This window comes from Nicotiana tabacum, chromosome 7 (genome assembly GCF_000715075.1).
Source record: "Nicotiana tabacum cultivar K326 chromosome 7, ASM71507v2, whole genome shotgun sequence".
Classification (NCBI taxonomy): domain Eukaryota; kingdom Viridiplantae; phylum Streptophyta; class Magnoliopsida; order Solanales; family Solanaceae; genus Nicotiana; species Nicotiana tabacum.
The window spans coordinates 151,600,063-151,672,151 of NC_134086.1; positions in this window are offsets into that span (position 1 = coordinate 151,600,063).

Here is a 72,089-nt window from a genome sequence, read left to right on the forward strand (position 1 = left end):
GGCTCGGGAGGGACCAAAACTGGTGGCATTGACAGGTATTCCTTGATTCTGTCAAAGGCTTTCTGACAATCATTAGTCCATTTGGTAGTGGCGTCCTTCTTCAACATCTTAAAGATTGGCTCACAAATGACAGTAGATTGAGCTATGAACCGGCTGATATAGTTAAGTCTTCCCAAGAAACTCATAACCTCTTTCTTGTTCTTCGGTGGTGGCAATTCTTGGATGGCTTTGACCTTTGGCGGATCCAGTTCTATTCCTCGACGACTCACAATAAACCTAAGTAGTTTTTCGGCAGGAACCCCAAATACCTATTTGGTGGGATTCAGCTTCAAGTTGTACCTTCTTAGTCTATTGAAGAACTTCCTCAGATCTTCCATGTGGTCATTGGCTCTCTTATATTTGATGATGACGTCGTCTACATATACCTCGATCTCTTTATGTATCATGTCATGAAAAATAGCAGTCATGGCCCTCATGTAGGTGGCTCCAGCATTCTTTAAACCGAACGACATCATCTTGTAACAATACATCCCCCATGGCGTAATGAAAGCCATTTTCTCCACGTCTTCCTCATCCACCCATATCTGATGATATCCAGCAAAACAATCAACGAATGACTACAATTTATGCTTGGCACAATTGTCAATTAGAATGTGTATGTTTGGCAAGGGGAAGTCGTCTTTCGGAATGTCCTGGTTGAGATCCCGGTAGTCGACACAGACTCTAACCTTCCTGTCCTTCTTCGGCACTGGCACAATATTGGCTAACCATGTTGGATACTCTACTACCCTGAGAACCTTGGCTTTGACTTGCTTGGTGACTTCTTCCTTGATTTTCAAACTCATGTCAGGTTTGAACTTCCTAAGCTTCTGTTTTACTGGTGGGCATATCAGATCGGTTGGTAGTTTGTGAGCCACAATAGATGTACTGAGACCAGTCATGTCATCATAAGACCAGGTGAATATGTCCTCATATTACCTCAGAAATTCCGTGTACTCTTTCTTTTCTGATGGTGACAGATGAACACTGATGCGCGTTTCTTTGACATTTTCTGCATTTCCCAGGTTGACAATCTCAGTTTCATCCAGATTAGACTTAGGTCAGTTCTCAAAATTCTCAACCTCTTTAACAACCTCTTCTGGTATATTATTTTCTTTCTGAGTCCATATCCGTTTGTTGCATTGCCTCATTGCACGTCACAATCGTCGGTTCATCAAGATAAGTAATAGTAATGCTGTGTAAATAAAGTAAACGATAAAAAGTAATAAGAGCAAGATTTATAAGAAACTGAAATGCTTTGATAAATTTCATAATTGTTTTGAACATTGGAGCTCTTATTTCAATATTAAAATGCGGAAAGTAAGTCGATTAGCAAAAAATAAAGATAATGCATGGTGCTTTGTTCAGCCTTGCTACCCCAAAGCTTTCCGAGCCCTGGTGGTTCTGATGGACCAATTATTGAGGCATGCTCCTTGGCTCACGGCTTGTATAGAAGGGCCTTCCTCCCCCTCCTCCTTGAAAATGACACAATATTCCATATTATCATCTTCCAAAAACAAATTCCTCATCGCCGCCAGTGCTTCCTCTTCTCCCGACCCATATATGACATTGGCTGGCTAGAAAGTCTGCTCCAAGCAAGGTATCGGATTCTCCAGTGGGTATTAGGGACTACGCCATGGTGGTGACCAGTGGTTGAATTCCTCCCAAGTGTATTCATATCCCAAACCAAAAGTGGTACCGTATTTCTTCAACTTGATAGGCTTAGCGATTCCTTGGAGACTCTTGCCAAGTCCTTTTCCAGGTTCGTATCCACATCAATTCAGTATACTTTCAATTTTGTTATCCCACTATTTGTCCTTGTCCACAGCGTTGACTCGCTCAATATGATGGTAGGTTTCTACGCCTATCTTCCTTCTTCCTCCGATTGTTGGGATGGTTTGACGACTGTATATGGGATTGCTACCGTCGCCGTGAATAATTACCTCTTGGTGATTCCACTCGAAATTCACTGCTTGATGTAGGGTTGATGCTACAGCCCTAGTGGTATGGATCCAAGGCCGTCCTAATAGCAAGTTGTAAGATGCTGGGACATCTATCACTTGAAAATCAACGTCGAACCAAGTCGGTCCCATTTGCAGACACAAGCTGATTTCCCTAATAGTGGATCTTTGGGATCCATCGAAAGCTTTAACATTGATGGCTCCATCCTTGATCTCATGCAGGCTCTTTCCCAATGTTCTGAGAGTCACCAATGGACAAATATTGAGGCTGGACCCTCCGTCAATCAGGATTCTGGTGATGAAATAATCTTCGCACTGCACAGTGATGTGCAATGCCTTGTTGTGACTTATCCCTTCAGGTGGCAGCTCATCTTCGTGGAAAGTGATTTTGTGACTCTCCAATACTTGCCCTACCATGTTTGCCATTTCTCCTCCAGTTATGTTGTTGGGTACATATGCCTCACTCAACACCTTCAATAAGGCGTTCCTATGTGTGTTAGAGCTTTGTAGAAGAGCCAAGATAGAGATCTGGGCTGACATTTTGTTCAACTGATCAATGAACGAATACTCTTTGGCTTGTATCTTCCTCCAGAGATCATTAGGCCCAGTTGCAGTGACGGTTGATCGTCCAGAGCCCTGCTTACTAGACTCGGCTAGATGCTCTGGGGTATAAACCCTGCCGGCTCTTGTCATACCCTGTGCTGCAATTGCTTCTCCAGATTTGTTTTTTCCTTTCCTTCTCGCCTCGGCGGTATAATCCCATGGTATGGACTTCGTATGGAACGGTGCTACGGCTGTCATATCCACCAGGATGGGTACCTTTGCCTTGGATGGTAACACAGCCACTTCGAATGGTACATGTGTCTTTGGAGACCCAAACTCGACCTCAATAGGTCCTGGCATCTTTGCAGAAGAAGGTGCTTCGAACTCAAGTGGTATGGACATGTCTACTTCAGCGTTTTCAAAAGGCTGGATCTGGACCACAATTGGATTAAGTGTGACCATTGGTTCCTTTGGCTCGTCACCTTTAGCGATCAATCCGATCGACCCTTTGGGGTCCCAATCGTCCTCTATCTCAATCATGTGAATGCCCCCACCCTTGTGGTCAGGCAGAGGGTTGTTGCGGACATTCGGGGTTGTCTCCTTTGCTACAATGATCTTGTTGTCAATCAAAGCTTGGATCTTATCCTTCAGAGAGCGGAACTCATCAATGGTATGCCCCTTCATGCCGTAATGGTATGCACAAGTTTTGTTTGGGTTGACCCATTGGGAGGGGTTTTTGGGGTTTACGGCAGGGATAGGGGTGATGTAACCAACAGCTTTGAGCCTTTCATACAACTGGTCGATAGGTTCGGCAATGACGGTATACTATTTGGGGGGTCTGCGGTCGAAATTTGGTCGGGGTCTAGGAATGTTTTGGCGGGTGGGAGGTGGTTGAGTATTGTAGGTTTGGTAGACATATGCTGGTTGGGAATATCTAGGTGAAGTGGGCTGATATGTGGGAGGTGGAGGTGATTGGTAAGTAGGTGGTGGAGTTTGGTAAAAGGGCGATGGTGCTTGGTAATTTGGGGTAGGTTGATATGTGAGTGGAGGTATTGGGTAGGTTTGGTATTCAATTGGGTATTTTGTTCTTTGTGCAACCATCATGGCGCTCATGTCCCTTTTCTTGGACGTGCTACCAGATTGTAGAGCCTTGTTGGTGGCCTGCAAAGCTTCAAAGTTAGTGACCATACCACTTTTGATACCTTCCTCGATCCTTTCCCCTAGTTTGATGATGTCGGAAAATTTCTGGCTTTCAATCAGCATTAACCTTTCATAGTACTATGGGTCTTGAGCTCAGACGAAAAACCTGTTCATTTGTTTTTCTTCTAAAGCCGGTCTCACCTTAGCAGCTTCTGATCTCCAACGAGTAGCATACTCGCGGAATATCTCCGTGGGTTTCTTCTTTAAGTTCTGGATGTAGAACACGTCTGGTGTATTTTCCGCGTTGAACCTGAATATGTCCATGAAATCGGACGCCATACTTGTAAGCACGTGATTTTTGCCCTATATGAGAATTACTCCCAAAAAATTCAAAAATAAAATAATTTTTCTTGGTGTGCAATTTTGTGATATTTTGTGATATTTTTGAATAATTATTTGTATTTGTCTGTGCATGTTTATTTGTTAAATTAATAAAAATACAAACAATGTCGCATTTTGCATGTAGGATTTAATCCTACAATTTTTAGTAACTAAGTTTGTTTTACAAAAAAATAAAAATTACAAAAATAGGCATCATTTGCATTTTTAGCATTTAATGTCCAAATATACAATTTTATGCTTAATTATTACTTAATTGTGCGTTAGTTGTTATTGGGAGTTAATTTGCGCTTTTATAACTTAATTTAGTTCTTAATAATAGTTTAAGTATTTTTATAATTTAGTTTTAGAAAAATAAAAGAAGAAAAGAAAGCAAAAATACAAAAAATCGGAATTGGGCCTTTTCTTCAAATTCAAGCTACAGGCCCAAAAAATGGCCCAATCTTCCCAAACGACCCAGTCCATTTCGAACTGGGTCGACCCAGTCCATAACCCAACATCTTATTATCTTACATTTTACAAAAACAAAACAAAAAAAAAGAAGAAGAAAACCCTAAGAGCTAAGCCATTCGCCCCCCTCCCTATCTTCTTCTTCTCAAAGTTTCTCCAAAGCTCATCCATGGCTTCCCCCCTCAAGCTCATCCATGTCTTTTCATTGTCACCCCGCACACACATACACACTTCGTCTCGTCTCCAAGCAGCCATAGCTGCTGCCCAAGCTCCTTCATCATCGTCAACGTCCAACAACCTCCGTCCCTATCCGCCATTGACGAGCTTGTCAAGCTCCCATGGCTGCCTCATCCTCATCTTCTTCATCGCACCATGAACAACCCAACATCAAGCTCGCTTCAGTTGCGTCTGCTATTGTTGCATCGCCACTGCTTCGTCAACCAGCTTCACGTCGCCATGGACGCCGCTGTTTCTTCTTCATCGAAGCCCAACTCCATCGCGCTACTGCTGCTCCGTTCCAGCTTCTTCTTCCACGTTCGACGCGTCCAAAACCAACTCCTCCGAGCTGCTGCTTCTTCGCCATGGCCAGCTACGTCTCCTTCAAAAGAATGCTTAAAACAGTCCATCGTCGAAACAACCTGCCTGCTTCCTCCGTCGTGCTGCTGCCGGCGCTTCTGCTTCATGCTGCTTCTTCTTCCTCACTCGACGAACTGCTGCTGCTGCTCGTCGCAGCAGTTGCTCCTGCTTCACGTTGCTTCATCTTCTTCGTCTCGCCAAAGTTCGAAGGTTTTTTATTGAGTCGAAGCCCGGACAGATTTGTTTACAATCGTTGTTCGTCGTTTCATTTCCGGTTAGTTGGTTTTTGAATCTCATTTATTGTCCGTAATTTTTGTTCGTTATTTTCGGATCCAGAATCAGTAAATGATTCAATTCTTGTTTTGTTTGTCTATCGTTTGAATTAATTTTTAGTTTGTTCATGTGTTTTGTTGATTTTAATTTTCAGATTCAAATGGGAAATTAATTAATTTGTTTTTCATCTTTATTTCATGTTTGTTTTATTGTTTAGGTAAAAATTTGTTAGTTTAATGTTTGTTAGATTCAAATTGTTTCTTTGTCGATCTTGTTATTTGTCTAAAAGAATTTAGTTGTAATAGGGAAATATGTTGGTTTAATCGTTTGAATCCATCATGTTTGTTGTTTAAAATAGATTTAATTCATGTTCATACTTTGTTTGATTGTTCTTGAATCCGAAATTTGTATAGCTTGATTTCTTGTTTACCATTTATGATTATTTCTTGAATTTGTCTCATAATCTTATTTAAAGTTTAATATAAGAATTGTTTGTTGTAATGTTGTTAGAGTTGATTTTAAGTTCAATATTATTGAATTTAGAAATCTAAATATACTTGTTTGATTGTTGTTGTTGAATCTGAAAATAGGTTTGTTTGTTGCTAAAAATATTGTTCAATCAAATTTTAGTTGTTCTTTGTTGTTCAATTTGTGTTCATATGATTTGTTGTTGAAATCATGTTCATGTGATTTGTTGTTGAAATATTGAAGAAATCATGTTCATGAGATTTGTTGTTTGAATTTATGTAGAAATTGGTCATATTGGCTATATTTTGGTTGAGTTTGATTAATTGATTTGTTATAGCTGATGGGGGTAATTTGGTAAATCGCAGTACGTTTGGGGTAAAATAGTAATTGCAATAAGGTCGGAGGGGTAGTTTAGGAATTGTACATTTTTGTAATTTTTTATGTGAAGCATGGGGGACAAAATGTAATGGGGTGGGGTATGATATAGTTGTTTAATATAAAGGGGGAACAAGACAAAATTTAGTGGGGAAGAATCTTGTATTTGTTTATGTTAGGCATGGGGGACAAAATGTAATGGGGTGGGGTTGATATATTTATTTAATGTAATGGGGGTGAGTGGGAAGATAATGGGTTTGGTAGGAGAAAGTGATTGATTTTAATTGATTTTGGGAATGTGTTATATATAGAGAGGTCTTGATACAAAAGATGAAAAAACAGAGAGAATACAGAGATACGAGAAAAAGATTAGAGAAAAGTAAGAGAGAGAATAAGACAGAAAGAAAAAAACGGACAGATATAGAATAAGAGAGAGAAAAAAAAGAGCTGAATATTTAAGAGAGAAAGAAAATTCCGAAAAATATTTAAACTTTCAAATAAAAAAAACTAAAAAAAAATCTTCTGCTTTCATTTCATTGTTTTGAAATCAGCATTAATTGTTGGTTGTTTCATAAGAGCTTGAAGCTTTTGGGATTACTACTCCACCGGTCTGTTCCTGGGTTGTTACTGTTGCTGGACTGTTGTTGTTGTGCTGTATTGTTATTACTGCTGCTGATTCTCATCTTCATTTTCTTTTGCTTCCAATATCAGGTACACAACTGACACGCTGGTTATTGTAAACTAAAACATGTAGCATGAATACGAAAATGAAGAGTTGAAGTTTCAGATTTATTTTAATTATATTCTAAATTTTATTTGTATATATAAATTGTTTAGCTTACTCTAATCAGAATCATGTAGCTGTTTAATATATATAGTGAAACATCGGATGATAGCTTAACGGACGAACTATCTATATATTGCCTAAAATAAATAAATGGTGTAGTAACTTCGTCTAGTTAATTCGCTATTGTTGGATGATTACCATGTCTCAAAAAGCACGTTAGTTTATCAAAATAGACCATTTTGGAACTTGGAGGAATGTTGTTTAATTAAATATTATTGGTTAATTTCAACATGTAAATAAATTAAGACATTTTTTATTTTATTTTGTAGAGACAAATTTAATAGAGAATAATGTAGGCATTTTAGGATTGTCTTTTAAAAATAAATGAGACGAGCCTCGCCGAATAAAAATACAAATTGTGGGGCTCTCGATAAATGTTTAATTAAAATTAATTAGACTTTGGGATGAGCCGTTTAGCAAAATTCCACGGCCTTACCCAGAAATAATAATATGTTAATTGCTTCAGGCGCGCATTTTAATAAGCTTACCTTCTTAAACTCGGGTGTGCATTTCATGCGACCCAAATCCAAATCCCAAAACATTGAACAAAAATGTGTTTCGGATTGCAGGTGCATTTCATGTGACGTAATCCAAAGACATGTTTTAAACAATGTTCACATCCTTTTAAGATAATAATAATAAAGCGGTAAAAAGTTAAAATTGACACATAAGTTCATATTTGTATTAAAATTAGATAAATAAGCCGAATATGACAGTTGAGCGACCGTGCTAGAACCACGGAATTCGGGAATGCCTAACACCTTCTCCCGGGTTAACAGAATTCCTTATCCGGATTTCTGGTACGCAGACTATAATATGAAGTCATTCTTTTCCTCGATTCGGGATTAAAATTGGTGACTTGGGACACCCTAAATCTCCCAAGTGGCGACTCTGAAATAAATAAATAAATCCCGTTTCGATTGTCCTTTAATTGGAAAAAACTCCTTGCACCCTCGCGGGGGCGGAAAAAGGAGGTGTGACAGCTCTGGCGACTCTGCTGGGGACGAAAACCCAGAACCACTGGTTCAGGGTTAGAAATTCGAGCTTAGATAAAATTGTTATATTTGGTTATTATCTGATTATCACATGATATATGCCTAATGTGCTAAATGATGCTTTTACCGCTTTAATATTATCTGAATTGTGTATATAAAACTGCTACGAAACTCTTCTTCTTTCTGAGTCTTCTGAATTTATGGTGTACACGTGCGCGTGGCCCACCTTTCTGTTAGAAGTCATACCAAATAAGACGAAGTTGGGACAAGTAACTAGGCCGGGTATACTTTCGTGCTCCCGGTACGTTGCCCCTACTTCGGCTCAAGCTGTCCACTTGGGTAAGCCAGGGCTAGAACAATATGCCTCAGGTTTTTCACTTAGAATAACTCAGGTTCATGCCGGATCCCTAGTAGGAACGTTTGTTTGCATCACGTGCATCTGACTTTGGAGGCTCAACACAGGGGTTGGGTCTGTCTAGGACAGGTGTACCCAAAAATGAAAATGACCATCCTGATGCATCTTACTTGCTGCTACTTGCGCATTTATTTGAATCGGACTTGTGTGTTGACTGACTTTTGAATATCAGGAATAATATTTTCAAACTAAAAAAAAAAAATGAAATAGTGGTTAGGGAATTGATTGTTTATTTTTGAAAAAAAAAACAATGCCCAAATACTGTCAAAACTCTGCCGAAATTTTGAGAAAATGAAAAAAAATGTTTTATTAGTTTATTTTACTAAAAAGCAAAGGAAAAATAGAAGAAAAAAAAGGTCGTTGTTCTGTCTTATTTTTCAAAAAAAAATTAAAAATAAAAAAAGGAAAATAGTTTGTCTTCCCCTGAAAAATGACAATGAAAAAAAAGGGTCGTATTTTTAAAATAGTTTTTTTTTGTTTCTGAAAATGCCAAAATGAAAATAAAAAGAGTTGTGCTTTGAAAGTGTTTTTATTATTTGCTGCTGAAAAGGAAAAAAAAATCCTGTTTTAAAATAGTTCGGTTAATTTGCCCGAACTACGCGGGTTTGATTCTCACCGGATGTGAGATACGTAGGCAACCCTCATCAGGTCCAACCCCCTTTTTTGCTAAAATAGCCAAAAATAAATAAATAAATAAATAAAAATATGTCAAAATTTTAATTTTGTCATGAATAAGTCTATATATATATATGAAGTCGGGTGACGCTGTTTTTATCAAGACATAACCGAATGTTCCCGAAAGGGACGCCGGAAGGCTGACTTTGCATAAACAGCGACCTTTTGGGTCATGTTTAGGATATTTGGTCCAGTTGACCCACACAGCCTTAAAAAATCTTCGTCCTCGAGGCGCTGAAGGGCCGTGTTTGCAACACCAGGTTTTTATTGTAATTTGAAAAAAAAACAAAGAGTCAGCGGTCAGGTGAATACCGTCTGGATTTTTAGTCAAAAATAAGCCAAGTCATCTTCGGCCGCGTCTTAAACCGTTCTTGCCGAAATAGCCTCAGAGTATCTTTCAGTTGTCAAAGGGCTATTTTCGTAAAAGAATGGACAAGTTTGTAAAGTGTTATAAAATAATCCTCTCCGGCCTCAAAATTTGGAAGGGGCCACATTTGCAAAAATAACCGTTTGGTTGCATTTGTCAAACGGAGAAAGGAAGATGGCCATTTGTTTTGGAGTTTGTAAATCTTTTAATTAGAATATGTGGGTTGTTTGATTTTCGAGTTTGTAGGTCATCTTCAAACCTTTAAAACCCAGTTTATTTTAATATGAAAATTGAAAAAATTGATTAATATTGTTTATCTTTTATTGGTCCGAACTACGCAAGGTCTGATTCATGCGGGGTCATGATACGTAGGCAATCTCCATAAGATTCGACCACGAAAAAAAATGATGAAAAAATGAATTAAAAAAAATCGAAAAAAGAAAGAAAAAAGAAAAAAAAAGATGTTGTTAATAATGAGGACCGACTGAGTCCATTCTAACCTGTTTTGTTTTGAATCGCAAAGAAAGTTAGGTGGTTGGTTTGTGGTAAGCCGGAAATACAAGACCCAGAAGCACACTTTGCGGGGATCAGGCTTGATAACAGAAGCACTCGAATCCTATTGGGACTTGTTGACTAAGGTTGATGATATTGAAGTTGGCAATGGTCTCGACAATATTGATGCGAAGCTCAGTGGCTGATATGCCAGTTTTGATAAAATGGGAGGACGCTCCGTTCCTTGGTTAGCCAGAGATAAGTTTTTGGTGGCTTATTTTGTTGTCATTTCTATTGTCCGGATTATTCTTAGGGTTGTAATCCGAATATTGTCTTGTGTCAAACCTTCTTATCTTTCCAGTTTGTCATAACAGTTTGTTTAAGTTTTGTCAAGGCTGTGTTAGGATTTTATTCTGGTTGTTTTGTTTGTTTTATTATTCAAACCATTTCGCCGGTAGTCTAATACAAAAGCCGGTCTTTTATTGTTTCCAGTCATCTTTTTGTTTAGTCCTTTTATCATTTTTGTTCAGCGCCGATTCTCGTGACATGACATGCGCACACAATTTGGGCCTAATCTTAAAAGTTAATCATATAACCCTCGGAAGGTGATCAAAGCATTTAAAGGAAATAAGAACGGTTTGAGATTATTTGAAGCCCAAGTCATGTGGAACTGGGGCAAGTAAAACATAAAGAAAACCGTTAAATGCAAGATTCGCCAAATTGGCATGAGGGTCGTTCATGAGAATGAGAGTGTCGCCCAACAGTGCTTTAGAAATGACAAATGAAAAAGCAAGTGTTTAACACAATTGTCAAGTCCAGCACCATCGGAAGAGACTATAAATCTAGGATCAATTGTGTTGTTTGCACTTGGCATGATTTGAAGACTGGAATGACGAAGACATTTTGTTCTGCTACCTAAACACTTTATCCTCCGTTACCCCTTTTGAGCCTTATTTATTTTATTTCATACCCCTCGTTCGGAATCAATAGCAACGACTAGGAAATACGAGCCTAGAATAAGAGAGAATAGAGAGAAGAACACAGATAAGAAAGAACGAATCTGAAATAAGAGAATAAAAAGAGACAGAACAGAAAAACACAAAGGCAGAGAAAAAAAAAGAGCTGAATATTTAAGAGAGAGAAAAATTCCGAAAAATATTCAAACTTTCAAATAAAAAAAAACTAAAAAATCTTCTGCTTTCTTTCATTGTTTGAAATCAGCATTAATTGTTGTTGTTTCATAAAAGTTGGAAGCATTTGTTTTAGGATTACTACTCCACCGGTCTGTTACTGGGTTGTTACTGTTGCTGGGCTGTTGTTGCTGTGTTGTACTGTTATTACTGCTGCTGATTCTCATCTTCATTTTCTTTTGCTTCCAATATCAGGTACACATCTGACACGCTGGTTATTGTAATCCGAATATGAAGCATGAATACGAAAAATGAAGAGTTGAAATTCTGAATTAGCTTTAATTATATTCTGAATTTTATTTGTATGTATAATTTATTTAGTTTGCAAAAAATCAGAATCGTGTAGCTATTTAATACATATAGTGGAACATCCGACGATAGCTTAACGATTGAACTATCTATATATTGCCAAAAAAAAATGGTGTAGTAACTCCGTCAAGTAAAAATCAAACGAATAGGCCATCTAGTAGGAACTTGGTAGAAATATTGTTTAGTTAAATAATATTGGTTAATTTCAGCATGTATATGGTCTAGGATTAAAATTAGATTGGTAAGTTGTTTTTTAATTTGACAAACTGATAGCATGCCTAGTATAATGTAACTAGGTAATAACATGTAAATAAGACGGCCCAGGTTTAGTTTTATGTCATACACGTTGGGCCTGGGCCTGCAGTGACAACAGACTGTCATGTTTGCATCATTTTCAGATTTTATGAATCATATTCAAAATTCATCTATAACAACTCAAGCATGTAAATAAATTAAGATATTTTTTCTTTTATTTTGTAGAGACAAATTTCAATGGAAAAATGTAGGTATTTTAGGACTGTCCTTTTAAAAATAAAATGAGACGAGCCTCGCTTAATAAAATGTATAGATTGCGGGGCCCACATAAAAATATTTAATTAAAATTAATTAGACTTTGGGATGAGCCGTTTAGCAAAATTCCACGGCCTTACCCACAAATAATAACACGTTAATTGCTTTAGGCGCGCATTTTAATAAGCTTACTTTCTTAAATTCGGGTGTGCATTTCATGCGACCCAAGCCCAGATCCCAAAGCATTGAATAAAAATACGTTCTGGATCGCGGGTGCATTTTATTTCATGCAATCCAAAGACATGTTTTTAAACAATGTTCACATTTTTTTTTAAAAAAATATAATGATAAAAGAGGTAAAAAGATAAAATTTGCACATAAGTTCATATTTGTATAAAATCAGATAATCAAGCCGAATATAACAGTTGAGCGACCGTGTAGAACCACGGAACTCGGGAATGCCTAACACCTTCTCCCGGGTTAACAGAATTCCTTATCCGTATTTCTGGTGCGCAGACTGTAATATGGAGTCATTCTTTTCCTTGATTCGGGATTAAAATTAGTGACTTGGGACACCTTAAATCTCCCAAGTGGCGACTCTGAAATAACTCTTTTTATTCTCTTATTTCAGATTCGTTTTTTTTTTCCTCTTGTTCTTCTGACTTTCTTTTTTTTTTGTTATCATTTTTCTCTTCTTATTTTTTTTCGTTTTTTGTTGATTTTTTTTACCTTCCAGGCTCGTATTTCCTAGTCGTTGTTATTGATTCCGAACGAGGGGTATGAAAGAAAATAAATAAGGCTCAAAAAGGGGTAACGAAGGATAAAGTATTTAGGTAGCAGAACAAAATGCCTTCGTCATTCCAGTCTTCAAAACATGCCAAGTGCAAACAACACAATTGAACATAGATTTATAGTCTCTTCCGATGGTGCTGGACTTGACAATTATGTTAACATTTTGTCATTTCTAAAGCACCGTTGGGCAACACTCTCACTCTTATTATCATGAACGACCCTTATGCCAATTTGGCGAATCTTGCTTTTAAACGGTTTTCTTTGTGCTTTACTTGCCCCAGTTCCATATGACTCGAGCTCCGAATAATCTCAAACCGTCCTTATTTCCTTTAAACGTTCTGATCGCCTTTCCGGGGTTTTATGATTAACTTTTAAGATTAGGCCCAAACCGTGTGCGCATGTCATGTCACGAGAATCGGTGTTGAACAAAAATGATAAAAGGACTAAATAGAAAAATGACTGGAGATAATAAAAGACCGGCTTTTGTATCAAAGAGGATACGTAGGCGCTTCACGGCTCGGTCATAGGGTGCACAGTGTGCATAGTGTGCATGGTGTGCATGGTGTAATAAAAAGTAAAAAAAAAATTGTAAATAAATAATCCCCAAGCAAGAAACTGGGGCAAGGGTTGCGCTTGTGGTAAGCAAAAATTGGTTCCGAAGGTTGTAATTTTTAACCCCAAATTTATTTTGTTTTTGAGCCTTTAATACCCTTTCTTTCTAGCCTGTCCAAAAACCCACATTACGGTTCAAAGAAAGACCTTCTGATCAGTCTGCAAAAGATGCCAAGTCAAGACAAATGAGAGTCTTACAGGCGAACATAACATTCTGTTCCACAGCAGAAAGGACTCTAATCTTCAGCAGAGAGAGTCATACCGGCAACACTCCAAATCCCCAGCTGGAAAGTGATACAAATGAGAGAGTCTTATCGGTAAAAATCTTCACGGACACCATAAGGCGATGAAAGCTGAGAGAAAAACCAAAATGAGAGAGGTTTGATAGTGAAAACCCTTCGGGCACTACAAGTCGAATAAGATTGGGAATCAGATGGGAGATAGTCAAGGGAAGATCTTGAAAGATGATTGACGATGGAGGATAGGCCACATATGCATGTCATGACCATTAGAGTCGGTGTCTGCGTTTGATAGGTTTTTATTTATAGTTTCTTTTGTTAAAGAGTCATTTTTTTCCTTTGTCTTTTATTCTGTTCCTTTTTATCTTTATCCTTTCATAGAAAATTCCCCAGTAGAGTCTGTTTGGTCAGAACCAGTTGGAAATGACTTCAAAATAGGCCATCAGCTTTCCAATCATGCAAGATGAGATCTGACTATTACATCCAAGTGGTATAGTCAGGAAGGAACAAGCGCGAGGCCAGTGTCAAAAAAGATATCCCCAACAAAAGGATTGACGAGTGTCAAGAGGGATATCCTTGCCGAAATCAAAGGTTATTAAACCTCAAGACCAGAGCCCATGGACAAAACAAGGAGAGCAATAAGCATGATTTGGGAAATTCATGCGAGACTAAAAGGTCGGGAAAATGCAAGTTTCTGAGTCATGCCACGAAAGAAGAGGGATATCCCCGGCAGAAAAGGATTATCCCCAGCAAATAATATCACCCCAACAAGTTTTGGAACGCAGAGCAGGGAAGGAGAAAGGGAAAAGCCATCCCAGTAGGCGTATCACAACCAACCACCACGTTTTAAACTAACAAATTTTGTTTGATTTGAAACAGGTAAAGGAAATGGAATTTATAACGGAAATGCATGCCACAAGAAAGATTGTCAAACTGGGGCAGAAAATTTTCTTTTCAGTTAGAAAATTTTCTGGAAATCAGGTACCCATTTGGGGAAGAATAAAAATAGCACCAGGGAAGTGGTCTTTCAACCAGGGTTGCCCCCAACATAATAAGTTTCCAATGGAGGAAGTTGTTCCCCAGCAGACAGAACCAAAGAGATGAAACTGGTGTTTAGAAAAAGCAAAAGCCATTGTCATCCCCAGCAACTTCCAGAAGAATGAAGCATCGATTTGAAGGGATAAAATTCCCAAGCAGCGTTATCCTCAACAACGTTATCCCAAGAAGATAACACTTTTATCCCCAGCAGTGTTGAGAGAAAATTAAAAAAAAAATTGAAGGAGGGGAAGAAAGGAGACTCCCCTAGTGGTATTATCCTCAGCAATCAGGCGTCCACCTAGAGAACAAGGAAGAGCAATGGAAGTATAAGCAATCAGGCGTCCACCTGGAGAACAAGGAAGAACAATTGAAGTATTAGCAATCAGGCGTCCACCTGGAGAACAAGGAAGAATAGGGGAAATATCAGCAATCAGGCGTCCACCTGGAGAACAAGAAGAGCAATGGAAGTATTAGTAGTCAAGCGTCCACCTGGAGAACAAGGAAGAACAATTGAAGTATTAGAAATCAGGCGTCCACCTGGAGAACAAGGAAGAATAGGGGAAATATCAGCAATCAGGCGTCCACCTGGAGAACAAGGAAGAACAATTGAAGTATTAGCAATCAGGCGTCCACCTGGAGAACAAGGAAGAATAGGGAAAATATCAGCAATCAGGCGTCCACCTGGAGAACAAGGAAGAGCAATGGAAGTATTAGTAATTAGGAGTCCACCTGGAGAACAAGGAAGAACAGTTGAAGTATCAGCAATCAGGAGCCCGCCTGAAGAAAGGAAAGGCATTTTATTTTTAAAAGTTATTGAAATCTCGCTAACCTAAAGAAAGGAATGGCATTTTTAAAGTTGTTGAAGTCAGGAGCCCCCCTGAAGAATAGAATGGCGATTTATTGGTTGAAGTCAGGAGCCCTCCTGAAGAACAAAATGGTGATTTATTGGTTGAAGTCAGGAGCCCCCCCTGAAGAATAGAATGGCGATTTATTGGTTGAAGTCAGGAGCCCCCCTGGAGAACAGAATGGCGATTTGTTGGTTGAAGTCAGGAGCCCCCCTAAAGAACAGAATGGCGATGTATTGGTTGAAGTCAGGAGCCCCCCTGAAAAATAGAATGGCGATTTATTGGTTGAAGTCAGGAGCCCGCCTGAAGAGAGGAAAGGCATTTTATTTTAGAAGTTGTTGTTGAAGTCAGGAGCCCGCCTGAAGAGAGGAATGGCATTTATTTTTAAAGTTGTTGATGAAGTTGGGAGCCCGCCCATAGAACAGAGGCATACATTTCAGTCTTTACATTTCAAGTGTTGAAGTTGGGAGCCCGCCCATAGAACAGAGGCATACATTTCAGTCTTTTCATTTCAAGCGTTGAAGTTGGGAGCCCGCCCATAGAACAAAGGCATACATTCAGTCTTTTCATTTCAAGTGTTGAAGTTGGGAGCCCGCCCATAGAACAGAGGCATACATTTCAGTCTTTACATTTCAGTTGTTGAAGTTGGGAGCCCGCCCATAGAACAGAGGCATACATTTCAGTCTTTTCATTTCAAGTGTTGAAGTTGGGAGCCCGCCCATAGAACAGAGGCATACATTCAGTCTTTTCATTTCAAGTGTTGAAGTTGGGAGCCCGCCCATAGAACAGAGGAATACATTCAGTCTTTTCATTTCAAGTATTGAAGTTGGGAGCCCGCCCATATAACAGAGGAATACATTCAGCATTAATTTTCAAGTATTGAAGTTGGGAGCCCGCCCATACAACAGAGGCATACATTTCTAGATCAAGTCAGAGGACAATAAAACAGAGGGTTACAATAGGAATCCCCAGCAGGAAACAATAAAAATCCCCAGCACCGGGAAGCAGAAGGTTGCAACAAGAGGTCCCAGCACAAACTCAAGTGCATGTGTCAAAAAGAAGAAAAGCACCGGAAGAAATGCAAGCAGACAAGAAAGCAAGGCAACAAGAACAAATTGCAGTCTAGCCTAGCTTCTTGTTTTCTTTTAAGCACGGTGTAACAAGGAGATCGGTAAGCAGTGGTAATAGCATGCAACAACAGTAACATTGCAGTCCCACGGTAGTCCCAGCTACCAAAACTTCCCGAACTACATTGACCTTATTCCTGTTTAGCCCAGGATATGTAGGAAACCTCTGAAGCAAAGGTTCGGTCAAACCTTTTTTAAAAAAAAATGCTTCATACGGAGTACTCGGATGGGCAAAAATCGCTCGCTTTATCTTTGCACGAAAACCCTTCGTGTCTTCGGGCAAAGTGGGGCAGCTGTAAGCACGTGATTTTTGCCCTATATGAGAATTACTCCCAAAAAAATTCAAAAATAAAATAATTTTCCTTGGTGTGCAATTTTGTGATATTTTGTGATATTTTTGAATAATTATTTGTATTTGTCTGTGCATGTTTATTTGTTAAATTAATAAAAATACAAAAATATGTCGCATTTTGCATGTAGGATTTAATTCTACAATTGTTAGTAATTAAGTTTGTTTTACAAAAAAATAAAAATTACAAAAATAGGCATCGTTTGCATTTTTAGCATTTAATGTCCAAATATACAATTTTATGCTTAATTATTACTTAATTGTGCGTTAATTGTTATTGGGAGTTAATTTGCACTTTTATAACTTAATTTAGTTCTTAATAATAGTTTAAGTATTTTTATAATTTAGTTTTAGAAAAATAAAAGAAGAAAAGAGAGCAAAAATACAAAAAATCGGAATTGGGCCTTTTCTTCAAATTCAAGCTACAGGCCCAAAAAATGGCCCAATCTTCCCAAACGACCCAGTACATTTCAAACTGGGTTGACCCAGTCCATAACCCAACATCCTATTATCTTACATTTTACAAAAACAAAACAAAAAAAAAGAAGAAGAAAACCCTAAGAGCTAAGCCATCCGCCCCCTCCCTATCTTCTTCTTCTCAAAGTTTCTCCAAAGCTCATCCATGGCTTCCCCCTCAAGCTCATCCATGGCTTTTCATTGTCACCCCGCACACACTTACACACCTCGTCTCGTCTCCAAGCAGCCATAGCTGCTGCCCAAGCTCCTTCATCATCGTCAACGTCCAACAACCTCCGCCCCTATCCGCCATTGACGAGCTTGTCAAGATCCCATGGCTGCCTCGTCCTCATCTTCTTCATCGCACCATGAACAACCCAACATCAAGCTCGCTTCAGCTGCGTCTGCTATTGTTGCATCGCTACTGCTTCGTCAACCAGCTTCACGTCGCCATGGACGCCGCTGTTTCTTCTTCATCGAAGCCCAACAGCATCGCGCTACTGCTGCTCCGTTCCAGCTTCTTCTTCCACGTTCGACGCATCCAAAACCAACTCCTCCGAGCTGCTGCTTCTTCGCCATGGCCAGCTGCGTCGACCGGCTGCGTCTCCTTCAAAAGAATGCTTAAAACAGTCCATCGTCGAAACAACCTGCCTGCTTCCTCCGTCGTGCTGCTGCCGGCGCTTCTGCTTCATGCTGCTTCTTCTTCCTCACTCGACGAATTGTTGCTGCTGCTCGTCGCAGCAGTTTCTCCTGCTTCACGTTGCTTCATCTTCTTCGTCTCGTCAAAGTTCGAATGTTTTTTATTGAGTCGAAGCCCTGACAGATTTGTTTACAATCGTTGTTCGTCGTTTCATTTCCGGTTAGTTGTTTTTTGAATCTCATTTATTGTCCGTAATATTTGTTCGTTATTTTCGGATCCAGAATCAATAAATGATTCAATTCTTGTTTTGTTTGTCTATCGTTTGAATTAATTTTTAGTTTGTTCATGTGTTTTGTTGATTTTAATTTTCAGATTCAAATGGGAAATTAATTAATTTGTTTTTCATGTTTATTTCATATTTGTTTTATTGTTTAGGTAAAAATTTGTTAGTTTAATGTTTGTTAGATTCAAATTGAAATTTAATTGATTATTTCTTCAATTTGTTTAATGATTGTTATGTATTTTCCAGAAATTATTAATGTTGTTTGAGTCATTTAATCCGTCATGTTTGTTGTTTAAAATAGATTTAATTCATGTTCATACTTTGTTTGATTGTTCTTGAATCCGAAATTTGTATAGCTTGATTTCTTGTTTACCATTTATGATTATTTCTTGAATTTGTCTCATAATCTTATTTAAAGTTTAATATAGGAATTGTTTGTTGTAATGTTGTTAGAGTTGATTTTAAGTTCAATATTATTGAATTTAGAAATCTAAATATACTTGTTTGATTGTTGTTGTTGAATCTGAAAATAGGTTTGTTTGTTGCTAAAAATATTGTTCAATCAAATTTTAGTTGTTCTTTGTTGTTCAATTTGTGTTCATATGATTTGTTGTTGAAATCATGTTCATGTGATTTGTTGTTGAAATGTTGAAGAAATCATGTTCATGAGATTTGTTGTTTGAATTTATGTAGAAATTGGTCATATTGGCTATATTTTGGTTGAGTTTGATTAATTGATTTGTTATAGCTGATGGGGGTAATTTGGTAAATCGCAGTACGTTTGGGGGTAAAATAGTAATTGCAATAAGGTTGGAGGGGTAGTTTAGGAATTGTACATTTTTGTATTTTTTTATGTGAAGCATGGGGGACAAAATGTAATGGGGTGGGTTGTGATATAGTTGTTTATTATAAAGGGGGAACAAGACAAAATTTAGTGGGGAGGAATCTTGTATTTGTTTATGTTAGGCATGGGGGACAAAATGTAATGGGGTGGGGTTGATATATTTATTTAATGTAATGGAGGTGAGTGGGAAGATAATGGGTTTGGTAGGAGAAAGTGATTGATTTTAATTGATTTTGGGAATGTGTTATATATAGAGAGGTCTTGATACAAAAGATGAAAAAACATAGAGAATACAAAGATACGAGAAAAATATTAGAGAAAAATAAGAGAGAGAATAAAGCAGAAAGAAAAAAACGGACAGATATAGAATAAGAGAGAGAGAAAAAAAAGAGCTGAATATTTAAGAGAGAAAGAAAATTTCGAAAAATATTTAAACTTTCAAATAAAAAAAACTAAAAAAAAATCTTCTGCTTTCATTTCATTGTTTTGAAATCAGCATTAATTGTTGGTTGTTTCATAAGAGCTTGAAGCTTTTGTTTTGGGATTACTACTCCACCGATCTGTTCCTGGGTTGTTACTGTTGCTGGACTGTTGTTGTTGTGCTGTATTGTTATTACTGCTGCTGATTCTCATCTTCATTTTCTTTTGCTTCCAATATCAGGTACACAACTGACACGCTGGTTATTGTAAACTGAAACATGTGGCATGAATACGAAAATGAAGAGTTGAAGTTTCAGATTTATTTTAATTATATTCTAAATTTTTTTTGTATATATAAATTGTTTAGCTTACTCTAATCAGAATCATGTAGTTTTTTAATATATATAGTGAAACATCGGATAATAGCTTAACGGACGAACTATCTATATATTGCCTAAAATAAATAAATGGTGTAGTAACTTCGTCTAGTTAATTCGCTATTGTTGGATGATTACCATGTCTCAAAAAGCACGTTAGTTTATCAAAATAGACCATTTTGGAACTTGGAGGAATGTTGTTTAATTAAATATTATTGGTTAATTTCAACATGTAAATAAATTAAGACATTTTTTATTTTATTTTGTAGAGACAAATTTAATAGAGAATAATGTAGGCATTTTAGGATTGTCTTTTAAAAATAAATGAGACGAGCCTCGCCGAATAAAAATACAAATTGTGGGGCCCTCGATAAATGTTTAATTAAAATTAATTAGACTTTGGGATGAGCCGTTTAGCAAAATTCCACGGCCTTACCCAGAAATAATAATATGTTAATTGCTTCAGGCGCGCATTTTAATAAGCTTACCTTCTTAAACTCGGGTGTGCATTTCATGCGACCCAAATCCAAATCCCAAAACATTGAATAAAAATGTGTTTCAGATTGCGGGTGCATTTCATGTGACGTAAGCCAAAGACATGTTTTAAACAATGTTCACATCCTTTTAAAATAATAATAATAAAGCGGTAAAAAGTTAAAATTGACACATAAGTTCATATTTGTATTAAAATCAGATAAATAAGCCGAATATGACAGTTGAGCGACCGTGCTAGAACCACGGAATTCGGGAATGCCTAACACCTTCTCCCCGGTTAACAGAATTCCTTATCCGGATTTCTGGTACGCAGACTATAATATGGAGTCATTCTTTTCCTCGATTCGGGATTAAAATTGGTGACTTGGGACACCCTAAATCTCCCAAGTGGCGACTCTGAAATAAATAAATAAATCCCGTTTCGATTGTCCTTTAATTGGAAAAAACTCCTTGCACCCTCGCGGGGGGCGGAAAAAGGAGGTGTGACAATACTTACCCAATTTGACCACTTCTTAGGGTCTTGGTTGATGTACTAAGACAAAGCATCTCCCTTCAGACTCCTCATGAAGAGTTTCATGCGAATCTTTTCGTCCCTCCCTACTCCGACCAACTTGTCGTAGTATGTCCTCAGATGAACTCTTGGATCCCCGATACCGTCAAACATTTCGAACGTAGGAGGTTTGTACCCCTAGGGCAGTTCGACATCGGGTTGAATGCAAAGGTCTTCGTAGTTTAGTCCTTCAATCCCCTTACTTCCCTCGACGCCCTGAATTCTGCTAGTCAGCTTCTTGAGTTCTTCCGCCAGATTCCTGATAATCGATTCCTTATCATTGGACTCGGGTGTGCTTGAAATGAGTTGAATATAGCGTGGCATAGTTTCCACATAGATGGGGGCATTGTGAGGATGATCATTTGTGGAATTTAGTGGTTCATGGATGAGCAGTGGGGTATTATCTAACGTGTGGCATGTGTTGCAGTGGTGATGGGGAGTGGGTTGGTTTTGTGATTTCGGGATGCTTTGTGGAGGCGTGGGGTTTTGAGTGTTGGCAAAGTTGACATTTTGGGTAGTGAGAGAAAATGACAAATTTGCCAAGTTCCGAACTTGGTCCAGTTCTTCCTGAAACTTCAATAACTTCTGTTTGAGCTAGGAGGCACTTTCCTTAGAAATCTGAATACCCTGAGGAACCTCTACCCTTTCAACTGAGTTCTCCTTTCTGATGTTGCTCAAATCTTCCATATTTCCCTTGTTCTTATTTCTGATAGGACTCAGAGGAGGAGGAGGTGGAGGGACCCTAGATCTTGTGGAGTATGATGACGATGCCAGAGTGCACGAACTAACCTTTGGGGAGGGGAATAAACAAAAGGTAAAAACAAAAAGGTAGCAAGTTAGTGCGGATTATAAGAAGAAAATGTTGCAGTATTTAAACACATAGTGGAAGAATATAAATTGTGTCCTACTTTGGGAGCCTTGTTGTGCCCGAGGTGGGCCTAGCGACAAGTTAATTTGGAGAACTTATAATGCTAAATGCCTCATTTTATTGATAAAAATAAGACGAATCCCAAATGACACTAAAATAGCAGAAACTGTTGGCCTTATTACATTTTTAAAGCAAAAGAAAAGACTCCTAACTACTTGGTCCCAGAAGGACCTTCCCCAGACTCGGCATCTTTAGCTCCATCGAACATCTTCACCAGCTCACGTAGTCTCAGCAGCAAATAGGCTCTAGCCAAGTGTCCTCCTTCGTTTCCCTCAGTGTTCTGGTAGTTTTCAATCCTTTGGATGAACTTCCTTTCCAATTTCACTAGACCCTGCTCCAAATACCCTAGTCGTTTGTTGGCGCTGACAGCCATATCTTTCCGTTCTTCAATCAACTTTTGATGGGCTTCTTGAATCTCCCGGTGCTCACTCTCGCCTTCCCGAATCCTCTTGCACAATTGGTTGTACTTGACTTGTGCTTCAGCCTTTTCATCGATGATCCTGTGACCTCGAACAAACCCAGGTTGGCCCAGACCATTGTGATTATCCTCCAGCCATCCTGAATAGTATAGGGTGCAACCAACATGGTATCTGTCAGGCTCGATAGTATCTCTTCACATGATGATCTTGCAATGTCGCATATGCTGAGCTTGACACTTATAAGGACTGTCATCAGCTTGGAAGTCAGCTCGGAAGTGACTCATCTTATCGACCCTTGGTATAACCTGCTTCCTACCAGCCTGTCTCATGACCCGGAGGGGGCCATAAGGGTAAGTTCCTCTTAAAACCGATCAGTATCAGAAATGGTGCGTCCCTGGATCGGGCGATGAACTTGTCAGTAGGGAACCATTAGAATATCCATTGTATTTGATCCTCAGTCAGATTTTCAAACAGCTCCACCCATCATTTGGCATCTTCTGGCTGAGCAAACATGTCGGGCATGTAGTTCATTCGTCTTGGTTGATGGAAGGCTATATGATCGTCCTAGTCTCTATGCTAAATCTCTTGCCGATGTTCACCCCTTTGGAGATGCTCCATGAGCCAGAGCTGGAGTAGCAAGTTGCAGCCCTCGAAGTGTGGGGCTCCTTTTTGACACTTTTCCAGGGCTCGGTACATTTCTGCAACGATCATGGGCATTATGCTAAAGGGTTGCCCATTAATTCCCTCCATTAAGGTTTTAGCGACCATAGCTAGCCTGGTGTGAATCCTTACTTTCTTCATAGGAAACACTATCATCCCTAAGAAGCAGAACATAAAGACAAAGACCCTTCTATGGATATGCCCCAATGAGGTGAGGGCGAATTCATCTGGGTAAGTGCGGTAGGACTTACTATGGCCGTACCTCTCGTACAGATAGTCGAAAGGAATGTAGGAATCCTTCAAACAGGTCAAGTCTGTGTTTTTCTTTAGTACCGTAATTTTGAGAAAACCCCTACTCTTGTGATTTTCCGGCATAAGTAAACCCGGAGTCTCCCACGGAATACCAGCTAATCCTCCTATTTCCTCGAGTAGAGGTGTCATCTCAATCTCCCCAAAGCGAAACACAGATCTGTCACAGTTCCAGAACAGAGTAGCAGCTTCTATGATTTTGTTGTTGGGTTGGACCTCTAGGAGAGAAGGCAAATTTCCTAGGTATTTCTGAACAAGAGCCTGATCACTGGAGTGAAGATCCTCCCACCAGCTTAGCAACCTTGGGTGGATGTTGGTGACCATACCAAATCTGGGGACTTCGTGCCTCATTTCTGCAAAACAAAGTGTTAGACCCTTACCTCACCGTACTCGGCTATTCAAACCAATAATTAGCATAAGCAACATTTAGTTCTCCATATAAATGCACAGAATATGGTAACGTCCTTTTGGGTTCCAAGGAAACCCAGTGGACTTTGGACAAGGCTATCTTAAAGAGTCATTATGTGGACAACATAACTGACTTAGCTAGGTTTTGACAGTGATGCATGCACAATTGAACAGAGTAGGGTTTTTATAAGGTATTAGACTGGTACCCTTGAGCGGACAACTCAAGAGGGAAAGGCATAGAACCGTCGACTACACCGTTGATCGACTGGTTTTACCGCAAATACGCCTTTGCCAAATTTAGGGGGTAATGATATCGGAAGGGTGCAACCACTCATTATAAGCATTGCTACGGTATTTTTTTTGGCACGAGTGGAATATAATGTTGAATATGCAGTAAGTTGTCATGTATTTGCACGTTCATAAAGTAATGATTACAATAATTGCTCATAACTACAACATTATTGAAGGAAGTAGTAAAAGAAAGCATTAAAGAAAAGAAACAAGGAGCCAAGCCAGTTTCGTAATAGAAGAGAAATAAAGACATTAAATAAAAGCAATAAAGAAGCAGTAAAGTCACAAATAACATGAAATGGTAAAAGCCTAAAAGAAGTTTCCCCAGCAGAGTCGCCACGTTGTCGCGCCCCCTTTTCTCGCGAAATCAGGCTTGTGACATTTGGGAGGACGACTCGTTCCCTTTTGGGGAATTGGGTTTTGGAATTTGAAGAGTCGCCACCTAATGATTAAGTGCATTAGGACACTAAAAAGGGTTTGAGTTTGAAGAACTAGAGTTTGGGTAAGGGCTAGAAATTATCTCGAGGGGAAGGTGTTAGGCACCCCTCAATATCCACTAGTGTGGTTCCTGGCCATGTTGCAATTGTGACTTCACATAATCAAATAAACAATTACGGGCTCAAGTAAGAAGGGGTTCACATATTATTGCAAGTAGATTGAAAGTTTGAAGAGAATAAAGAAAGCAGAAATTTTAAGAAAATAGTTCGGACAATAAAACAAGTTAAAAAGAAAGGGGGGTCCTAGGTTTACAAACAATATGGATCACATCAATGCAATACCCGGTAATCACTCCTCAAAAGAGGGGTTACACGTGGTATTAGCGCACCGGTCATCATATCCATATCTACCCTTCCTGCCCCGTTAAGATATTAATGCATAGAATGGTGTCGTTACTTATTGCATGCTAGTACCCGCCCCAATCCTATCAGCCTTGGAGGGATTGAGACTACTAATCCTTAAGGGGAGGGAGTTGGGGCTTTTCTAGAGTTTTTAAAAGGATAAAAATCTCGGCGATAAGCAATAACAAATAGCAGTTAAAGGGGGAACAAATAGCAGTTAAGGCTCAAGTAGGCCTCCTCATTCAAAGTAGTAAATTATTTAGCAGGACTTACAAGTACTGGTTATGGTCTGAAATCAAATTAAAGCGTAGGATAGGCTGATTCATCACATATTTCTAAGATGAGGAATCTGAATTAGCCTTCCCTGGATATAGTTATCAAATACTGACATAGTTAATTAATCACCTAATAGTTTGCCTAAGTGAGGCCTATAGGCATGACATCTAATAGATCTGTATTGATTTTAAGGAAAAAGTTTGCTGGTTTTATAAATGGATCTGCACACTTTAAGACTGGTTTTAGATTCAAAACGGGACTGGTTTAGTTGATTCATTCCTATAGGCATGATCTCTAAGTGTCATTGGTTTTAAAAAAAAAGTTACATAAATGCAAGAACCCTATAGCCATGATATCTAGAATGGATTGGTTATTATTAAGACTAAGATTGTTTGCCTAATGGCGGGTATATGCAGAAGTGCAGAAAAACTTATAGGTATGTTTTCTATATGCAGAACCTATAGGCATAATCTCTAAGATGTAGAACTTATAAGCATGTTTTCTAAAATGCAGAAATGCATGACTTATAGGCATGTTTTATAAATGCAGTAATGCAGAAGTTATAAAGACTTATAGGCAGGGTTTCTAAATGCATGATGAAACAATCTTATAGGTAGAATTTCTAAATGTATAATGAAACAATCTTATAGGCAGAATTTCTAAATGCAGATATATAAACGAAAGATGTTGTGATTGCAGAAATAGAACCTAAAGCATGATATCTACCACATATGCATAACATGAGAGACCCTTCCCCATTTTTTACTATACACCCCATAGTTATTACAAATTATTACAGACTCGAGTGAATCAGAAAGAAAAGTAAAATTACATCAGAAGTTCCAGCTACATCTAAACAGCGTAATTCAGACTCGAAGTCCAACAATATGAGATAAACCAACTTCCAGGATCAGATTTCCAAAAGATATTCTCATATTTGGAGTGTGTCAAAGTTCCCAAGAGTCTCAAAGGGACTCCAGGCAATGCTTACACCCCAAAACATTGCAGAATTAAGAACATAGCGTAGTGTGAAAATATCAGCCCTCGGATGCCCAAGTTCATAGGGAACTCAAGGTCCCAAAGCAAGGATCATAAGAGAGGGGCAGAACTTAAGAGTCTAAGAATAAGTGTAAGTGCACAGGGGGAAAGGAATCAGGGAGAGACATGGCAGGCTGGTGGTCATGCCCAGCATTTGGAATGCAGGCACGCCCCTGACCAACCTGCTAGCCAAACATTGAGAGTTAGGATCCATTGTGGACCAGGTTATGGCCTAGACAGTAATTAGGATACTATCAGGCCAAGACCTTAACTCAAGCATATAGAAGGGAATATGGGTAGGGATTCATAACAGAAACAGAAGCAAGGAAGAAAATATTTAGCACAAATTACTGAACATGAGCAGTAAAGTAAACAAAAAGTCTGAAACTGTAGAGTGAACACATAGGGGTGTCACACCTCCTTTTTGCGCGCCCGCTCCGAAGGGTTAAGATGCGCGACGGAGTTTTTCCAATTTAAGTGACAAAATTCGAAATGGGATTATTTATTTAATTCAGAGTCGCCACTTGGGAAAAGTTTGGCTTTTGGTGTCCCAAGTCACCGGTTTATCTTGAATCCCAAATCGAGGAAATTTTCGACTTTCCAAATGAAGTCTGCGAACCAGAAATTCTAAGTAAGGAATTCTGTTGACCCGAGGGAAGGTGTTAGGCACCCTCGAATCCCGTGGTTCTAGCACGGTCACTTAAATTGTTATAATGGCTAAATATCTGATTTAAATACATGTTATGACTTACGTGCTTTTATTAAGTTTAAACCGCTTTATTATTATTTTTATAGACTTGCAACGCCGCGAAAATGCATCCCGAATCACGTCACAATCAATGCACCCGTATTTGTTAACACATTTCGACTCCGTTGAGATTTGAAGTTGGGTCACATATATGCGCACCCGAATTTAAGAAAGTAACATTATTGAAATGCGCCTAAAGAGACTATCACGTTATTTTTGGGGAGGGTCATGAAATTCGCTAAATAACCCATCCTGGATTCTAAGTATTTAATATGTACATTTATGAGGGCCCCGCGGTTTGTGCATTTTTATTTAGCGAGGCTCATCTCATTTATTTTAAAAGGTGTCCTAAAAAAGACTACATTTCCATTAATTTTGTTTCTAAAAATAAGAGAGAGCGAAAGGAAGATCTTATTTAGTTACATGCTACAAGCACATCATTTTACATACTAGATTAAGACGAATGTTAACAGAAAAGAATATTACTTAAAATTTGGAATTATAAGTGAATACAAAATGGACAAAATAATATATTCAAAGAAGATTAATTATTCTATAACTAGATTAACTTCACATAATTATAGGGATAGACCAATAATTGTTTTCGACTAGTCAAAATAAACATCAACCTTGAGTCTTAGTGCTTATTCGAAAGTTTATTAGATCTAAATTTTAGCCATCTTGCTAGATTCACGCCTATTAGATTAAAGCTCTTAACCCCGCACCATTGATTCGTATTCCCTAATATGTAAAAACCTGCTGATTCTATAGAGTTAATAGCCACTTTATTTGCATGGTGAGCCGATGCTAACATTAATTATTAAACTAAACTATTAAACCTAACGTGATATGAAATTTGCTTGACATATGCGTTGAAATCAAACTGAATCGGGCCATGGCAAAACAATTCAAAGATCCAACGGGATACATACAAATGCCTGCTAATATTCTGTATTATGTTATCATCACCAACCAAACTAAATTGCTAAAAACACATGGACATATGTCTAACCAATATAACAACATACTACTTAACAGTCCATATTGGTTCAGGTACACCCCAATTTATACAAAAAAACAAATGCGATTAGAATGAGTCCAAGCAAATACGAACCAAATGAATCATTTTAATCCTATTGCTATATTTGAAACACAGGTACTGTGAAAGTAGGTGAACGATTCATTTCTTTGTTTACTTCAACTCAACTTCCAATTCAAACGTACATCAATCCATAGTTTCAGAAGCGTGTACCTGGATGTTGAATACAACAGAAGAAACAGAAGGTAGAGAAATCATCAGTAGCAACAAACAGGAAAGGCAGCAACAATAATAAATACAACAGCAATGATAGTAACCAAGTGCACCAGGAACAACTCAAATGAAACCCGAAAGATTTGTGAAAAACCAGGTAGCAACAAACAGCATGCAAAACTCAAAATGGACTCGAACTCAAACCAAGGTTGGAGCAGTAGATTGCAGAGGAAGTTTCAACGAATTGGAGTCAAAACCAAAAAGAAACAGTATTAACTACTGAGGCTTCAAACTTAACCAAAGCCTGATGGAATTATGTTGCCAATCAAAAACTGAATTTCTCTCTTTTCAGGACTGTTTTTTATATCTGGAAAACAACCTTTCTTAATTCAGAACTGTTTCTGTCTAGTTTTTAGCTTCTGTCTGTATCTCTCTGTCCTCCAATCTGTGTATCTATTTCTCTCTATATGTCTATATGTGTGTCCCCCCCAACTAGTGGAAAGACCCCTCTATTTATCCCCTATCAGACCCTTTAACAGCCTCTTAGACAAACTGAACCCCCTCCCATGTGGCCTCTTCTGTTTTTCCACTCACCAGTTTAAAAGAAAAGATAGCCCATAAGATTCCCCTGACAGACCCTCTTCTCTTATTAAAATGGTTTATCATTTTATTAGTTTGAACAGGTATGGGCAGTAGGGGTGTGTTTTGACAGCACATGATGTCCATTTTACTCTAATTCCTTAGCATCTGACAAAACACATGCTGCCCAAAACCTAAACTAGGTGAACATGCTATCAATTTAAACCAAAGTCTGAAATCTAACCTAGACTGCAGCTATAGATCAATTCTTAAATGCTTTCTGACTTAGCTAAACAGACTAATACACAATGACAATCAATTCTCAGCTATTTTAACCATGTCTCAGTAAATCAAATTAAATAGCATGAGTCAAATTATCACCATTCAAGGCTGAACTAATTGACGACGCGTATCAAATCGACTATACCAATTATAACATAGAACAAACAGTCGATCAAACAAACAACACAAATAGGGCATAGACTGTTCTCGACAATTTTACACGATACAGGGGAAACACAGGCATTATTGATTCGACGATTTAATCAAGCTGAAATATGTATATCATTATACGTATTCAAACGTAAACAGAAACACAATCAACCGAATAAAAGGTCTATCGGAGATGGAGAATAACTGGCAGTGGAATCCCAGAAATAAACAAAACTAATTAAACATGCCGAACAAACTAAAACAAACAATAAAATGAACTGACAAGAAAAAGGAGAACAGAAATACCTTAAAGGTTTGAAAAATCAGAAGGCCTTATCTTAGATTTTGAGTCGACCTTTCTTGGGGTTGAACAGACTTTAATCGAAGTGTTCTCAACTGAGAACACCTCGATTAAAATCTATTAGACCTCAACTTTCTTGTTTAAATGGACAAAACCCGGATTCTGGATTTCTAGGGTTCTTAGGGCAGATTTGGGATTTATGTTTTTCTGGTTAGATTCGGACCAAACCAAGCCTGGTTTGGTCACGAGGGAGGTCAGGGGAGTGTCTAGTGTGAATCCGGGGTGGTTTGGTGTAGGTCGAGGTCCGGCTCGAATCTTCAAATGAAGATTCGAGATGGTGGGGGAGGATTCGAGACCGACGGTTAGTGGATCTGTGTTCAGGGGGTCGAGGTGGTCCTAGGGTGTTAAGGTGGTGGTCACCGGCGTCCTTACCGCCGGGTTTATGGTGAGGGGAAAGGGGGGCGACGCTAGGGTTCCGTGTTTGGGTCTGGTGAGGACGACCTAAGGGCAGGGGGGTCTGTCTTGGGGGCGTGGGGTAATAGGGATGGGCTTATATACGGGGTAGGTGAGTGGATCCAAACCGTTGGATCTGATGAGATCAACGGTTTGGATTACTTTAATTATATGAAACGGGATCGTTTGGCCTTATGCTGGAACGGATCAAACCGGGTTTCATTGGGTCGGGTTATGTAATGGGTAAGGGAGATGGGACGAGGGCCGTTAGATCGACCTGGTTTGAACGGCTGAGATGGATTGTCCTTGAGACGACGTAGTTTTGGTGTCAAACTACGTCGTTTTGGTGGCCTGGGAGATGGGCTACTTGGACCGGCTGCCTTGGGATGCTATTGGGCCTCAAATTTTAAAAAGAAAATAGGCCCAATCCGATTTTTAAACCAATTTGCACTCTTTTCTTTTATTTTCTAATTTTAAAACACAAAAACTAATTAAAAAATAAAATTAAACACCCATTAATTAGCACTTAACACAATTATCACACACATATAAAAATATTTGAATAGGTAAAATCACACCATGGCGACAAATAGAATAAAAGATGCATATTTTTGTGATTTTTCTTTTAATAACCGAATTATGGTTTAATTACACACGACATATATATTTTGTATTTTTGTTTGATAAGACTAAATAAGAATGGACAGAACCACAAATAACTACCAAAAAATATCACGTAAATTCCAAAAATTGTACGACGAGACCATTTGTTATTATTTTGATTTCTTTTGGAGTGATTGTCGCGTAAACAAAAATCACGTGCTCACAGCTGCCCCTCTTTGTCCGAAAACACGAAGAGTTTTTGTGCAAAGATAAAGTGAGCGGATATGAGTGATTTTTGCCTATTGGAATACTCCGTGTGAAGCACATTTTGAAAGATTTGACCGAATCTTCGCTTCAAAGATTTCCTACATATCCTGGGCTAAACAAGAATCAAGTCAATGTAGTTCAGGAAATTTTTGGTAGCTGGGACTACCATGGGATTGCAATGCTTGCCATTACTGCTGTTGCTGTTGCCACTACTGCTTTACTGACCCTCTTATTACAACCAAAGGAAATTGAAATTGAACTAACTATTTACGCCTGTCAACCGCTAGTTACAAGATTCCTATCTATAATTCTTTTGCAACTTGATCTTGGGTCTTAGCTGATTCTGCTTATAGACTTCGATCCGAATCTTGATGCTTGCAAGTTGTAGGTGCCCGTTTATTTCTGTGATATTGAGTGATACGGGATTGGCGGAGTCGGGACCTTGATTAAATTTTGGAGTGATCCGCCCTTTGTTTGTTCCAATGTCTCGGAACATCTTCTTTTTGTCTTTTTTTCTTTTCTTCATTCTGGATTGAGACCCATCCCGTAGGTCGTCTCGATCCATGCGTCTCGAGGCCAAACCTGCCGAGACAAAACAAAACAAAAGAACGAAATTTTTCTGCCCCAGTTTCACTAGGAAAATTTCGTGAGTTAATTGCCATAATAATCTACAGCACTGATGCGGGGATAAGAAAAACTAGTCTGCAAAACACAACTCAGAGGCTGGAGCCCTAATGTCGCCAAAGGTAAAAATGCTCAGCTCAGGGTTGGGGCCCTAATGCTGGCTAATGGAAAATGCTCAGTTCAGGTTTGGAGCCCTAATGATGGCTAACAGAAAATGCTTAGTTCAGGGTTAGAGCCCTAATGCTGGCTAAATGGACAATGCTCAGTTCAGGGTTGGAGCCCTAATGCTGGCTAACAGGAAAATGCTCAGTTCAGGATTGGAGCCCTAATGCTGGCTAAATGGAAAATGCTTAGTTTAGGGTTGGAGCCCTAATGCTGGCTAAATGTAAAAATGCTCAGTTCAGGGTTGGAGCCCTAATGCTAGCTAACAGAAAAATGCTCAGTTCAGGGTTGGAGCCCTAATGCTGGCTAACAGAAAAATGCTCAGTTCAGGGTTGGAGCCCTAATACTGGCTAAATGGAAAATGCTCAGTTCAGGGTTGGAGCCCTAATGCTGGCTAAATGGAAAATGCTCAGTTCAGGGTTGGAGCCCTAATGCTGGCTAAATGGAAAATGCTCAGTTCAGGGTTGGAGCCCTAATGCTGGCTAAATGGAAAATGCTCAGTTCAGGGTTGGAGCCCTAATGCTGGCTAAATGGAAAATGCTCAGTTCAGGGTTGGAGCCCTAATGCTGGCTAACAGGAAAATGCTCAGTTCAGGGTTGGAGCCCTAATGCTGGCTAAATGGAAAATGCTCAGTTCAGGGTTGGAGCCCTAATGCTGGCTAAATGGAAAATGCTCAGTTCAGGGTTGGAGCCCTAATGCTGGCTAACAGAAAAATGCTCAGTTCAGGGTTGGAGCCCTAATGCTGGCTAACAGAAAAATGCTTAGTTCAGGGTTGAAGCCCTAATGCTGGCTAAATGGAAAATGCTCAGTTCAGGGTTGGAGCCCTAATGCTGGCTAAATGGAAAATGCTCAGTTCAGGGTTGGAGCCCTAATGCTGGCTAAATGGAAAATGCTCAGTTTAGGGTTGGAGCCCTAATGCTGGCTAACAGGAAAATGCTCAGTTCAGGGTTGGAGCCCTAATGCTGGCTAAATGGAAAATGCTCAGTTCAGGGTTGGAGCCCTAATGCTGGCTAAATAGAAAAATGCTCAGTTCAGGGTTGGAGCCCTAATGCTGGCTAACAGAAAAATGCCGGTGATTCTAAACTGACCCTCTTTTTTTGAGTTTTCTTCTTTTAGTAAAATGTAAAAGAGAATTTTGGGGAAACTTCCCTTTTGAGCGGACTCCTTTGCCGAGCCGTTTCTTGTACTCATGTATTTCTCTTCTTTTTGGGTGGCAACCTGCTTCTTGTACGGTTGCTCTGGATCACGCCTGTTTTAATTTCCAAACAAAGGACAATTGTCAATTCGGAAATGGCGGTTGGTTCGGTGACCTTGATTGTTCCAGTTGCTTTGTTGCGTCCTTATTTCTGTTGAGAAACTTTGCCATTGATTGGATTCACAGGCGAAACCCTTTGGACTGCTCAGACTTATGTTTCCAGATTTTTTGATGATTTGCCTTGTAAGGCTTTGGTTTTTTTTTATATATATATATATATCATCCCGTTCTGCTTGGGGATTCTTAGTGGGGATTTTTATTGGGGAGACTCTGTGGGGATTTGTACAAGGGGAGGCTCTGTGGGGATTTGTACAAGGGGAGGCTCTGTGGGGATTTGTCTAAAGGGAACTCTGTGGGGATTTTTTACAAAGCAGACTCGCTGGGGATTTGCTGGGGCGGACTCTTTGGGGAATTTTTTACAAAGGGAGGCTCTGTGGGGATTTGTCTAAACGGAACTCTGTGGGGATTTTTTACAAAGCAGACTCGTTGGGGATTTGTTGGGGCGGATTCTTTGGGGAATTTTTACAAAGGGAGGCTCTGTGGAGCTTTTTACAAAGGGAAACCCTATGGGTGTGGATCTACTTCGAATGCAGCGAACATCATGATCCATCGGGTTTGGACAAACGTACCACTGAAGCAGGGTCTTTACTTCTTACGAAACGGAATTCCGTGAAACCGGTCCTGCCACCTATTCTTTCCTGGTATATCTGGAACTTGGAGTTAAAAATGGAAAGGATTCTAAGAAAAGTAAAACTAAGAACGGAGAAAGCAAATTTAGAAGAGAGGTGTCCCTGTCGGGACAAGAAGGACTTATCTGATAGAAACATGCTGACTTTAAATTGACATGACATGCTTTTTGGACTGGAGGCCTGACCTTCAACGAACTTGCATTTCCTCATGAACCAAAATGGATCTATTCTTCCAAACCGGTGGAACTTTGCCGAGACTTCCTGAGGTGGAGCCATCCTTTCGGCCGACAACGCCTTTTGCGGGTTTTTGCTAGTTGACCTCTCTCATTTCTCTTATTGTCATCACTTGATAGCACTCTTTGTGAGTTTTTACTAAACAAGATCCCTCATTTTGGTTTCTCTACTCTCGTCGCCTCGCGGTGCCCGAAGGTTTTCACCGACAAGACTCTCTCGTTTTACTTCTCTCAATTCTGAATATACTGGCCTTCAATCATGATATCTCTTGGCTCCCCTATCTTTGGTAATTGATCCGAAGGACTTGTGCTTGGTAAAGAATGGTGGATGACACTACAACTTCTAAGCCGTTCGGTGTGCCCCGGTTTCGATTTCAGGGTAAATGGGATTTTATTTTTGGTGAGACTGAACCTCAGAGAGAGGCTGCCTACGTATCCTTTCGGAATCAAGTCAGACGTAGTTCAGGCCTCATCAATGTTTTGTTTTTGTTTGTTTGCTTCTTCTTTTTTTCTTTTTTTCTTTCTTTTTTTTTTCTTTTTTCTTTTTTTTCCTTTTTTTCTTTCTCTTTTTTTTGATAGGTAGCTGAAGAAATGTAACCAGCTCAAAGGGCTTGTAGAGAGAGTTGATAGTGTTTTGGGTAGTGGGAATAAAACCTTCATCATTTCAAATGTGTCAGGACCACTGGAGTATAACTCAGACATAGTACCTTTTGACTGCATCCGCATTCACCGCTGTTCAGGATCATTTCCCTCAATATCACCCAGATACAATGCTCTTATCGGCAATATCTTCCTGATGATGTATGGGCCTTTCCAATTTGGAGCAAATTTTCCTTTCGCTTCCTGGTGATGTGGCAGAATGTGCCTCAGTACCAGTTGACCCACTTCGAAATTCCTGGGTCGGACTTTCTTGTTGTAAGCACGAGCCATTCTTCGTTGGTACAACTGCCCGTGACAAACCGCAGCCATTCGTTTCTCGTCAATCAAGGTCAACTGCTCCAATCGAGTCTTAACCCACTCGCTATCTTCAATTTCTGCTTCGACAATGGTTCAGAGCGATGGAATTTCTACCTCTGCTAGTATCATAGCCTCGGTCCTATAAACCAACAGATAAGGGGTTGCTTCTACTGACGTGCGTACCGTAGTGCGATATCCTAATAATGCAAAGGGTAACTGTTCATGCCACTGTCGGGAACTCTGGATCGTCTTCCTCAAAATCTTGTTGATGTTCTTGTTTGCTGCTTCCACAGCGCCATTGGCCTTGGGCCGGTAAGGAGTGGAATTCCTATGCGTTATTTTGAACTGTTCACATACATCCCCCATCAAGTGACTATTCAGGTTCGCTGCATTATCTGTGATGATAGTTGCAGGAATACCGAAACGACAGATAAGATTTGAATGTACAAAATCCACTACAGCTTTTTTAGTGACCGACTTGAGAGTGACAGCCTCTACCCATTTTATGAAGTAGTCGATAGCAACCAATATAAATTTGTGTCCATTTGAGGCCTTCGGCTCGATCGGACCAATGACGTCCATACCCCAAGCAACGAATGGCCAAGGTGCAGACATGGGATGCAGTTCTGTGGGGGGAGCATGAATCAAATCGCCGTGCACCTGACACTGATGACACTTTCGAATGAAGCTAAAACAGTCCTTTTCCATGGTCATCCAGTAGTAACCTGCTCGAAGGATTTTCTTTGCCAAAACATACCCGTTCATGTGGGGCCCGCACACTCCTGCGTGTACTTCGTGCATGATCCTTCTCGCCTCCTCGGCGTCAACACATCTTAGTAGATTGAGGTCCGGGGTCCTCTTATACAACAACTCGCCACTCAAAAAGAAACCACTTGCATACCGCCTAATGGTTCTCTTTTGATCTCCAGTAGCATGCTCGGGGTATTCTTGTGTCTTCAAGAACCTCTTGATATCATGGTACCATGGCTGTGTACACGATCCTTCCTCGATTACGTTACAGTAACTGTGTCTCTCCCTGATTTGGATTTCCAAGGGATCGACGTGGGCGTTGCCTGGGTAGGGTAGCATTGAAGCCAAGGTAGCAAGTGCATCTGCTAGTTCATTGTGACACCGCGGGATATACCTGAACTCTATTGATTTAAAATGCTTGCCGAGGTCCTCCACGTGCTGTCGGTAAGGAATAAGCTTGATATCCCGAGTTTCCCATTCACCTTGGGCTTGCCGGATAATCAGATCAGAATCTCCCATAATCAATAAATATTCGACATCCTGATCGATCGCCATATGCATGCCCATGATGCAGGCTTCATACTCAGCTGTATTGTTCGTGCAAAAGAAACGCAGTCTAGCTGTAGCAGGATAATGCTGACCAGAGGGTGAGATCAAAATTGCCCCGATTCCAACACCTTTGGCATTTACGGCCCCATCAAAGAAAATCTTCCAAACATGAGCATTTTCCATGACTACTTCTACGGTGTTTATTTCTTCGTCCAGAAAATAAGTACTCAATGGTTGGTATTCTTCATCAACCAGGTTTTCGGCCAAATGATCGGCTAACGCCTGGGCTTTCATTGTCATGCGGGTGACATAGACTATGTCAAATTCAGTAAGCAAAATTTGCCACTTGGCCAGTCTTCCAGTAGGCATTGGTTTCTGAAATATATACTTCAAAAGATCCAGCCTGCTTATGAGGTAAGTAGTGTGAACTTGGAGATAATGTCTCAACTTTTGAGCAACCCACGTCAAAGCACAACACGTTCTTTCTAGCAGAGTGTACTTGGCCTCGTAGTCGGTGAATTTCTTGCTCAAGTAGTAGATCGCTTGTTCCTTCTTTCCAGTTATGTCATGTTGCCCGAGGACGCAACCGAAAGAGTTTTCCAAGACTGTTAGATACAAGAACAGTGGTCTCTTTGGCTCTGGCGGGACCAAAACGGGGGGATTTGAAAGATATTCTTTGATTTTGTCAAAAGCTTCTTGACACTCAGCCGTCCATTTGATCGCCGCGTCTTTCCTCAATAGCTTAAATATGGGCTCACACGTGCTCGTCAGCTGGGCAATAAATCGACTGATATAGTTTTACCTGCCCAACAAACTCATCACGTCTTTCTTCGTTCTCGGGGGAGGTAGATTTCTGATGGATTTTATCTTCGTTGGATCTAATTCGATGCCTCTCCTGCTTACTATGAAGCCCAAAAGCTTGCCCGATGGGACCCCGAAAGCGCATTTAGCTGGGTTCAGCTTCAAGTCGTACTTCCTCAGTCTCTCGAAGAACTTCCTCAAGTCTTGGATGTGATTATCCTGCGTCCTGGACTTGACAATCACGTCGTCCACATACACCTCTATTTCTTGATGCATCATGTCATGAAAAATGGCAGTCATGGCCCTCATGTAAGTTGCCCCAGCATTCTTCAGACCAAATGGCATAACCCGATAACAGTAAGTGCCCCACAGTGTAGTGAAGGCAGTCTTCTTGGCGTCTTCTTCATCCATCAACACCTGATGATACCCAGCGTAACAATCTATGAAAGACTGTATCTCATGTTTGGCGCAATTATCAATAAGGATGTGGATGTTGGGCAATGGGAAATTGTCTTTGGGACTCGCCCTATTCAAGTCTCGATAATCCACGCATACCCGAGTCTTTCCATCTTTTTTCGGCACTGGAACTACATTTGCCAACCATGTGGTATACTGGACTACCCGAATCACTCCCGTTTTCAGTTGCTTGGCGATCTCTTCTTTAATTTTGTCACTGACATCAGTTTTGAACTTTCTTTGCTTTTGTTGAACAGGAGGACAGTCAGGGTGAATTGGCAATTTATGAACCACTAGATCAACACATAGTCCTGGCATGTCATCGTATGACCAAGCAAACACATCTTTAAATTCCAAAAGGAGTTGAATTATCGCGTCTCGCGTTTTCTTGTCCGTGTGAATGCTTATTTTGGTCTCTCGGATTTCTTCAGGAGTTCCCAAATTAACCGGTTCGGTGTCATTCAGATTCGGCTTAGGTTTATTCTCAAAGTGTTCCAATTCTCGGTTTATTTCCCTAAAAGCCTCTTCTTCGTCATATTCTGGTTCTTGGTTCATTATTTCACAATTAAATAGCTCGTTGTGATCTGGGCGTGAAGTCCGCAAGCATGTCATATTATTTAAAGCCGCATTATTATAACTGAAATAAAATATAAAGGAAAAATAACAAAAATTAGAACAGAGGAAAAAAATGAGAAAACAATGATTTTTATTTTCTTGGAATTTGGAAGATAACAATGTTTATAACTCAGGAATTCAAAACAACAATTGAAGGGAAAAACATCCAAGTTGTATCCTGGGGATAACTCGTGATGCAGGAAAGGTGGCAGGGAAGGTCTACCCGGACTCCTGTCTAGTCGGGAATGGCGTGGCCTCCCAGTTTCGAAGCTTGGCGTTTGGCCCCACATATAGCATCTCAGCGGTGCTTGTGCCTTCTCCTGGTTGAACCATGTGGGCTTCATAGAGCATTTCTCTCATTGCCCCACATATCTCCTCGATTTCTTCGGCCGTGAAAACCTCATCGTCTTCTTCTTCGGTGTATCTTGGTCCTACGAAAGTTTCATATAAATCCGGCAATGGCCGAGGAAGTTTCCAACCCTCATTTTTCCTCTTCTTTGCCCACTCTTCATCTTTTGGAGTGGGTTGAAAACCTATCCCAAAAAGTTTCTTGGTGGAAGGCAAGGTGATGGGTTCCGTTATTCCTTGCAGTGTTCGTCCGAGCCCTTTTCCTGGCCTGAATCCATGTCGGATCATTTCTTTAGCCACCATGATCGAGGCGTTAGACAAGAAAGGTTGGGGGCAAGGTCTTCCCTCTTCATACTGCTCTGCTAGCACAACTTCGAAAGTCTGATAAACCGTGTGCTCGCTCCCTTCCCTTGGTTCAAGATATGGAATGGATGGGTCTCGATAAATAGACTGTTCGTCTTCTCCGTGGACCATAATTTCCCGGTCTTCATACTCAAACTTCACCATTTGGTGAAGAGTGGAAGGTACAGCCCCTGCCGCGTGAATCCAAGGTCTGCCGAGGAGAAAATTGTAGGACGTATCCACGTCAAGCACCTGGAAAGTTATTTCAAACTCCACTGGTCCTATAGTCAACACCAAGTCTATTTCCCTGAGGGTGTCCCTCTTGACACCATCAAAAGCCCTTACGCAGACATTATTGGGACGGATTCTTCCGGTCCTAATTTCCATTCTCTGTAGCGTGGAGAGAGGACAAATGTCAACACCTGAACCTCCATCCAACATTACCCGCTTGACGTAGTAGTCTTCGCATTTAACTGTCAGATGCAAGGCTTTGTTGTGAGCTGCTCCCTCTGGGGGTAAGTCGTTCTTGCTGAAAGAAACCTGGTTAATGGCGAAGAACCTCTCCGTCATTCGTTCCAATTGTTCGACTGAGGTTTCAACTGGTACGTATGCTTCGTTCAGGGTCTTGAGCAAGATCTTTTGGTGTTCAGCCGACTTCATCAGCAGAGATAGCATGGACACTTGCTCGAGGCATTTGCGTAGTTGATCTACCACTTCGTAGTCTGGCATTTTCATCTTTTGGAAGAAAACTTCCGCTTCTTCAACGCTTACAGGCTTCTTTGGTGGGAAGCGTCTCCGTGTGGCGTTGTTTAGATCTTGAGTGTTCGAATACCTTCCAATGAAAGTATTTTCCGGAAGTTCTCCCGTGACCTCTCTGCCTTTGTACGTAACCAACGTTCTTTGATAGTTCCACGGTACTGTGGACGGGTTTGTCATTGGCTTTTGTGGCATGTGTCCGATAACCACTGGCTCATTCAGCCGAGGTGGTTTAATCGTCCCCCGGATCACATAGGCCCTTTTTGATACATACATTGGTTTTTCCCTTTTGACTTCAAAACTCTGCAGCTTCTCTGCTCGACCTCGTGGGACGTAAAGAACTCCATTCTTCACAGGCACCGTCTTTCTCTCCACCTTCTCTTCGGGCTCGCCCTTGATTGTACTGACCTTTTTTTCCCCTTTTTCTAGCTTCGGGGCTGTTTAGGCTTTTTCCCTGCGTCGACGATGGCGATTATAGCTTTTAAAGCAGGATCAAATTCTTTGTCCTCGCAGATCATTCCAATTAGCGGCCCATTATTGTGAGCAGGCAACGGATTGTTAGTCACATTTGGGACCTCCTCGTCCCTTAGTACTATTTTCCCCTGCTCTATTAAATTCTCGACTACCCTTATCAAAGCCCAGCAGTCATTTGTATCGTGCCCTTCCGCTCCTGAATGATAGGCGCATCTAACACCGGCTTTGTAAGTAGGTGATGCCGGATTGTGCCTTGTCTGAGGGACTGGCTGCAGGAAACCCAACTGGACTAGCTTTGGGAACAAAGTAGAATACGGTTCACCGATGGGTGTGAAAGTCCACCTTCTAGGTAGTTCCTGAGGGCGGAAGTTATTTTGAGGAGGCTGTGGATTATAGTGGTTGCAGTAGGGAGGCTGATTTCTGGGAGGTGGAGCTTGGCCTCGATTGGCTTGCTGTGGCGGATGGACATAAGGCTGGGTGTTCATGACCATGTAGGGTTGATGAGCATATGTCACATTTTGGTGGGGGTAGTAGTGTTGTGGGGTTCTTTCTGGAAAATGGGGCCTGGGAGTACGATATTCCCTTGCTTCTGATGCTGCCATGGCCGTTTCTTCCTTTTTCTTTCCTCTTGCCATTCCTCCGGACCCGCTTTGGACGGCTTGGGAGGTTGCCCTTATGGCTGTCTGACTTAGGATTCTACCCGTTTTCAAACCGTTCTCCACCATCTCCCTAATCTTGATTGCTTCCGCGAAAGGCTTTCCCATGGCTGACATCATATTCTGGAAATAGTCTGACTCTTGAGCCTGGAGAAAAGTAGTGACCATTTCTATCTCGTCCATGGGAGGTTTTACCCTCGATGCCTGCTCGCGCCACTTAATAGCATATTCTCTAAAGCTTTCTGAAGGTTTCTTCTTCAAGTTTGATAGAGAATTTTGGTCTGGTGCAATGTCGATGTTATACTGGAATTGTCTCACAAAATCTCTGGCGAGATCATCCCATATATGCCATCGAGATATGTCTTGGTCCATATACCATTCTGAGGCTATTCCTACCAGACTTTCCCCAAAATATGTTATTAGCAATTCCTCTTTGCCGCCGGCTCCCCGCAGTTGGTTGCAATATCTCTTGAAATGAGCAATGGGGTCGCCGTTCCCGTCGTACTTCTCAAACTTTGGGGTTTTGAAACCCACGGGTAGGTGCACGTGAGGGAACATGCATAGATCGGTATAGGAGACGCTCTTCTGTCCGCTCAAACCTTGTATGTTTTTCAAACTCTGCTCAAGGCTTCTCATTCTTTTGGCTATCTCATCTTGTTCAGCAATTTTGGGGTTCTGATCCTGCCCAGGTGTAAACTCGCATTGAGGCTGTGGAGGATGAGTGCTGGTGGCGAACCGAGTTGGTTCCATTGAGAAAGATGGTGCTTGGAATGTAAACGAGGATGAGTCAAAATTTGGCTTGTGTGTAGCAGGTTGTGCCATGATTGGACAGGGAGGTGCAGTAAAGATGTTTGTATTTACATCTGTTGTTGACGTCCGGGGATAAGAATCAGAGGGCGATCCAGCGGAGAAGGCCGAAATGGCTGGGTACCCGAATGGGGCAGCCGGATAGCTTATGGGGACGTTAGAAGCCCCGCTTGTCTTGGAGAACAACTCAGGGAATCCAGGGATAACACTTGGTGGCTCTTTTCCGTTATTCCAGTCATCCAGCATTTCCAACATGCGGAGCCGCAGGATTCTATTTTCCTCCGCAGTTGCGGACTCGGGTGTGAGGACGGCCGAGATCGAACTCTCCTCGGAAACAGGAACTGTCGGCAACGGAATTTCTGAAGACATTTCTATGCTTCCCTTTGATCTTGTGAAGTAAGTGTGAGTACCCCCTCTTGACTTAACAACAGGTAATTGAACACTCCCTTTCGACCTCGTGAAGTATGAATGTGAGGCCAGACTTTCACCAAACCAACCGCCTTTTCTCAAACCTGGAAGGACTCAACGACAAACGAACGGTTAGTTCGAAACAAATAACAGATAGGTAATCTCACGTTTGGGCATGATGCATCTATACAGTTAAGTGAATTCTTACATCTTTGCAACGAAAGCATGCGTCATTCCGGCTTCCTTTTAGGCTTCCCCTTTATTTTATTATTATTATTTTTATTTTTCTTTCTTTCTCTTTGTTCCCCTTTTTTATTACTGTTTTCAATATTTGCAGTTAAAAAAATGTGACCGGATCCGATAAGGATTGCCTACGTATCACGATGTCGCGTGAATCAGATCCTTACGTAGTTCAAAACAGATGAGTGTAAAAGAAGCACACCTTTTATTACTGAAACAATTTATTACAACCAACATTTTTGAAAAAGGAAAAACAAACCTTGAAAATAAACATAGACTCAAACAGACTAATGCACCCTGATGCGAAAAGACGGACAGAAGATGCTAAGATACAGACTCGACCTATGAATACATTAAGGTTTCGAAAATTGGTGCCCGCGGGGCATCGTTCGGCCTCGCCGCGGTCCTAGGTGTGAGATCCCTTTCAAGTTGTTCCAGCTCATGCATGGTCTGCTTGACATAACCCATCACTGCCAAGAGAATGGTAATGCTGGTCATGTTCACACACCGTAGACACCGTCTGATGATGGCATGGGCAATGGTCCTGATCTTATCTCTGGTTTGCTTCTTCTCTATGAGCAGGCGTTTTATCTGATCATTGCACGTCTTTAAAACCTGAGAATCCTGCATATGCTGATTCTTCAGTTACCGCACTTCTACCTTCATCTGGGCTAACAAGTCGTAACAGTATCTGCTCTCAATTTGGAAATCCTCGGCCTGATTAACTGCTTTAACCTCAAGTGTAGCCATCTCTCTCTTCATTTTGGCAACAGTTTTCTCGTGGTCGCCTCTCAATTGATTCAAGTATCGGCGATGCTTATCTGCTCGTGTACCCCACTGTACCTTGAGCTCTGCCATGACGTTTTCAGACTTTTCTAAACCATCTCGTCATTCCAAGACTTCACTTTTCAGCCTTTTTATCAACTGCTCGTCTGATCGACTCCTTGGTTGTTTATCAGCATCTATCCTCATCTGTTTGATCTGGGCCCTGAGCATCTCGTTTTCCTGAGTCAACCTGTTCTGTTCTCCCAGATCGGTAGCAACTTGCACGTTGTGCTCATATTTCAGGCCTTCCACTTGTTGCTTCAACTTTCTGATTTCGGTATGATAGCCTCTTTCTTTTGCCAACCAATCCCACTGCCTTTGCGATGACTCAGTGAAATTCAGGATGTAGGGTCTTTTAACCGGCCTTTCATGTTCGAGTTCTCTTCTGTACCATGCAAGGTAACCTGGTGCCATCTCACTTTTGGCCCGATTCTGCACGCAAGTATCTGCTTTCAAATATTGACATTCATTCCAGATCTGGCGGATTTTTGCTTCAGGAAATTGTCCGTCAGGGCTTATCTCAATTGTTTGAGCACTAAGATCTTCCTCGTGTGGTACTATCTGGTATCTTCCGAGTTGTCTCAAGACTTGGCAGGGCGCGTAAGGTTAAATGCTCTTAAGTCCCATCAGTAGGAAATGAGTTTTAGTTGCTGGCATATATATGACCTCATCAACAGGCAGCCATCCCAGTGTCCACTGTATTTGGCTGGCAGTAAGAGCTTGAAATAATGAGGTCCATGCCATAACTCCTTTGGGCAGACTGATCTCTTTGGTTCTCGTGTAAAATTCTTCTATGCAAGTTTTCTCCGAGGAACCATGGCTCAAAAGCTCGGAACGATGGCAGAGATGTTCAGTCATCCACATTTGTAGCAGCAAGTTACAACCTTCAAAGAAATTCCCCCCGGCTTTGCAAGCTGTGAGAGCTCGAAAGATATCGGATACCACCATAGGCGCGAGAGTACTGTCATTTTGAGTGAGTAAAGTACTGACGACCCCGGATATCTTCAGATCAATATTTCCATCTTTCCTCGGAAATACCAGAAGGCCCAAAAACGTTATCATGAAAGCCACCCGTCTGTGCTTGTCACACTTCTGATGACTACCTTTGTTGCACAGCTTGTTAATCGGATTGTTGAATCCTCCTACATGACTGTACCTGTCGTATATGAAGCATGGAGTACAAAAACCGTCGGCCAAATCTGGGTTGTGGACCGTCCTGGGTAATTTTAGTGAGTCTAGAAACCGATGCACCGTGACAGCCCTTGGGGCGACCATGTATCTTTGCCTTAAGGGAAGTTCAGCAATTCCGATGTACCCAGCCATTTCCTCCAGAGTCGGGGTGAGTTCAAAATCGGAAAAATGGAAAATATTGTGCGCTGGGTCCTAGTAGGTGACCAAAGCTCTTATGATATCTCCCCGAGGCTAGATTTCCAGTAAACCCGTGAGACCTTTCAGATATTTCTTGACCTCATCTTGCCCCTCAGCACCTAGATCATTCCACCATAGTCGTAACTTGACTGGGATTTTAGTCATTATCGAAAAGTGTTCATTTTGCATCGTGCTCATCCTGCACATTTATTAAGGTGACTTTAAAAAAATATTTTGACTATTTTTCTAAAAAAAAAGATCAGATTTTCGAACACAGCCTTTCAGCACTTCGGGGATGAAGATTTTAAGGCTGTGCGGGTCAACTGGATAAAAATCCTAAACATGACCCAAAAGGTGGCTGTTTATGCAAAGTCAGCCTTCCGGCGTCCCTTTCGGGAACATTCGACTATTTATGACAAAACAACATCACCTGACTTATTTATTAAAATTTGACATTTCGGCTATTTCTGAAAAAAGGGAGGTTGGACCCGATGAGGGTTGCCTACGTATCTCATACCCTGTGAGAATCAAACCGGCGTAGTTCGGGCGATCGTGAATAGAGTAAGTAAACTAACTTTTTTTTGGAATAATTTATTTTTTAAAAAAAATGCTTTAAAAGAATAAAGGTTTTTTTTTTGGATTTTTGTTTCTTTTGGATTTTTTCTAAAAAAAATGCTTTAAAAGAAGAAAAGGATATTTTTTTTTTGGATTTTTGAATTTGACCCTATTTTTATTTTTGAAAGATAGACTTCTAAAAATTCCTTTTCTTTTGATTGGAACTTCGAGAATTTTAGAAGTAAGAAAAAAAAATATTTTTGTTTGAATTTTCATTTGTTCTCTCTTTTTTCTAAATAAGAAAGAAAATATTCTCTTTGGATTTTGGCTGTCGTCTCTTGATTTTTGAAAGAGGCACTTCTAAGAAAATATTTTGGATTTTCGAGTTTTTTTTTAAAATTTACAAAAGTACCTCTAAAGAAAAATGAAAATATTTTTGGACTTTAATTTTTAATTCTATGCCATTTACGAAAGAAAGACTTTTGAAGAAAGAAAGTCTTTAAAAGAACGAATATATATATTGATTCTCTTTTTTTTTTGATTTTTTTTTTGATTTTTTGGAAAAATACTTCAAAATAAAGGAATCCTGTATTTTGGATTTTTATTTTTTATTTTTTTTATTATTTTTTATTTCTTTTTCCGTATGAAATACTTCAGAAAGAAGGAAACTACCCCTTAAAAACTTCTTCTCTTTTTTTTTTGAATTTTCTAAGGAAAGATTTCTAAAGAATGAACTAATGAAAAAATATTTTTTGGATTTTTAAAAATTGGGGTCGGAACCGATGAGGTTTGCCTACGTATCTCACATCCGGTGAGAATCAGACCCGCGTAGTTCGGTCCGATCAGGCGTAAAGGAAATAAACTACCCCCTTTTTTTGAATGAAATACTTACAAAGAAAAGGAGAAAATATTTTTGGATTTCGATTTTTTTTTATTATTTGTTTTTTTTTTTGAAAAGAGACGACGACTAAAGAAATATTTTTTCTTTGAATTTTAACTTCTTTTCACTTTTTTTTTTTGAAATTTCGAAAAATCTTCTAAGGAGGTATTTGGACAATTAGTATGAATTTATGAAAGAGATACTACAAAAGAAAAAATATTTTTTTGAATTTCGAATTTTCCCTTTTTTTTAATTTTTAAACAAATACTTTTTTTTGGATTTTGAAAGTGATTAAAAGGAAATTATATATGTTTTTTTTTTATAAATCAAACTAAAAGACAAATTTTGTTTTCATTTTTTTTATGAAAATATCGGCGAGGTTTTGATTCTACTTGGACATTGGTTTTATTTTTCTAAAAATAAGTAGTTATCTCCCTACGCTGCTATTTTTTTTCCTCTTTATTTTTTTTTTTTATTTCAGAAACCGGTCAGCATGCAGATCTGAAGCAAATAAATGCGCAAAACAAACGGGATGCAGCAGGATGGTCTTTTCATTTCAGGTTGTCTGTCCTAGACGGACCCAACCCCTGTGTTGAGTCCCATATGTCAAATGCAACATGATGCAAATAAGCGTTACTACTAGGGATCCGGCATGAGGTTTTGTCATACTAGGTTTATAATCTGGGTATATGTTCTAGACTGTGTACCCGAGCGGACAACTCGAGTCGAGGAGGGCGCTACGTACTGGGGACCCGCGAGATCGTCCGGCTTTGTAACTTGTCCGGCCTCTTTCTTATTTCAGGTATTGACACTAACAGAATAAGGAGTCTCGACCAGCGAGCTTCTCCCCGGAGGTAAGAAGAGAAGGGTTTCAGCACAGTTTATATACAGTTAAGATAATATCAAAGCGGTAAAAGACAACATTTAGCACGTTATGCCAAAACATGTAATAAAGATCATATAATAAAGCCAAATATAACAATTATTCTAAGCTCGAATTCTTGAACCCTGAACTAGAGGTTCTGGGTTGAAATCCCCAGCATAATCGCCAGAGCTGTCACACCTCCTTTTTGCGCGCCCGCCCCGAAGGGTTAAGATGCGCGATGGAGTTTTTCCAATTTATGTGACAAAATTCGAAATGAGATTATTTATTTAATTCAGAGTCGCCACTTGGGAAAGGTTTGGCTTTTGGTGTCCCAAGTCACCGGTTTATCTTGAATCCCAAATCGAGGAAATTTTCGACTTTCCAAATGAAGTTTGCGAACCAGAAATTCTAAGTAAGGAATTCTGTTGACCCGAGGGAAGGTGTTAGAAACTCTCGAATCCCGTGGTTCTAGCACGGTCGCTTAAATTGTTATAATTGCTAAATATCTGATTTAAATACATGTTATAACTTATGTGCTTTTATTAAATTTAAACCGCTTTATTATTATTTTTATAGACTTGCAACGCCGCGAAAATGCATCTCGAATCACGTCACAATCAATGCACCCGTATTTGTTAACACATTTCGACTCCGTTGAGATTTGAAGTTGGGTCACATAAATGCTCACCCGAATTTAAGAAAGTAACATTATTGAAATGCGCCTAAAGAGACTATCACGTTATTTTTGGGGAGGGTCATGAAATTCGCTAAATAACCCATCCCGGATTCTAAGTATTTAACATGTACATTTATGAGGGCCCCGCGATTTGTGCATTTTTATTTAGCGAGGCTCATCTCATTTATTTTAAAAGGTGTCCTAAAAAAGACTACATTTCCATTAATTTTGTTTCTAAAAATAAGAGAGAGCGAAAGGGATCTTATTTAGTTACATGCTACAAGCACATCATATTACATACTAGATTAAGATGAATGTTAACAGAAAAGAATATTACTTAAAATTTGGAATTATAAGTGAATACAAAATCGACAAAATAATATATTCAAAGAAGATTAATTATTCTATAACTAGATTAACTTCACATAATTATAGGGATAGACCAATAATGGTTTTCGACTAGTCAAAATAAACATCAACCTTGAGTCTTAGTGCTTATTCGAAAGTTTATTAGATCTAAATTTTAGCCATCTTTCTAGATTCACGCCTATTAGATTAAAGCTCTTAACCCCGCACCATTGATTCGTATTCCCTAATATGTAAAAACCTGTTGATTCTATAGAGTTAATAACCACTTTATTTACATGGTGAGCTGATGCTAACATTAATTATTAAACTACACTATTAAACCTATATTGAAACAGGGAATTCAAACGAGAGAGTTGACATTAATGGTTAATCCATTGGCAATAACTAACGTTATATGAAATTTGCTTGACATATGCGTTGAAATCAAACTGAATCGGGCCATGGCAAAACAATTCAAAGATCCAACGGGATACATACAAATGCCTGCTAATATTCTGTATTATGTTATCATCACCAACCAAACTAAATTGCTAAAAACACATGGACATATGTCTAACCAATATAACAACATACTACTTAACAGTCCATATTGGTTCAGGTACACCCCAATTTATACAAAAAAACAAATGCGATTAGAATGAGTCCAAGCAAATACGAACCAAATGAATCATTTTAATCCTATTGCTATATTTGAAACACAGGTACTGTGAAAGTAGGTGAACGATTCATTTCTTTGTTTACTTCAACTCAACTTCCAATTCAAACGTACATCAATCCATAGTTTCAGAAGCGTGTACCTGGATGTTGAATACAACAGAAGAAACAGAAGGCAGAGAAATCATCAGCAGCAGCAAACAGGAAAGGCAGCAACAATAATAAATACAATAGCAATGACAGTAACCAAGTGCACCAGGAACAACTCAAATGAAACCCGAAAGATTTGTGAAAAACCAGGTAGCAACAAACAGCATGCAAAACTCAAAATGGACTCGAACTCAAACCAAGGTTGGAGCAGTAGATTGCAGAGGAAGTTTCAACGAATTGGAGTCAAAACCAAAAAGAAACAGTATTAACTACTGAGGCTTCAAACTTAACCAAAGCCTGATGGAATTATGTTGCCAATCAAAAACTGAATTTCTCTCTTTTCAGGACTGTTTTTTATATCTGGAAAACAACCTTTCCTAATTCAGAACTGTTTCTGTCTAGTTTTTAGCTTCTGTCTGTATCTCTCTGTCCTTCAATCTGTGTATCTATTTCTCTCTATATGTCTATATGTGTGTCCCCCCCAACTAGTGGAAAGACCCCTCTATTTATCCCTTATCAGACCCTTTAACAGCCTATTAGACAAACTGAACCCCCTCCCATGTGGCCTCTTCTGTTTTTCCACTCACCAGTTTAAAAGAAAAGATAGCCCATAAGATTCCCCTGACAGACCCTCTTCTCTTATTAAAATGGTTTATCATTTTATTAGTTTGAACAGGTATGGGCAGTAGGGGTGTGTTCTGACAGCACATGATGTCCATTTTACTCTAATTCCTTAGCATCTGACAAAACACATGCTGCCCAAAACCTAAACTAGGTGAACATGCTATCAATTTAAACCAAAGTCTGAAATCTAACTTAGACTGCAGCTATAGATCAATTCTTAAATGCTTTCTGACTTAGCTAAACAGACTAATACACAATGACAATCAATTCTCAGCTGTTTTAACCATGTCTCAGTAAATCAAATTAAATAGCATGAGTCAAATTATCACCATTCAAGGCTGAACTAATTGACAACGCGTATCGAATCGACTATACCAATTATAACATAGAACAAACAGTCGATCAAACAAACAACACAAATAGGGCATAGACTGTTCTCGACAATTTTACACGATACAGGGGAAACACAGGCATTATTGATTCGACGATTTAATCAAGCTGAAATATGTATATCATTATACGTATTCAAACGTAAACAGAAACACAATCAACCGAATAAAAGGTCTATCGGAGATGGAGAATAACTGGCAGTGGAATCCCAGAAATAAACAAAACTAATTAAACATGCCGAACAAATTAAAACAAACAATAAAATGAACTGATAAGAAAAAGGAGAACAGAAATACCTTAAAGGTTTGAAAAATCAGAAGGCCTTATCTCGGATTTTGAGTCGACCTTTCTTGGGGTTGAACGGACTTTAATCGAAGTGTTCTCAACTGAGAACACCTCGATTAAAATCTATTAGACCTCAACTTTCTTGTTTAAATGGACAAAACCCGGATTCTGAATTTCTAGGGTTCTTAGGGCAGATTTAGGATTTATGTTTTCTGGTTAGATTCGGACCAAACCAAGCCTGGTTTGGTCACGATGGAGGTCGGGGGAGTGTCTAGTGTGAATCCGGGGTGGTTTGGTGTAGGTCGAGGTCCGGCTCGAATCTTCAAATGAAGATTCGAGATGGTGGGGGAGGATTCGAGACCCACGGTTAGTGGATCTGTGTTCAGGGGGTCGGGGTGGTCCTAGGGTGTTAAGGTGGTGGTCACCGGCGTCCTTGCCGCCGGGTTTATGGTGAGGGGAAAGGGGGGCGGCGCTAGGGTTCCGTGGGGATTGGGTCTGGTGAGGACGACCTAAGGGCAGGGGGGGTCTGGCTTGGTGGCGTGGGGTAAGAGGGATGGGCTTATATACGGGGTAGGTGAGTAGATCCAAACCGTTGGATCTGATGAGCTCAACGGTTTGGATTACTTTAATTATATGAAACGGGGTCGTTTGGTCTTATGCTGGAACGGATCAAACCGGGTTTCATTGGGTCGGGTTAAGTAATGGGTAAGGGAGATGGGACGAGGGCTGTTAGATCGACCTAGTTTGAATGGATGAGATGGATTGTCCTTGAGACGACGTAGTTTTGGTGTCAAACTACGTCGTTTTGGTGGCCTGGGAGATGGGCTGCTTGGACTGGCTGCCTTGGGCTGCTATTGGGCCTCAAATTTTAAAAAGAAAATAGGCCCAATCCGATTTTTAAACCAATTTGCACTCTTTTCTTTTATTTTCTAATTTTAAAACACAAAAACTAATTAAAAAAAATGAAATTAAACACCCATTAATTAGCACTTAACACAATTATCACACACATATTAAAATATTTGAATAGGTAAAATCACACCATGGCGACAAATAGAATAAAAGATGCATATTTTTGTGATTTTTCTTTTAATAACCGAATTATGGTTCAATTACAAACGACATATATATTTTGTATTTTTGTTTGATAAGACTAAATAAAAATGGACAGAACCACAAATAACTACCAAAAAATGTCACGTAAATTCCAAAAATTGTATGACGAGACCATTTGTTATTATTTTGATTTCTTTTGGAGTGATTGTCGCGTAAACAAAAATCACGTGCTCACAAGGGGTGAGGCAGAAAATTAAATAAAAGATGTACCAGTTTCAAAGGAAAATAAGTAAGAAAATAGTAGCCTTGAGAGAGCCAAGTTGCAAACAAAGTAGTTCCAAAAGATCTCAAGCAAAGCCAAGTATTGAATTCAAACAGTATTGCAAGACAGTAAGTAATCAGAAGTGTTTTTGTTCGTGTGTATTTCAGTGTGTGTAAAGAGGAAAGACTAGGTCTTTATATAGTTTTGAAAACAAGAAATACATAGTCAAAGGATGCACAAACATGGAAATAGCAATCAATTAGTGTCAATTAAGACAACTGGAATCCTTTAATTAAGTAGTCTAGTTCAAACGGTTAGTCAAGACAGAATAAGGAAAGAAATTAGTTCAATAGGGCTGATTAGGGCAGAGAAACCACATAGTGCATAAACAAGGTCAAATACATAGTGGGTAATTAAGGAAAGTTGGAATAATAGTGTATTTATAAAGTAAAAATAGGGCATCAGTTCGAAAATCAATCAAGAGGATCCCGGATCCAATTGTAATCACAGGGAATCAAGGTAATAAAGGAAAGAATCATATAAGTATAGAAATAATTCAAACATTGGTACATAATTACAAAAGGAATACATGAGACCATGTATTTAAGGAAAACATCACAAGCATAGAATTTCTACACAAAAAGATCAAAATAAACAGCCAGTAGGGTAAAGGAGGTTCAATCGAAAGAAATCAGTAAGGAATCATTAGCTTTATTAAAGGGATTTCGGAATCAATCACTTGGTTGTAAAAACCTTTTGAAAGAGGAGTTTTCTCATATATAAAGCACCTAAATCAAACAAAAGAGTCGTTTACCCTAGAAAAGAGTTACTAAAAGTTTCAGAGTCATAAACAAAAGGATTCAAGTTCGATTTACAGGCTCATAGTGAGTCTGCAAACCTAGGGTCCCAGAGTGGAACCCTAGTGCCACTTATCAAAGAAAATTTCCAAATCTTTAGGGTTTCAAATAGAATCAGCGGTGAGAAATCAAAGTCATTGAGAGAGGCTTAGAAGCCCATTTCAAAGGCTTGTGAGAGGCAAACATACACAAACAAATTCAGAAGAAAGAGAGGCTACGAGTTTTAAACAAAGCAGGTAAAAACATGCTTAGCAGGAACATCAACAAAATTTAGTAAGGTGAAACAAAATCAAAGAGCTCAAACTTAAACACATATAGCAAAGAATGAGGAACAACAAACCGAGTTAACATGTGAGCATGAGAGTGACAAAAAGAACAGAAAGGTCTTTCATAATTAGAAAAGAAACAAAAGAGAGCAAACTCGAGCATAATAAGAAATAAACATACGGGTATAAACACACATAAAGAGAGAACAAAGGAGTCAGAAAACATTTAAAGAAACTTTCCAAAAACCCTAAAAATTGAATTTGAACAATTTTGAAAAGGAAATTTTGGGGAAAAATCTTAAGACGTCAAGTAAAGTCTAGGCATGGCACAGATCTAAGAGAAAATAAGTAAGTATAGAACCTTATACCGCTTAAAAACAACAGAGAAGACCCTAGAATGAGAAGGTCTTGAGGAAAGTCGGATCCTGAGTCGAAGAGACTCATGTTGCTCGCATACGCCGAAAAATGGCCGGAGAGGCCATAGATCTTACAGATCTAAAGGGATCCATTGAAACCGGCCTTCAAACCTTGAGTGGCTTAGGTTTAATGGTGAGAGAGAGTGAGCACAGGTCATCCATGGCCAGGAATGCCATGGATTCTGATGGAAACATGACAGAAGTAGGTGGGAATCGATTAGGGTTTTGGGGAGGGCTAGGGAGGATTTGGGAGATGAAGATAGTTCAAAGGCAGCGTCTTTGATACAAATGAGCTAGGGTTAGGGGAGTATGGGAATTAAAAAAGGAAAGAACAAATCACGACCGTTGATCAAAGTGATCAACGACTAGGATTAAAGGGGAGGCCGGGCGGGTCTGAAAATGGGTCAAGGGGTCAGGTTAAAATTGGAATTAGGTCGTTTTAAATTGGGCGGAATTGGGGTCAAATTGAGGTTAAAATTGAAAGGAAATAAGGCTGTAATTGAAATAGAAATTGGCTAAATGTTAAATAGCCAATTTTCTCTTTTATTTTATAAAAATAGCAAAAAAAGACTTTAAAAACAAATTAAAAGTACTGACCCAATTAATAACTCATAAATATTAATTTAAAAATATTGAAACCAATTTTACAATTATAGAAATGCTATTAATCTTAAAATAGGCTATAATTGCAATTATATGCAATATAGTCTTTTAAATACCAAATAAATTTGTAAAAATATACAAAAATTATCTTAACTATATTTTGGTATAAATATGGGAATAAAAATAAATAATTCACCAAAATTATTGATTTTGGGAATAATTATGGATTTTGTACCTCTAAAATGGATAGTAAATTGATTTAAAAACTCTTCAAAAGATTGAAAAAAATACTAAAATACTTGGGTATGCTTATGTATGGATATATATGCTATTTTGAAAGTATGTTGTATAAAAAATACATAGGGAAAAATTGGGTATCAACACTATTAGAGTGAAGAGGCACCGGAAGAGATATCAGAATGGACAAATCATCAAAGAGCCTGACTAACCAGGTGAGCTCGGCGACCATGCGTCGTATGGAGCAATACTCAGCTTCTACAGATCTAAGAGAAATTGAGGTATGTTCTTGGATTTCTAGGAAATAGGAGAAGTTCCAAGCGTTTTGCAGAAATCACTGACATATTTGCGTGATTTTGGGCACGTTCCCCAATTAGAGTCATAGAAGGCCAACAATTGATACGAAGGGGAAGAAGACATAAATAGGCCTAGACCAGGATCCTTTGATAAATATCGAAGGACACGAGGGACTGCTTGCATGTGAGGAACCCGTAGATCCTACATATATTGGTTTAAATGTTGTACAGTGAAGGAAAGTCCGGTCTTGTATGGGTCAAATAGTTCAATTTGCCCAGCAAATATTGATACAAGTTCAGCTCTTTGATAGGAGAACCAGATTTAGCCAACAAATCAATGGTGAATTTCCGCTTAGTCAAAATTATCCCTCAGATTCACGCAGTACTTCCATTCTAAGAAAATAATGTAAGTTCCCTAAATACTTTATTTTTTATTTCTGATGTAGAAATACTTTCAAAACATTTAGCTTCTTTAAATTATTTTCTATTAAGAGTATGTCATCGACATAGATGGGCACTATAGAGATAGAGAAGGCAGACCTTTTAAAAAATAGAGAATAATCATTTAAATAATGGGGAAAACATTTAAAATTAAGGGTTGTTGTTAATTTAGCATACCACTGTCGGGATGCTTGGCAAAGCCCATAAACTGACTTCCTTAGCTTGCAAATATGTATAAGTGAGGGAGGTGTGAACCCAACTGGAAATTTCATGTACACCTATTCATTTAAATCCCCATGCAAAAATGTATTATTCGCATCCAACTGAAAAATTCTCCATCCTTTCTTAACTGATGTAGCCAGAATACATCTGATGATAGTCACTTTCACCATTAAGGAAAATGTTTCATTGAAGTCTATCTATTTCTTTTGAATATCCCCTCTAACCACAAGCCCAACTTTGAGCCTTTCCATACTCCCATCAAGAGCTATGCTTCACTTTATACACGCATTTGCAGGGTAATGCCTTTCTTCCAGAGGATAACTCCATGACCTCCCAGGTGTGATTGAGCTCAAGTGCCTCTCTCTCTTTTTCCATTGTTTCCTGTCAACCTGGGTGATGGGATATTTGGGTATAGCTAGTTGGTTCCTAGATATTGGAAGGGAAATTGAGGAGATGTTGGTTGTATGACTGGACATTGAAGGAAAAATAGAAGGTGTGACATATGAAAGGAAACAAAAACTACTTACATTAGTCAATTAAATAAGATTGCAAATGTAGTCCTTGAGATAAGGAGGGGGATTATGTGGCCTTGAGGATATTTTAATAAGATTGTCCAAAATAGGCTCACTAGCTGATGGTGAGGCAATAGGAATAAGGGAGTGAGTGATAAGAGATGGAGATGATGTAGGAATGGGAGGTGAAAAATCATAAAAACATAGCTCAAGTGTATCTACATTAGGCAGGTCTGAATGTTCAGTAGCAATGTATGGTAAATCAGGGGAGAAACTAGGAGAACTTAACATTGGTTTAGTAGGTAAAATAGAGTCAACCGACTCCTTGGATTTGATAGAGGAAAATGGGAAGAATTCTTCATGAAAGACAATATCCCTAGAAACAAAAGGCTTTAGAGTCCTAAGGTTGAGAACTTTGTACCCCTTCTTTCCATGTGGATAACCCAAGAAAACATAAGGTATAGCCCTTGGTTGGAACTTTGTTCTTTGATTTGAGAGAGTGGAAACAAAGCATAGACACCCAAACTACCTCAGCTTAGAGTAACTAGTTTTGGATTTGAAAAGTATCTCATAGGGTGTTTTGCAAGAAAGAACCTTGGAAGGAAAAAAGTATCCCGATCTTATTGTCTTAACTTTGGTATTGAACTGTCTTTCTACCTTAGCCAAAAAGGATTTGAGGACTGGATATGCATTTTATTTTGTACTTAGTAAATAAGTTCATGTTCCCTTACTGTAGTCATCAATAATTATAATAAAGTAGTTGTAACCATCATAAGTTTGGTTGCTATAGGGTCCCCATGTGTCTATGTGAATTAGCTCAAAAACTTTCTTTATGGAAATAGAAATAATGAGAAAAAGAAGTTTGGACTGTCTAGCCATAAGACAAATAACACAAGGCACAGAAAATTTTGAATAAGAAGAAACATGAATAATAGATATATTTCTCATATTACTCGAAGGAACGTGGCCTAGTCTATAGTGCCATAGTTTGAACTAAAACAAGAATGTAAAATTGGAACAAATCATCTTTTGCAGAATTTCTTTCTAGATACAAAACTACTGTTGGAATGTAAACTATTGGGAATGGCTATTGCTGGCCTTGATTGAAGAATGTGAAGTCCACTTCTCTCCTTACCAATCTCTGAAGGGCTCTTCACTGAAAGGCCCTGCAGAAAATAAGAAGTAGAAGTATAAAAGAGTGAGTGACAGCTATTTACACAATTTGTGCACAAATAGTAGATTATACTTAAAAGAAGGTATATACAACACATTGTCTAATACCAGATTAGAGAAAAGAGCTACTGATCCATAATGCGTAACTAATACTTTCTGAGAATTAGGAAGATGGACTATTCTAGGCTTGATCAAAGGTTTGAGATTAGAAAAGAATTTCTTGTTATAAGACATATGTTCTTAAGCACCACTATCCAGTATCCAATTATCCATGAATGACTATTGATTTGAAAAAAAACATACATGTGATTTAAAGAATTTGGGTATACTAACGTAGTTGGCATTAGCAGCACCATTAGAAGTATTGGCTCCCTGCTATCCCATCTTCAACTCTTGAAGAAGCTGAAGTAGCTGAGCTACATTCTCCAGGGTAAGTGATTTTCCTTCTGAGATTCCAATTCCCTGTTCTCCTTCTTCATTTGAGGTTAACACATTGTTTGCCTGAACTTGTCCCTGAACTTTCTTTGGCTTTGTGAATTTGAAATCTGCAGGGAAATCATGGATTCTAAAGCACTTATCAATGCTATGTTCTGGCTTCTTACAATAAGCACAAATCCCTGAACTCTTCTTTGCATCATAAGGCCCCTTCTGTCCTTTGGAATCACCATACTTCTTCCCACCTGATTGGTTAGCAACCATGAAGGAACGTAACTCTCCCGTGTAAGCATGTACAACATGAATTTCTCTTTATTTTTCATCCTATATGACTAAAGAGTATGCCTGCCCAATGGAAGGTAAAGGTGAGGACAACAATATGTTGCTCCTAACTCCTATGAAGGCTTCATTCAATCCCATAAGGAACTACAAAAGTCTTTCATCTTGATGAGCCTTGATACTCTTTACGTTAGCTCTACAATCACACCCACAAACACAAGAAGAAAAAGTATTGAGTGCATCTATCACATCCCACAGTCCTTTCATCTTAGTGAAATAGGTTGAAACACTAGAGTTACCTTGCACCACAACACTTAATTCCTTTTGTAGTTGGAACAACTTTGCTCCACTTGCCTGACCAAACCTATCTTCCAAGTCATTCCACAGATCTTTTGCACTCTGTGAGTACAAGATACTCACAACAATTTCTTTGGAAAGGGAGTTGAGGAGCCAAGAGAGGACCATGTCATTGCATCTTGCCCAAGCTCTCTAAAGCCCAGATTCTGCATATGGCACAACTAAGGTTCCATCAATGAACCCTACCTTGTTCTATGCAGATAGAGCTATGCCAATTGCTCTCCTCAACCCACCATAACCTCTGCCATCAAACCCTATGAAAACCAGGTTCATTCCTAGGTAGTCTGAAGGATGGAGGTAGTAGGGATGGGCTGAATCAACTAGACGAATACCATTCAGAAACAGAAGTTGCTAGAACAAAAGGAGAAGAGATGATTGAATCAGTAGTTTGTGAATTGGTTCCCATTGTAAAATGAGGACAAAAGATGGATTTGAATTTGTTAAAAAAAATGTGGCTTGAAGCAAATCAGAATTGTAGGAAGAAGATTGATTGAGAAAATTCTCTTTTTTTTTGTATTGAATGAATTCTGCACTGTACAGATTGTGTATATATACAACAAGAATGGAATCTAAAAATAACGACATATGTTGCGTATACCTAAACTATTAGCTTAGCTATAACAAACTAAAAGATAAATACATATAAGCATAAAATAATATTTACAACCTAATTTCTGAATCTTACTTTCCACGGCCTTCTCGTTGGCCAAAGATGAAAAGCCCAAAACGAAGTAAAATAGCTGGAGCCCAAAACTTTCCAACCCATATGTTATATGGTTCAGACATAACATTAAAAATGGCATGTGGTAGCCACTAAGTAAGGTAGTCTTTATTTTTTATCCACTAATTATAATGCTCAGCAAAAATAGTCACTACTCTATTAAAATTATTTTGAAAAGACAGTTTTACCCTTTCTTCAATTCTTATTTTCCCAAACCCTTATTTTATTCATTCAGAAGAGGAAAAATTTGAGAACGAAAATTTCAGGGCAAGTTTCGCGTGCTCCTCAGTATCTATATCATCCTCGCATGCAAACTAGCTGCACTTAATCTTTTTCCTTCTTCATCTTCTTTGTCATCTTCTCTGCATCGAACGATCGAATTGGTATTTTTTTTGCTTTTATGCATTTTTGTTTTTTTATATGTGTAATCGTGATCAATGTTGTGTGAAGTATGTGTGAAATTTCAAAAATAATGATTATAAGTTGATTCAGTGTCGAATAAGTAGCGTATTTTTGTGAGGCTGTTATTCAGAAATCTTTTGTATTGAAATGTGTTTGTGGTTCAATCAATATATTTGATTATGTAAGGACATGTCAAAAAAAAATAGTCGTACAAATTCATAAGCTAACTGTGTTTGTGAATTTTTAGTTAACTGTGTTTAAAAAAGTTAAGGACCAAGTGACATTAACTTTTGAACTTGGAACTCAAAGTTAAGGACTAAGTGTCCTTAACTTTTGAACTTGAAACTTGAAGTTAAGGACCAAGTGTCCTTAACTTTGGAACTTGACACTATAAGTTAAGGACTGTCTGTTCTTACCTTTTTAACTTGTAACTCTAAGTTAAAGACCAAGTGTCCTTAACTTTTGAACTTATAAGTCAAAGTTCAGGACTAAGTGTCCTTAACTTTTGAACTTGGAATTCAAAGTTAAGGACCAAGTGTCTTTTACTTTTGAACTTGAAACTTGAAGTTCAGAACCAAGTGTCCCTAACTTTTCAACATGAAACTATAAGTTAAGGACTACATGTCCTTAACTTTTTAACTTGAAACTTAAAGTTAAGGATCAAGTGTCCTTAAATTTTGAACTTGAAATTTGAAGTTCAGGACCTATTTTCCTTAACTTTTCAACTTGAAACTTTAAGTTAAGGACTGCATGTCCTTAACTTTTTTACTTGAAACTTGAAGTTAAGGACCAAGTGCCTCAAACTTTTTAAGTTGTAACTGTAAGTTCTAATCTTTTAGTGCTAATCTTTTATGTTCTTTTTCCTTCTTTGTAGTGTGATAATAGAAGGAGATCGTGTGTTCGAGTGTGATGTTTGGCGTAATTTTATGATCTATTGGAAAAGAGATTTACAGTATAAGGAGACAATCAAAACTTTTCTGTCAAACAGGCAGTGGAAGAAGTTGAGGGATGGTATTTTCGGAAACTTTTTCCGATTACAAAGTGTGAAGTTCTGTGGTAAACTTATTCACTGTGTATTGCTTTCAGAAATTGTAAATAATGACCCTGATTCGATGACATTCATGGTTTTTGACCATGAAATTAAGTTTACACGTGAAACATTTCATATAATTACTGGTTTGAAGTGTTATTCTTCAATGGACATCAAAGGTTTGCATGAAAAAGAGAATAGGCTTTCGAAAGTCTATTTCCCCGGAAAGGATAGAGTTGAGTTGGGTGATTTGTTTAATTTTATTACTAGTCACCCATATGGTACAACTGCATCATTTGTAGGCAGCGATGATGATGCTATGAAGTTGGCAATAATTTATTTTGTTGAATCTGTTTTGATGGGGAAGCGAAAGAATAGGAATGTGTCCGAGCAGATAATGAAAATTGTAGACGATGATGAACTCTACTCTTCTTTCAACTGGGGCTCTCTTTATTATGAAACGTTATTAAAATTATTGAAGAGTTGTTTGAAGCCCAATGAGAATGAGAATGAGAAAGAAAAAGACGAAGATAAAGACAAGGATAGTTACACTATACTTGGTTTTCCTTTTGCTTTTTGTGATTGGATTATGGAAGTATTGCCTATTTTCCAAGAAAAACAATTTGTGAACTTTCGAGAATGTGGTTTTCCTCGGATGTTATGTTATTTGGAAATAAAATCTCCACAATATGATTCTCTGTATAAAAAATACTTCCATACTGAAAATGTAAGTTAATCTAATTACTAGCTATTTTTTTTGTTTATTTGTTTTAGTTCTGAAAACTTATGTTTTTTTGTTATATAATAGTTGTATAAGTTGATCGCGGTGTCACCATTTATTCCTATTGTAGAAGATATAGAGCCTATTAGTGTGCATGAGCCAATTTCTCAAGATCAAAGCTCAATGCCTTCTTCCACACAATTTGATGAAGCCATGCTTAAGAAAATTGTTAAAGTAGGTTTTGTGCCTTTGAATAGAATTAGTTTTTTATTTGATTATTTTTTGCTTAAGAGACTTTTTTGTTTTTATGATTTTTGATTCAGAGATTATCAGAGAGTTTTAAAAAGGATCTGCATGCCGAAGTTACTAGAATAAATCAGAAAATATCTGTATCAGAAAAAAAGATTGAGAATGAAATCAAGGTAATATCATTAATTTCAGTTAGTCTAAGTTCAGGACCTTGTGTCCTTAACTTTTGAACTTGTAACTCAAAGTTAATGACTACCTGTCCTTAACTTTTATACTTGTAAGTCTAAGTTCAGGACCATATGTCCTTAACTTTTGAACTTGAAACTTGAAGTTCAGGACCATTGTCCTTAACTTTTGTACTTGAAATTCAAAGTTAAGGACTGTCTGTCCTTAACTTTTGAACTTGAAACTTGAAGTTAATGACCTATTGTCCTTAATTTTTGATCTTGTAACTATAAGTTAAGGACTATCTGTCCTTAACTTTTGAACTTAAAACTTGAAGTTTAGGACCAAATGTCCTTAATTTTTGAACCTGTAAGTCTAATTTCAGGACCATCTATCCTGAACTTTTGAACTTGAAACTTGAAGTCTGGGACCAAGTGTCCTTAACTTTTCAATTTAAAACTTGAAGTCCAGGACCAGGTGTCCTTAACTTTTTAACTTGGAATTCAAAGTTAAGGACTGAATGTCCTTAACTTTTGAACTTGTTACTCTAAGTTAAGGACTGGCTGTCCTTAACTACTTTACTTGTAAATTGAAGTTTATGACTACCTGTCCTTAACTTTCTAACTTAGTTTCTTTCACAGGATTTAAAGAGAAGTCTAGGATCAAAGCCTGATACTTTGTTGAAGATTAATGTGAAACCTGATGAAAGGAACATAGAGAGAGAATCTAGTATTCCAATTACTAAAGATGGAGTTGATGATCATTGTCATGGTACAGAGCCTACTGTTACAATTAACAAAGATACAGGTGGTGATGAACGTGGTGATATGGATGTGCATGCAAAAGTTCAGTATGAAAGCGATTTTAGAGATGCACATCTAGATGATGAAATTGATAACGTCACTGAAATTGGGAAATGTTAGACATAGATTTTGAATTTTTTTCATTGAAATTTATATTCAATAGCGTAATACATATAAACTTTTTTGTGATTACAAATATTTGTAGAATCTATTGATGGAGTGAAAGTTCAAGATGTAGTAGAATGTCAAGACCAGAAAAATTAAAAAGAGACAGGAGTAACATAAAAAATTTGTAAATATGGATTGCAATATGAGGATTTAGAAAGTCCATTGGGAACAAGTGTCAGTGAGATTGTATGCAAATGTTTAGAAGGAACATATGATATGTCTACACCTCTATCATATAAAGAGAAATTTGGAGTTCAAAATTGTGCCAATCAAGGTTAGATGAAATTTTCATGATATGTTGAATGTTAGTTTTAGTGAACTATTAGAATGGGTATTAATTGCAAATGTTACAGAATCTTTTGAAGTTGCAAGGGAAGAAGCTGGAGTGGAGTATCAAGAGAAAAGTGGAGTACAATCTCAAGACCTAGAAAATACCGAAGGAACAAACATAAGTGAGATTGTTTCCAAATGCATAGATGGAACATGTGATCTCTCTACACCTCGCTCTCTTACCGACAATATTGGAAGCCAAGAAAATGCTAGTGAAGATAATAATTTAACTGGATGATCTTGACAATTGCAAACGGTTAGACAATTTTTTTTAATTTTATACATGTTTGTTTTAATCAAAGATTAGAAACAAGTACTAATTGTGTTAGCTCTTGTAAATATTTTGCAGAATCTTGTGAGCTTGCAACTGAAGAATATGGAGAATAGTTGCAAGATAAAGAAAATGTGCAGTTGGAAGATAAAGAAAATTATGCAACCAATATGTCAGCTCAATTGTCTGTTGAAAAAACACAAGAAGGCAGTGTGAATAAGATATATATTGATTGTGTCCTAAATATTATGTTCATAATTGAAAATGCCAGTACATTTCAAAAATAATGTTCTTAGTTTTTGTCTCTTCACTTGACGACTTGCAGCAAACTCATATATATATAGTTTCGTATGCAGAGGAAAACAATGATGAAGCTCTTAACCAATATACTAGGAAAAGAAAGAGAGATAGTACTGGTTATGATGGTCTGTCATTTTCTATTCTTACTCCTACTCGTCAAAGTACACAAATGAGCATTGATGGGAGTTTGTCTATGGAGGTTGAAGGAAATGTTGAAGAAGAGCTTGGTCGAGGTAAAATGAATAAGAAGCTTAGTTGGCAGTTGAAATCTCCCTTTGATCAGGAAAGAAAAACAGGAACATCGATGACGCACAATGAAAATACTCCCAAGAGTTTGGGCTAGATAAAATCAATATATACTCATAGATATATTTTTCATTATGCCAAAGATGATGCAAAATTGTTGAAGAAATTCATTGTGTGGTTGGGCAACGAGAAAAGGAAATGTCGTAAAAAACAGCAAGTCCCTTAATGTATTTCATTATTTGTTAATTGCTTTAAATTCGTGTCCTTAACTTGTAATTTTAAATTTAGGACTAATGATTGTAAGTCTAAGTTTAGGATCAAGTGTCCTTAACTTTTGAATTTGAAAATCAAAGTTAAGGACCAAGTGTCCTTAACTTTTCAACTTGGAATTCAAAGTTCAGGACCAAATGTCCTGAACTTTTGAACTTGTAAGTCAAAGTTCAGGACCATGTGTCCTTAACTTTTGAACTTATAAGTCTAAGATCAGGACCAAGTATCCTCAACTTTTGAAGTTGAAAGTCTAAGTTCAGGACCATTGTAGACATGTGATTTTTGACTCTCCCCAAGATATTTCATATTTTAGCACTTAAATATTTAATTTAGGCATAATATAGCTATTTCAACTCATTTTAACTCTTTTACTTATTTTATTACAAGAAAATGAAAAGTACAAAAAATAGTTTTATTAATGTTTTGTAGTCATTTTTAATCTTGAAAAAAACCCAAAATAGTTTTGTTTTAATGGTCAATCTTATTTTAATAGTTATTTTACTTAAGTATGATTAATTAATAAATAAGATCGTATTTTTAGTCTTGTTCGCGGGGAAAAAATAACATTTGGGCTCAAATAATTCAATTTTTAAAACTAATTTTTGGACCTAACCCATAATTTCTAGGCACATACCCCTAACTTGAAAAACCTACAAAAGCTAACCCCTAGACCTAAAAGGAGGATCAGTTGAAATACACGAAAATAAACGCCTAAAAAACCCATCAGCCAACCGTTTCAATAGGAGATGCTAGACCTAACACCAAAAGGACACGAAAAATAGAATAGACAAAAGAAAAAGCTGTCCTAAAAGGAAAAAGCTGACATCGGCAGCAAAAAGGGCTGACAGCGCCGCAGACGAGACCCCACCCTAAAATCCCGTCTTCTTCGACCCCTTCCCCCACCGGACTCTTTCGTCTTCAACAAAAACGAACCCCCCGACCTTCATCTTCACCAACCTCGTCAAAACCAGCAGCCGCAACACCTCACACACAACCCCGACGACTGAACCTTTCTGCCATTTTCGTTGACCTCACCGGAGAACGAGCCCACATCCGGCGCTAGTTGTCGTCGAACACTGAGAATGCCGGCGAGAATAGACCCATGATCCCGTTGCTCGTTTTCCTCTTCCTACACTGCTGTTCCAACAATAACCACCGTTGAAGTGGTGATTCCGTCTTCACCAGCTCCACCGGCGACTGCACATACACAGTCGAGAAACACAAATCTTTTTCCACAAAAAATAAAAATAAAAAGGAAAACTAAAAATACAGATCTGTTCACTTTTTTGATTCCGTTTGTTTGGGTTTCAAGGATGAATTTTGGTTAAGATTTGGGTTTGAATCCGAGCTTGGTTGAGTTTCCGGTGCTAATTCGGGTTCCGTCCGCGGTTTGTCATATTTTTGAGGGTTAAACATTGAAACACCAATTTTCCGGCTATCTTGAGGTCCAATTCTATCATTCTCTATCCGCTTTATTCAAGCTTAATGTTAAATGTTTGTTTGGTGATATGATCCCGTTGTTTGTGTAGTTGTTTTTTCGTAGTTTTGAAGCTGAACTTGATTTTGTCACAGTATAGAAACTGGGAGCTATTCATCAACTGAACTATGTCAAAGTAGATTAAAGAGGCTCGGATGTACATTTCATGTGACCCTACCATAATTTTGAATAATGATAGTAGAAATAAACATTTTATAAATCCGGGTGTGTATTTCATGTGACCCGATTCTAATTTTCAATAAAGTTAAATAGAACGTGTCGCGAACCGCGGGTGCATTTCATGTGGCGTGGTTCAAGGCGTGGTTTAAATAATGTTGAATCTTCCTAAAATAATCAAAAGCAGTTTTAAAGTTTAAAAAATGCACAATAGTCTAAAACATGTATTAAAATCAGATAATAGGCCAATTATATTAGTTTAAGCGACCGTGCTAGAACCACGAAACCCAAGAATGCCTAACACCTTCTCCCGGGTTAATAGAATTCCTTACTTAGAATTTCTGGTTCGCAGACTTTAAAATAAAAGTCGAATTTCCTGATTTTGGATTTTAAAATAAACCGGTGACTTGAAACATCAAATAAACTATTCCAAGTGGCGAGTCTGATAAAGTAAATAATCTCATTTCGAATAATGTCCCTTTAATTGGAAAAACTCCCTTATATACTTTTCGGGGTGGTAAAAAGGAGGTGTGACAACCATGTGTGAACTTGAAACTTGAAGTTCAGGACCAAGTGTCCTTAACTTTTGAAGTTGGAACTATAAGTTAAGGACTGCTTGTCCTTAACTTTTATACTTGTTAGTCTAAGTTAAGGACAAAGTGTCCTGAACTTTTGAACTTGTAAGTCTAAGTTTCGGACCATGTGTCCTGAACTTTTGAACTTGTAAGTCTAAGTTCAGGACCAAATGTCCTTAACATTTGAACTTGAAACTCAAACTTCAGGACCAAGTGTCTTTAACTTTTCAACATGAAAGGCTAAATTGAGGACTAACTTCTAACTTTGATATTTTCAAAATTTTCAGGGGACAAACTGATATATATGCTGATGATAATGGTGTGAGAAAGAATCCATACAAATTGTATCATCAAAAAATTAGTAGCAAAATGTTCTTCCTTGAGCTTTCAGATAGTAGTTTTGTACTTGATGATAAGGTTTGATAATTCGCAAGGCATTTATTTTCTTCATTCTTAATTTACCATTTTTTTAAAATTATTTTACGGCTGATTGATTTTTTTTTTTTATTTTTTGCCTTTTTATGAAGCATATTGACATTGCCCTATATTATCTGAGAAAGAAGGAATGCTACCACCCTCGCGACCATCCTTTTCGTTGCACAACTACAAATATACTTTTTGATAACTATATGGTGCTTGTGTATAAGGATTTCAATGAAGATGCTACAGAAGAGTTTTGGTGTGGTGATAATCAATTGTTTCTGACACCATATGTGTGGGGTGACAGTCGTAGATGTGGAATTGCTTGGACAGAGTTTGACAAAATCCTTTTTCCATGTCGGCTTCCTTCAGAAGATGATAATGCTGTGACACATTTTCTTTTGGTGGTATTGGACTTGAATGAGAAAAAAATTGATGTGTGCGATTCCATATATAGTGAGCCATATGAGGCAAGAATGAATCACATTGAAATGTATGCACACATGATCTCCACTTGCTAAAGTTCTCACAGTTTGACAAACATCACGTCTTTTGGAAATGCATTCAACAAATTTGATATTTAGTGGCAAAGATCACCACACCAAACTGGATCGTACATGTTGTTATTTGTTATATAATTTGGAAATGTTGCTACTTCTGATCGTTAATAAAAGCGTAACTATAAGTTATAGTACAAGAGTATTTTCGTCCAGTCAAGTATAAGTTTATTAAATCAGTGACTAAAGCCTAAAGACATTTAAAATACTCACTTTAAAATAAAAAAAAGTGCTATTAGTGGCTATTTGGGCACATCGCTCGACATAACACATGGTTTGGTCCAAATCTAACCTAACCCCTTTCCTTCCTTACTACCTTCGAGATAGATTTGAGAAACTCCATTGTTGAAAGTGTGGTACCGCTGTCTCCGCGCATATGCATGCTTACGTGATATGTGCCAATCAACAAATTTGTAAACCTTGTCATAGAGAGTCGCAGTCCCATCAGTTTCTATATGTTTACAGTTTTCTCGAACTATATATAGTCTATATACATACATACTGCATTCATGCTATACGATCAACATAGACGTATGCCTACTGCTTAGAAATTGAACTTCATTAAGGGGGGGGGGGGAGACAGAGAGGGGTGAACCTGTCTTTAAATCCTCCTACCACCAGAGAATGTTACCTGTGATTTTTGATATTCTGCTTAACGAACTATCACTAACAAAAAATATGGAGTTTCGTGGTCGAGATAATGGAAACCTCAGTAGGTGCCTTTTGAGGGATCAAAAATCTCTGCCACAGTACCTAAACCCATTTTATTTTATTTATTGTGGAAACTTCAGCTATGATATTGGATGCAAAAATGGTATGAGAATTTCTGAGATTCTGGTGTTTGAAAGAGATTTAGTTCATATGTGTTTCGGCCTTCAGAGCTACTGATGTTTGAGGCGGATTTTGGTCAAGTATTAGAATAAACTGTAAACCTGGTGTACCATTATTCAAACGAAATGTGCTACCTAGTTCTTCTCAATGTTGTTAGTATTTGGTTTGTTTAGATTTTGATTTGGTTATAGGATTTGTAGAAATAGAAGCCAGAGCTTTTCTTTGATGACGCGGTACTGTAGCTGTAAAGTGAAAGCACTTATTGTTCCCTTTCATATAACGTTTCAACTTATTTCCCATCATACAAATTGCAACTTAATTAAGCATGCTTTTAGAATGGTGGATGGCACTAAAATTTTCTCAGAACTAGCTAAGCATTGTATGTACAATATATTCTAGCTAGTTCCTTATGAGCTCAATTATGCATGTCCGTAAAGTCTCACAAGTGCAATTCTACAAGTAGTTAATATTGTGTTCCTTGATCATCCAATGAGTTAAAAAAAAAAAAGATGTACTACAAATTATTCCTTTCATAGTCTCTTGTAGGATCAATCTGATTGTTCCGGATGCTTCACGCCTTTGCTCTTTTTCCTGGTATGCAGTTCTAATAATCAACTTGGATGTCTTCTACATAAATTCGAGTATATATTTTTTATGGGTCAATTCTGTCATTGGATACTTAGTTCCAACCGGACTCTATTGAAGTAATAGGTGTTTCTTTATATCGAATAGTTGCTTAAAGCTATAAAAGATTTCACTTTTAATTTGTTCAGTTTTGACTACCGAGTATGAAATGAAAGGGGGAAAGGGGGATAAAAAGAGAGGGGATGAGAAAGCAAGAGAAAGGGCTTTGATGCAGTAATAACTCCTTTGAAACTTTTTAGTCTTGTATGCTACTATTCATAAAACAATCAGAAAATACTATTACTGATATAATTCTTGTAGCTAGAGCTACCTAAGAAAGGGAATAGGGTACAATTAATATGTAATAGTGAAGCATAATATTGACATCTAGATTTTCAGTTTCTGAGCTCTTGTCAGACTAAAAACTCATGTTTTTTCTTGACGATCAAGATGATTTTTTATTTTTTGGTTCAAAAGAGTAATATATTATGTACTCCTACCAAGTAGTAACAAATAAGTTTATTTACGTATTTGGTAAATACTACAATTGCTTATAAGCCAAAATAAGTTAAAAGTCAGTAAGTTGATCTCTTACAATTCATATCCTTCAATTCATAATTTTTTTAGCTTATAAGTAGTTTCCTTGCACCAAAAAAGCGTTGTTTCCTTGATCTTCAAGAAAAGACGTACTCGTATTTATCCATTTCATCGTTTCTTGTACGATCAATCTGATTGTTCTCGATGCTTCATGTTTTTATTCTCTTTCTCGATATGTAGTTTTAAGGAATCAATTTGGATATTTTTTTGCACAAATTCTATTTTCTGTGGGTCAAGTAGGTGGATATAATATATTGAATAGTTCCTCAAAAACTATAAAAGATTTGACTAAGTTCAAGTTTGACTATTAAGATTAAGAAGGATCAGATTCCACTATGAAAACATTTTATTTTACAGAAGTATAACTTAATACACCACATTGCATTTATGAATCCATGTTTTATAGTTTACAACTGCATAGCCCCATTATTTTTTTGCATCAGCGGTTTGCAGTCCGTATACAACATTATACACTTATTATAATGTTGTATTTTCATCTTCTACAAACTTTAATTGACAAAAACATTACCAAATAGCTTAAATCTTCACTGAATCGCTTCAAATTTTAACTACAACTTCAACATGACATTCCTACAAATCACAATCATCAATTTATCAAATTTTTTAACAAGTCACAAAACTCATTTATGAATTTTCAAGCTTTTAGAAACCCCAACAATATAGTTTTCAAATTTTCACTTAAGTTCACCCCACAATGTTTAAATTTGTGATGATAAATATGAATATCACTCTCAAATTAGTTCTTAACACATAATATTTTGATATCCTTTTAATTGGTGAAAAGAAGTCTCAAATTATACATACAAAATAGGCTAAAGAAGGTAAGAAAGAAGAATATAAACAAAAATTGGTTGGGAAAGTACCCACCTATATAGTTCCTGGTAATTGTTTCAAATTTCAAAAAAGAATATGAAAGTGAGATCCGTTTAGAAATGCAGTTAAAGTTTTGAAACGGTTTCTAAACCGCCAAATTGCCCTCACATGCACTACTTATGTCATCACAAAACTACATGTTCTCATCTTAACCATATCATCTCTAGTTCCGATCCACAATAGAATGTCGCCTACTGAGATTCAACTGGCAGCCCCTTCCGCTCCAATTATACCAAAATGTGTCGCAAATCAAGACGTTCTTCCAAAGAAAAGTCCCAAAGTTAACAACTTGGAATTTCGTCCTCTCGTTCCTTGGTCCACTGGTCTATTCGACTGCTGCCAAGATGTACACAGTTGTAAGTTGATATAATTTTTAAGAATCCCTTGCGCGCTTTGTCCTTCATGTTTTATTTAATTGTTATTGTTACTGTAAGAAAACGTTAAATGAAATTGGAGTTTCCCTTTCATTTGAAGTATGTTGTTTTACATAGGTTGCTTAACATGCTGGTGCCCGTGTATCACATTTGGCCGTGTAGCAGAGATTGTTGACAGAGGATCAACTTGTACGTTTCAAATGAGACATGTTTATATTTTCTTTATTCCAGTAATATGCAAAACTATGTGATCGATGAATCTTTTTTTCTGTTTGGTTAAACTATGCAGCATCTGGGGTGAGTGGTGCACTCTACTTATTACTTCTGTGTGTGACGGGGTGCTCGTGTTTGTACTCATGCTTCTATCGTTCCAAATTAAGAGGACAATATTTTTTGGACGAAATCCCTTGCACCGATTTCTGCAGCCATTGTTGTTGTGAGACATGTGCGTTGTGTCAAGAGTACAGAGAGCTTAAAAATCAAGGCTTCGACATGGCCGCAGGTCTCTTCTATCTCCCTCTTTTATTTTGAGAATGTAATTAAAATCAGGTACTTAAAAAGCAAGATATATTTCATCCCATAATTACTGCTAAAAGTTGCTCCAAATTGAAGTGGTTTTTCTTTGTTACTATAATACATGGATGATGGATCTAACTTGACATTTAATTGGATAGGTTGGTATGGAAACATGGAAATGTGTAAAAGAAGAGGTGGGTTGCCTCCCTCAGTTCAAACTGGAATGAAGCGATAGGTTAATAGCCCCTATGGTATACTGCCAATAGCATTGCTAATATATAAGGCATATGTCTAGGAATCTGTAGCTCAGGTTTGTTTCCCTTGCAACAAGAAATGAAGTTGGATTCAATTGTATAATTTTATATTGTTTGCAAGTTTTTTTCGATTTCTTCAATCGGCACTAAATGTCTAGGCTGTTTATGAATCCCGTCTCTTGCCCTTTACGCAAAAACAATGGCAACTTAACTATATGTATGTTTTAATACCACTACAAGAAATCTGGGAATTACCGACTAAAAATTTGCGATCAAAGTTGGTTGGTCAAAAAGAGCGACCAAAGTTGGCTGGTAAAAAAAGCGACATTGGTCGCTAATGTGGAGAAAATTATTAAATAATTATTTTAAATAATTTACCGACCAAGGTTGGTCGTTTTTTTGGTCGCTAAAGTGGTCAACATGTTGACTGAGCTGGTCAAACTTGCTTGGTCAAAGAAATATTGAAATTAGCGACCAACTTTGGTCGCTAATGTGGGACCCAGTTATAACATTTTAATAATTATATTATTATTTAAAATATTTTATAAAATATAAATAAATATTATTTAAAATTGGCGACCAAAGTTGGTCGGTTATGAAAGGGGAAGCAAGTAGCGACCAACTTTGGTCGCTAATTTGGGACCCAGTTATAACAGTTAAAATTTTTTAATAGTTATTATTATTTAAAATATTTTATAAAATATAAATAAATCTTATTTAAAATTAGCGACCAACGTTGGTCGCTATTTTTGAATTTCTGGATAAGTAGCGACCAAAGTTGGTCTCTTTTCAGGTCAACATTGGTCAAAATTAAAAATCACTTTTGTATTTACTATCTAAATAATATAAATGTAATCCGTTAACACTTTTGTAATACAAGGGATGAATACACTAAAATATACTCTAACATGCTATATATGTAGTTAAAGTAGTACAACGAAGCGTGTTATATATATATATATATATATATATATATATATGAATCAATTATAACATATTAGTTGATATAAGTCAAGACGTTTTGTTTTTAATATCCAACGATGCATCTGAGTAGGTTATAAGTCGATGAATCAATTTACACACAGATATATTTGATGAAAAATTATATATACTAATTAGGATCTTGACAAGTCTATCAATCCCTAAAAGAACCCGACCATAGACAACTAAAACGTCTCGACTTATATTTATTAATCTGTTATAATTGATTCATCGACTTATAACCTAGTGATGAATGAATGCAATTCATTAACTCTGTTACAATACAAATAATGAATACAGTATCATGTACTATAACATGTTATATGTTATATATGTAGTTAAATCTCTCTCTCTCTCTCTCTCTCTCTCTCTCTCTCTCTCTCTCTCTCTCTCTCTCTCTCTCTATATATATATATATATATATATATATATATATATATATATATATATATATATATATATATATATATATAAGAACATGAAGCGCTAGGAACACAGGGTCGGGTTCTTTTAGGGATTGATACACTTGTAAATTGATTCATCGACTTATAACCTACTCAGATGCATCGTTGAATATTAAAAACAAAACGTCTCGACTTATAACAATTAATCTGTTATAATTAATTCACCGACTTATAACTTAGTGATGAATGAATGTAATTTATTAACTCTGTTATAATACAAATAATGAATACAGTAGCATATACTATAACATGCTATATATGTAGTTAAAGTAGCACGAAGTGTGTGTTATATATATACACACAGTAACATATACTATAATAAGTTATATATACGTTATAGTATTACATTGAAGTGTCTGTCTGTGTGTGTATGTGTGTATGTATGTGTGTGTGTGTGTGTGTGTATATATATATATGTCACGACCCAGATTTTCCACCCTCGGAAGTCGTGATGGCGCCTACTCGTGAAAGCTAGGCAAGCCGAGTATTATATATTCACTAATTCTTTTATTTAGCTCTTTTTAACAGTATAAAACAACATACGATCAGCAGTGAAATATTAACAATAATTAAAGATATGCGAAAGATGAAATCTGATAACTT